Source organism: Diadema setosum, chromosome 9, assembly GCF_964275005.1.
Source record: "Diadema setosum chromosome 9, eeDiaSeto1, whole genome shotgun sequence".
Taxonomy (NCBI): Eukaryota; Metazoa; Echinodermata; class Echinoidea; order Diadematoida; family Diadematidae; genus Diadema; species Diadema setosum.
Genome location: NC_092693.1, coordinates 35113544 through 35175973, shown reverse-complemented (window position 1 = coordinate 35175973; position 62430 = coordinate 35113544). Strand labels below are relative to the sequence as shown.

General features: G+C 37.9%; 3 protein-coding genes across 4 annotated transcripts; 1 reads left to right on the top strand and 2 right to left on the bottom strand.

Moving 5' to 3' along the window:
• The first annotated feature begins 3497 nt into the window (after window positions 1-3497).
• Window positions 3498-5893, top strand: LOC140233139 (UPF0598 protein CG30010-like). Its single transcript, XM_072313255.1, has 2 exons — window positions 3498-3846; window positions 5420-5893. Exons 1-2 carry the CDS (start codon window positions 3513-3515, stop codon window positions 5890-5892), a joined length of 807 nt encoding a protein of 268 aa, XP_072169356.1. The 5' UTR covers window positions 3498-3512; the 3' UTR covers window position 5893.
• A 5950-nt stretch (window positions 5894-11843) lies between these two features.
• On the bottom strand, window positions 11844-34018 carry LOC140232877 (AKT-interacting protein-like). 2 transcript variants are annotated; one of them, XM_072312990.1, is made up of 8 exons: window positions 33968-34018; window positions 31351-31499; window positions 21259-21446; window positions 19388-19452; window positions 17756-17856; window positions 16617-16804; window positions 15080-15248; window positions 11844-12076 (listed from the first exon to the last, which is right to left on the bottom strand). In XM_072312990.1, the coding sequence occupies exons 2-8, from the start codon at window positions 31375-31377 to the stop codon at window positions 11984-11986; spliced, it is 831 nt and encodes a 276-aa protein (XP_072169091.1). In that variant the 5' UTR covers window positions 31378-31499; window positions 33968-34018; the 3' UTR covers window positions 11844-11983. The 2 variants fall into 2 exon arrangements, with proteins under 2 accessions (XP_072169091.1, XP_072169092.1); XM_072312991.1 differs by having other exon boundaries at window positions 11978-12076; window positions 15065-15248.
• Window positions 34019-39892: 5874 nt separating this feature from the next.
• Window positions 39893-52374, bottom strand: LOC140233343 (deoxynucleoside triphosphate triphosphohydrolase SAMHD1-like). The gene is made up of 11 exons (XM_072313451.1): window positions 52144-52374; window positions 48211-48371; window positions 47017-47191; window positions 46335-46484; window positions 44685-44894; window positions 44070-44161; window positions 43401-43457; window positions 42583-42775; window positions 41890-42000; window positions 40519-40632; window positions 39893-40033 (listed from the first exon to the last, which is right to left on the bottom strand). Exons 1-11 carry the CDS (start codon window positions 52372-52374, stop codon window positions 39893-39895), a joined length of 1635 nt encoding a protein of 544 aa, XP_072169552.1.
• Between the last annotated feature and the right edge of the window lie 10056 nt (window positions 52375-62430).

Sequence of the window (62430 nt, the reverse complement as noted above, 5' to 3'; positions counted from 1 at the left end):
TTTCATGCAACATTTGAAGCAGAAATATGTAGCATTGTCAACTCTTTTTGGAATAATACAGCCTCTGGAATTGATGATTTCAGTCCTCGTATAATCAAACATACAATAAAAGAAATTAGCAAACCGTTATGTCATTATATTCAATTTATCTTTATCATCAGGAGTCTTTCCAGATAAATTGAAAATTGCTCGTGTTAACCCCTGTGTTTAAAAATGGTGACAAAATGTGAATTGTCAAATTACAGACCAATTTCAGTGCTTCCTTGTTTTTCGAAAATTTTGGAAAGGATTGTCTACAACCGTGCTATTAAGTTTCTTGATCAAAATAATATTGTGGGTAGTTATCAGTACGGCTTTCGCAGCAATTATTCAACTTCCATGGCCCTAACTAACATTGCGAATAAGATTCGATACGTTTGAGGAAAATTCCTTTCTTATTGGTGCTTTTGTTGACTTGTCAAAGGCCTTTGACACAATTAATCATAATATTATGTTAGCTAAATTAAAGCATTATGGTTTTAGAGGTGTGACATACAGTTGATTTAAAAGCTACCTCTCCAATCGATATCAATGTACAAAATATAACAGTTGTATATCAGACTTAAAGAAAATATTATGTGGAGTTCCACAAGGGTCCTTATTAGGACCACTGTTGTTTATATTATACATAATGATATTGTAAATGTTTCTAATTCCGATACCTCATCGTACATATTATATGAAGAGTTTGTTCGCAAAAACCGATGAGTCCATTTTTGAAGATTCTGAAGTGTACGGTCTCTGTCATAAAGTACAAAATGATACCTTTTAAATGAGATATTGGTCACTACATTATAAAGGTACATTTTTGAAGTTATGGTCAAAAGAAGCAAAACATTTCTTATTATTCTCTTTATTTTTCCTGACCTTTAATCGCAAATATCTCCATTTGGCAAATATGGACTTATCGCTTTTTGCAAACAAACTCTTCATATGCTGATGACACTAATATATTGTTCAGTGGTAAGGATCTTCCTTCTTTGCAAGATCAAGTAAATAGTAACCTTTCAAAGTTGTGTACATGGTTTCAGGCAAATCGATTATCTGTTAACCCCCGCTAATGTAACTTTATTGTTTTTAGTAATCGTAACAAATCATATGACACTGATTTTGTTAAAGTGGAATTGAATGATGTTCAAATTCCCAGGGTAGAGAAAACAACATTTCTTGGTGTTATTTTAGATTCAAAATTAACATGGAAACCTCATATATACAAGAGACAGAGAAAAAATATCAAAGAACATTGGTATTATATATCCAGACTAAGCTACATGTTACCTATATGATGTATTACGGATGTTATACTCCACTCTTGTTTTGCCCTATTTGTCTTATTGCAACATGGTGTGGGGAAGTACTTTTCGGTCCAGTCTAAAGAAATTGACTTCAAAGCAAAATAAAATAGTAAGAGTTATACATGGAGCGAACCCGAAATCTAAAGCAGGCCCGTTATACTCAAAACTAAAATTGCTTACTTTGAAAAATATCACCACCTATCAGCAATGTATTTTTGTATATCAGTGTGTCAACAAACTTATGCCTGACCATTTTGTTCAATTTATTGTTTGATATCAATCAGAATGTGCATAATTACAATACACGCTCCTCGTCATTAATGCATTTGCCCAGACCCAGAACCTTGTGTTACCAACATGATATTCGTTTTGAGGGCCCCAAGAAATGGAACAATATCTAAAGACATAAGAAATGCACCATCTCAAAATTGTTTTAAGATAAGACTCAAGAAAAAGTTGTATTCATCCATATAAGGTAGTTTATAGTGAGGGCTGCTACATTTCTCTTGATTTACTAAAATGCATTATACATGTACAACTATGTACAATGTTGCCTTGTTTGTTTTAGTAAGTGTATATATTTTTGGGTTCTCTTTACCTCTCCTTAATGTATTTTTTTTCTTTCTTTCTTCTCCTTTCTTTTCTTTCTCTTTTTCCGAAGTTCTTCCTATCTATTTTCCTCCTGCATCTTTAGCTTTAGTCTCTTGTGTATCTGTATTTCGTCTTGTAAATGTATATTGATGTCTTTTTAGCTATGTTTCAATCAGATTCAACTACGTTTTCAAATGTTAAAGGTGCACTCACTTCAAGCTGTGCTTACTGAGTTGTCACCTCCAGTTTGTCATTACTGAATTGTTACTGTTGTTACACGAATTGATCTGGAAATAAAAAAAATGTTCTATTGAATTGAATTGAAAATACGGGGGGGGGGGAGGGGGCGCAGCGGGCGTGCGCCCCTCTTTGTTTTTTATTCAAAAACAAGAGAAATAAAAAGAACTTGGGGGTGGGGAGCTATGGGTTAGCTAGAGGTTAGCTCCCCTTTACGGAATTCCTGGATCCACCCCTGCATGCATGCAAATATTGTTTAACTAAAAACTTAAGGAAGCGTGATCAAACTCAACCACAGGAAGATCAATGTCATGTTTTCATTTCTCTGACCTTTACTATAATTTTAGTATATCTCCGTACTAGGTATATCTTCATCAAACCCTTTTCAGGGCTGCCAACTCTCACTCATTGAGAGTGAGACTCACTCATTTTGGTCCTTTCTCACTCTAAAACTTTATTTCATTTGCATGCACTTCTATTGATCTCACTCATTTTGACTCCTAATATAGCATTGGCCTATGGGAGTCTCACTCTCAACTAGTTTCCAATTAATATTGGCAGCCCTGCCTTAAAGGGACATTCCAGACGATTTTCACAATTTCACATCATGCAGTACATAAATCAACAACTCCATGTATAGATTTGTGGAATTTATTGTGGTTCTTGAGCAGAGAAACAATACTTTTAAAAACCTTAAACAAATTACACTGAACAAGGATGATGACATAGGAGGTTCACATATTTCAGAAATGTAGCAGTGTAATTCCATTACAATACCGCTTGCTTGCGACTTCACCTGTGTATAATCTATGCATGCCTTCTTCTTTTGTTCTGCTTCCTTGAGCCCCAACTCATGCATTCTTATGGTGACTCTGCCATGTCATCATCCTTGTTCATTGCAATTTGTCCTAAATTTTGAAAATATTCTTATTCTTCATCCCAGTTATCACAAATTCTGAAATTTTGTCCTCAGTATAACTAATTTATAGTTGTTCAAATGTAAAAATCTGAAAATCATCCGGAGGTCTCCTTTAAACCTCAAACAACTATCGCCGATTACAGTATTCTATGGAGGCCTACCGGATACTTTATTTTGCTGGCTAACTTCAGTCAGAAGGGAGCTGCGCCCATTTTGATCTTGGGTGGATGCGGGCGCGCCGCTTCAATTCGGAATCGGCGACGGGTCGATACAGTCGATGTGTGCTGCATGTACTGTATGTGTATTCATGCTGCGCGCGCGGAGCTAGGGTGTTGCGTAACTAAACTACACACGATTATACAGTGTTTGTTTGCCGAAATGTAAAAGCGTTGAATGTGATGTTAGAACTATAAAAGTATGACTGTTCCAAGATGAATTTACTTCGCAAATTTTTCATCTGTTCTGGATATTCAACTCGACCTGTAATATCATTTTATATGACAAACAGCTTTAAAACAGGACAAACAGTTACAAGCGTAGATCTCAAACTTCGCAGCAGTGCCATTCTCGTCGGGGCAAGGAGTTGCAGTTCAGCCACCCCGGCGGATCTGGGAACGGGAAAGGTGCGGAACCGGTCGCCAGCACACTACGTTCAGGGACAATCGCCAGAACCCAAGATCCGAGAATATTTCTACTACATTGATCACCAAGGACAGCTCTTCCTAGACGATGCTAAAGTGAAAAATTTCATCACTTGTTTCAAAGGTACAGCGCCCATACTTGCACTTGCAAAGAAGGAGCAACATGTTCAAAAAAAGAGTAAATTTAGAGTTATTTATAGTCGTGCAACTGTAACGCTAACGTCAAGAGTGGCAAGACATTAGCAATAGGCCTAGTAGTAGTACCGGTAGTCGGTACCTATCTAGGTGCATGGATATGCCAAATTGAATTGAAAATGGAATAGCAGATAAATCAAAATGTAAATCAGTTATGTACTGCACTTTATATGTATGTGGGTAATAATACACTCGGCAAAAAAAAAGAAAGAAAGAAAGTAAACACTTTTTCATTTTCAATTGGTTATTTCTCAGAGAAAATCTGGCTATTATGAGGTCTAGTGATGTTTTATATACGAGGTACATGTTGTACTTAATACCATGTATACAACCATGGTAGGTCTATAAAAAAGGGAAAATTATGCATGAGTGAACACATTTGTTTTTCTCTCCCAAGGCACAAAAGTAGAAACTGCAAAAATGAACAAGTTGTCATTCATGTATCGGCCCCAAGTCATCTTCCTTAAAACATTGAGAACAAATGACAAATTTAACACAATAAGAAACACGAATTCGCTGGCAAAAATAAACCTATGATCTCTATAATGTGTTTGTAGCCCTTTAAGATAATTGAAAGGCGAAAAATAATGGAGAAAAATGAAGAATCTTCTGTCAAATCCAAATTCAAATGACAGAGGGGCGACATTACCCAAAATAGACATTTTAAATGTTATTTCAAATTAGGAAAATTATAAACAATATTTGGTTCTTGAATTTGTCTCTTGAATTCTTAAATTCCTAAATTGGATGGAATAAAGAGATTCTGTCCATTTTATCACCTTGTGGGCTTACTCCCTGTGTCATTTGAAGTTGGAGTTGACAAAAAAAATCTTATTTTTCCTCTTTAGCTTCCCAATTTGTTTTAGTTAGGGGATATAGGGAGATAATAAAGAGAACAAGACCTTATTTTTGCTATTTTATTCATATCTCATTGCATGAATAGATTGGTCTTTTGCTATCATTACAATCTTGAAGGGTACAATTATATTTTCAAATGAATTACAAAATACCAATGTCTGCAATTTTTACTTCATTGTGCCTTGAAGGGAAAAGACGAATGTGTTCATTCATACCTAGATAAAGTTTCCCTTTGTATGAATCTACTAGTTTAATTACCAATTAAATTACCTTTATGGTCATTATTGTTATGGTACATTGATTTTTATGTAAACATTCTTTGAGAAATGGGAACTTGGAAAAAGTGTTAACTTTTTTTTTTTTGCTGAATGTACATTGTCATACACAATTGTTTTGATTTGTTAAAATCATTTATGTGGTCAAGACGTACAATGATAATGAAAATGTTCAGTTGAGAGAAATCTAGGGGTTTCTACAACCGTACTACTACGCTAGCCCTTAAGACAGAGTTCAGCAAGAAAAATAGCTGAGATTTGACTGCATAGTAAACAAATCTTGCATCGCTTTAGAATACTACAATGTACATGTAGATATCGTGTTCAAAATACATGCTTGATCTCCATAACGATTGCTTCTTTCATCAGACACAAAGTTCCTTGCATTCTTCTTCCGACGGCTCAAGACTAACAACTTGGATCATTACAAGGAGCACTTCCCTTATCTCTCACCCTGTGGACCTGAGCGGAACTTTGTCAGATGTGATGACCGCCCGATAGTGTTTACAAAGATCATTCCTGATCCAGATGACCCGGAAAGCCCTGGACTCTTGTCTTGCAATTTCACGGGAGAGGCGATGACTGTTCCATTTGAGCCTGCAAAAGTTTGCATGCTACCAATCAGCGGACGTATCTATCACCCGGCCGCACGAAAGGTCGGCGGTGTGGGACTGATCAAATCCAGCATAGCCATCGAGATCAGTCCCAACTTCGAGTTCGGAGAGAAAGGAGAGTATGCCCCGCCCACTCACTTTAATTGGATGGGTCAGCGGTATGAACTGACCAATGAACTCTTAGCTCTCATGTCAGAAACTGAAAAGAGTGAGCTTCAGGAAACCTAACTGTGGGGGGGGGGGGGGGAATCTAAATAGAGATCACTAGAAAATTGGCACCTATTTATTTCTGAGGGGCCTAGTTGACACTTGAACTGAAAAAAAAAAAATGTTTAACAAATCTGTGGATATGTGTTTTGACTGTATGCTCTATATATGCTGCCAGTCAAATTCAACTCTTTGCTGACTTCTAAAGTATCCACTTTCCATGTACGGTACCATTCTATGCATTTAGATGATGCCTACATGTATGCCCAGTATTTAATAGTTGAAAAAAAAATGATTGGAACCTCAAAGAGTGGCAGTTGCTGCTACCTTCAGAGGAAAATCCTTCCACATGTTAAGTTCATCATAATGAACAACTGGGGAAACGGACAACAGTATTGAAGTTTCATTAAAATAAGATGAAAAAGAAAAAATCCTTCAGTGCTACTTCAAGTAAAAAACAAATAATATCCCCTTATGCAGAATAATTACAATTACAGTGATCCAGCAGTGATGACTTTTATGAGGGAAATATCGCTGTACGTATTAGACTTTAGCAATACAGAATCATGCAGACCAAAGCAGAATTGAGTTTCATCTCATTCAACTTACTCGTACGAAGTAAGTTGTGAGGTAATAACATCGTAACAACATCGATCTCTTTTGCATGTTGGTGAATGTAAGCAGTATCAGTTTTCTGTGTATACACTATGCAAACTCTAAAATACATATCTTTCCCAAATCTTTGGTCATGTCATATTGTACCAGGTAACTTACATTGTTAAATCAACCTGGATTGTAGAGTGGAGGTTCCCTTTTAACCCGTTGAGGACGAGTCCCGAGTATACTTGGGCAAGCATCTATGGGAAATGCGTGTTGTAGCAAAATCAAACCGTCCTCAACGGGTTAACCCGTTTAGGATGGACTGATTTTGCTACAACTCCGATTTCCCGAGTACACTCGGGACTCGTCCTCAACGGTTTATAAGTGCTGTTCATACCATGTTCAAGTCGGCTTTGATAGAAGGAGTGTTAAAAACTTTAAGAAGGCTAATACAAACTGTTTAAAGTTCCACTTCTCAGTGAAAAATGATATTGGTCACAGCCAGATATGTGTGCAGACTAGCTGAGGGGATGATGTTGTCAAATCACAACTTTACCCAGGTTTGTCCAATGAAATATCAATAAAATATTGTTTTTGGTTTGAAAAAAAAAAATAATGCATGCAACCCTTTTCATGTAAATTCACCACTGCTACAATATGCATGTAGTTACGATTACTGTAGTCCGAAAAAATACAAAATTTTCTCTGTGATCTTACATCTACAAACAAGCTTGAAGGAAAGATTTGTGTGCAGGTCAGTGGGAGACTTACAAGGCTAAGACATCATTACCCTTCAGGTAATTTTAAGGAAATATCAAACCAATCCATTTGTCTGAATTAACTTTTTAGGATAAAGGGAAACCTGTAGAATGAGGTCACTGGGACTGATGATTTAACCTCGTTATGACTGGTACAGTCAAACCTTTAATAGCGGCCACCTGTCTATAACGGCCACTTTTTTCGTCTCCCTTGGGCAGGGGGCCAAAGTTTAGAGCAAGGCATTTGTGACCCGCTACAACAAAAGGATCCTAAAGTCGCTGACGGGTGAGCAGAGCATGGCCCAGAAAAATACTATTTTCAGGCCTTTCCTTTGATCATTTAGCTTCGAAATTTCGGCAGATGATAGAAGATAAATTAGACTACAAAATTATGTTAAAAACAGAAATCCGAACGTTTTGACAGACTTTGGTGAGCCGACTCCAAACTCGAATTTCTCGGCTCACCCGTCAGCGACTTTAGGATCCTTTTGTTGTAGCGGGTCACATTTTATTAAAGGTTTTACTTTTAGGGCAATGTGATTATGATAGTGGACCTTGCTTGCACAAGTGAACATGCACAGGACTGTGTATGTAGACCAAAATGGAAGTTAACAATATCAAAATAATTATAATATTTTTTTTCATTGTGTTGTGCACTTTGTCAGCTTTTGCAATGGCGACTCATGCAAGGTGTATGATCTTGTTACAGATGTACTAAACATTATACTTTGTATGCTTTGTTTTGTGAATTATAATGGCATTCACAATGTCGAGCAGAAAAGCCAGCAGGTCTGTCAGATAGAGATGAAATATACAAAAAAAAAAAATATACCTATGAACTTATACTGTAGTGCACTGCTGTTTGCTTCATAAGTTATATTTGTATGTATATGAAATGAATGGGCTCACAGACATACATATTTAAGTTCAATTTTGAATTTGAATATATTTGACTGTGTGATAAAATACACTGTATACGTGCCAGACAACAATATAGGCTACACACTTTGTGTCAAATGAAATATCATTCTCTTTCTTTATTGATGACTCAAAATAAACATTGCACTAATTGGTAGGAAACATACATAATTGACATAACTACATACATGTTTTCACACATTTAGGTGTAATGATGTGACACTACATGTACAGTGTTTATACATAAGCAAGACATATGCACTGACCTAGTAAAAATGTAATATATTACGTACAAGCTTAATTTAAACGGAATGATCATGGTTAGTTATGTGTACACATAATGTACTTCATTTATGTACTTCACTTTTCCCCCACCTCTTCTTTTCTTTTTTTTTTTTTTAGTATACTGTGTACCATTATTAGATTTAAAAAAATAAATCTCTTATGGGTAACTCCATAACACAAGAAAGGTTAAATCCATCATAAATTACCCACTGTCTGCATTCAAAGACAATTGATCAAATTCTTACTGATCCTGTCTAAAGGTTTCACTATGTTTGCTTTAATTCTTTTGCATAATAAATGGTAAACGGTGTTCAAGTTTACCTACTATGAGTCAAACAGGAGTCACATAATTTAACCTGGCACTAAACAAAGTGAGAGTGTGGTGTTGCACAACATGCTTCAGTTGAAAGATTGCTGTATCACACCCTGATTCACAGCATAAACCCGACATGTGACCCTGCATCACATAACCCACAAAAAGTACATTTTATCTTGCAGACAAATCTGATCCGACATTTTTTTCTCCCTGTGGGTTTTGTGATTCAGGGTCACATTTGTTGATGAATGCATTATATGTTCCTTATTGGAGAAGGACTATATCCAAATATAAACACACACACACACACCAAACACTAGAATTTCAATTACGGCACAGACAAATGGCATATTTGCCTGAAACAGATTCTAAGAATTACATGCATACATTAATGTGTCTACTTTATATAAAAATAGACACATATGACCATTTGCTGCATATCAATCCTGTCGAAACTACAGAGAAATTGTGAGAAAACTGCAAATCTTTCAAATATACAAACAAGAACTTGCAAGATATACATATATTGTATGCTTTCTCTCTGAATGAAAATATATTCACTTTGACGGCTGCAGGGAAAATAGGAAATGGCTACCATTGAATTACGAATCTGTTGATTTGAGTGCAGGAAAACTTCAGTTGACTTAGGCACATACATCAAGCAATGACACAGCCCTATTCACATTCACATTAGTATTTCAACAATCTAAATAGCACACAATCCAAATAAATCTGTATGGTGGTACAAATCTACTCTCATGATGTACATTCATACTAAAACATTGATAGTGAAATCATTTTTTTTTTTTTTCCTCAGGGTTCTCCCCGAGATTTTTTACACGTTCCAAAAAATTGTCACCACGGTGTCATAAACCGAGTTATTCCTTCCTTTGCCATTCGATCTACAATCTCCTTTTAAACAGCATCGATTGCTACTCTTCATGAACTCGTCTAATTTCATATTATTCTAGTGCAATAGTATCATACAAAGTTGCACCACCACACTTGATTCAGTTCTGTGTGGAAAAGAACAACATGACTTCAAACATGCACCATTATATACTTTTAGACTGAACAATGTAGACCAGCTGGTACAAAACAACAACACAGCAGCACAGCTGTTGTACACTCTGCCAAAAAATAAAGCATTCCTCTATTTCTCCTACACAGTTGAAGGCACAATTCAAATAAATGTTCATATATCACTGCAATAATTTACTCCATCTATGCAACAGCAATGTCATATTTCTGGTAAGGACAGAGACACACAAAATGTCAAGGTGTCTGCTTGAAATTTTATACACACTTTACACAATTTCTGCCAAAGCACGATGTATAATGCGTTCCCATCCAAATACTACATCTACAGAGTATGATTACTATGGCATACTGAATCTACTACGAAGAAGAAAGTAACAAGTATTTCATCTTCATCCAAGGTGCATTATCAGCAATGTACAAGAGGGGAACATTGATGTTGACTGTTGAGGTGAGCTTTGATAAAAACCTGTTCTTGTATATCTTGTGAAAATCTGAGGATGACTTTAGTTTTTCGATGCTGTAAGCAAAGGTCACTCACTGCAAACTATATTACAAACTATCAGTGGTCCTTCTCAAAGCACAAATCACAGTGAAGAGATGTACTCTGTAACTGCAGGGGGATCCTTGTTATAACGAGGGCCTAAAAACCATGACAACAACCTTGTTATATCGGGTTCCTCACTACAATCATATGTCAGGGTACAAAAACAAAAAATACAAAGAGTTGGGACCTGCAAAATCATCATTATGAGAAGGTTTTGTTATATTACACCACCACTTTCTAACGAGATTCCACTATACAGTTTTAAATAACCAATGATTCACACGCTCAACCCATCACCATAGACATGCTGGCAAGATCATCATTTTTATCACCTCTATGAATAGGCAGGTTATTTTGCAATACAATATGAGAAAATAGACAATTCATATCAGAGCACTTTCTGTACCTTTCTTCTATAACTCTTCCTTTCTTTTCCTAATCCTCCTGATACACTCTTGTTGATCTGGCATTGTGCTCAAAGGAAAAAGAAATAAAGATCAAACATCAGTTTTGAATCATTCTGCTTGAAAATGATAACAAATATACGTCATACATTTGCGACACAGCAACAACTTGAGGAGTTCTCACTTTTAATACACACGCTAACGCAAGGGGTCTGTTTCTCGGAGAAGTCTGCCCTTATTGAAGCGGACATAATTGCAGTTGCTATAGCAACAGCCAGAGATCAACCAATCACTGGTGACTTTTCAAATTGGCACTGTATTAACTACATGTGTAACAATTGTAACAAAAACTTGCGATGATGATGTAGCAATTACATTGTAGGCAAAGCTACAACAGAGACTCAAACTCTCCCGCCGAAAGCCCATTTTTGCAAAATCTCCCATTCTCCCGCCAGAGATTTAATTTCTCCCGCCCTGGCTCTGTGTCTCCCACATGAAATGATCTCTTACTTATTGCCATAGTACGTTGAAAAATAAGCCTTAGATAGCACGAGAGAGCATCTAGAACCCCAGCTAGAGCATCTGGACCCTGGCTGCAAGGAACTTCGCGCTCATGATGTGCCTTCCGCGCAAATCAAGTTGGAGTCTCCCATTTGCTAGGGGTTTCAGGTGGGAGAATCTCCAGAACAGAAGGTGTTTGGGGTTGGAGTCTCTGCTACAATTGCAAACCTTTCCATGGAACGGACTGATGCTGACTTGGAGCAATGATGCATTTTGTGCTAGACTAAAAAACAACTATCGAATTCAACCTTCTACATGCTCACAACTTTCTGAAAGGTAACTGATTACTTTGTATGAGAAGCAGAATAATGCTCTCCTTCATCAGTTGAATATTGTAGTCTTTGTACGAAAAACTAGTGGAATTATATATCTGAAGTTGTCCTTTCTTTTCTTTATGTGTACAGGCAACCACCACCTTCCGCAATGTTTATTATTGGCTTTAGTCTTCACAACTCCTAATCCATCGCCCCCCCCCAAAAAAAAAAAAATCAAAACAAATAAACAAATGAAACAAAACGAAAAAAAAAATCATGTCAATATGTGACAAAAGAAATAAAGCGGACAATTAGAAAAGAGACTGCATTTTCTACACTCGTTGAGTGTTTCTCCTATTAAATACTACCAACAACTACAAGTACCAATATGATTTAAAAAAAGAAAAAAATTCATGAAGATAGTACCACGCTCAGTCTTTGCTGAATATTTGGATAGTTCCTGGCTTCACCCATGAGAGGCCTGAGGTCTGAGCATTCTTGGTTCCAGACTCCTCCTGAGATTTCTGATACAACAAGAGAGCGAAAAACAAAATAAAAGAAAAAAATAATTAGAAGGTATGCTGTGCTACAAAGCATGACGTCCTACACCACAATTCTACAGAGAGCAACATTTAGAAGCTGACAAGTGAAAAGCAAGAACAAGAGTGCCATTCTCATTCAAAAGTATAAGTTGCGTAGAGTTCAAGTTGGGTAAACTCAGTATCCGGGGGGGGGGGGGGGGGGGGGGGGGGGGGGGCGGCGTAGGACAGCTCAAAGACATCATTGCTATCTTTTGTGGGTCTGTCTGTCAGTGGCATTGTAATGACAGACTTAATAACCCTAGAGCTTGAAATAACCTGGGAGGTCCTGTGCAATTAACATTCATGGAGTTTTTTACATTCATTGGGAATGAGTTAAAAATAATGCATGCAAACCCATCACATAGCTGTTTTTACTTTGTCAATAACGGAATGGTACCACAGATCAAGTGAAACGGCATTATCATTTTTTTTTTTTTTTTTTTTTTTCACAAAATGATGTGGACAGAAACCTGACAGGTCAAAGGCTATCTGAGAGGTTGTGCACACAAACACTGAGCAAACACATACTGCTGGCAGTAACTCACGCTAAGCTCAGGTAAAGGCAAAGAGGTTTTACGTATACTAGGAGGTACTAGAGTGCTTTACTTGCAATGTACTCTGTACAAATGTTCTGTGAGTTCGAGGAGCAAGGCGCTAGGCTTGCCCTCAAGCTAGCACTCCTCTCTAGCATAGTAACAGCCAAGGTGTGAAGACACCATGAAAAACTGTTCTTTGAGTGTACAGAGTACAAGGCGCAGAACGAAGTCCACCATAAAATAGGGCACACCAACCCTTCTTTTGATCATAGACATTAAAGGGAAGGTAAACCCAAAGAGCAGTGTGGATTGAGTGAAAGCAGCAACATTCGTAGAACACATCAGTGAAAGTTTGAGAAAAATCGGACAATCGATACAAAAGTTATGAATTTTTAAAGTTTTGGTGTTGGAACCGCTGGATGAGGAGACTACTAGAGGATATGACGTATGAGTGGACAACAATACAAAGAAAATATAAAGGATATTCAACAAAAATTCACTTTTCTAGAATTATGAAAGAGCAGTGGACCAACCGCTTTCAGAAAGCAGGGGGAATAATTGCTACCCTTAACATATGTCAATATCAAGGTGATGGAATTTGTAATTTTCATGAAAAATGGATTTTTGTAGTATTTTCTTTATATTTTCTTGATATTGTAGTCCACTCATACGTCATAACCTCTAGTAGTCTCCTCATCCAGCGGTTCCAACATCAAAACTTTAAAAATTCATAACTTTTGCATCGACTGTCCGATTTTCTTCAAACTTTCACTGATGTGTTCTACTAATGTTGCTGCTTTCACTCAATCCACATTGTTCTGGGGTTTATCTTCCCTTTAAACATGGTTTGTCTCTATAGGTAGTGAGTATAATTACATCCTCTTTGGCTTTAAACACTAAAACAAACTACTATAATCAACAAACTGCTATGCTCTGTTGCACTAAAAACTTCCTACCATGGAATAACATTCCCAGCATAGGATTCATTTGCAGTTTCGTGTTAAAGGTACATGGTCCCGGTGGTTTAGTCAAATGCGTACGCGGGCGCACGGCGCAAGTTTCCTACAGAGACCTATGCTATCGACTCCTCTTTATAATAGCGCTTACGCTGTGGCCCATTTCCCCAAGTCAGATTCACTGTAGTCAGTGGTCCAATCACAGTTCGGCTCATGATTCGGCTGAGGGGGATGACAGCTTTTGCAAACTTCTTTTGTGATGTCATAATAACAAGCACATATGCACGCACCCTGGCATTACTACAGACTGCACGATGCGCAGAGAAGACAACAAAGGCAACGTTACTTTGGCAGCACCTACGCACTATACTCTTGATGACAGCTCAACTTCGGTAACCTTTGTATCAATGCTAACAGTGATTGGTAGTATCATCAACAGCGCCCTCTAAACTACCGGGACTATGCACCTTTAAGCTATTTGGGTAGTGTGATGCCATAGCCACTCATCACCACGGAAACCGATTCTCAATAAACCTCACTTGGCCCGAGGGTTTATGTGCATACCTGGCTTCAACCCAAGCTCCAACGAAAGACTGTGATATCATCACTTTGGTACTCCAGATAGTGCTCTGATCATTGCATTAATTACTTGTGTGATATGTGGTGAATGGTGTGAAAGTGGAAATATTAACCTGTTAAAGACAGGCTTTAATATTTTCCTATATCACACATTTCCCATTTACCCCAGCCGGAGAATAATCGGGACTAGCCTTAAATGGGTTGATTTGAATTGTGGCACATTCTGGGTACGTACAATTAGTGGAAAAATATAGTCAATTTAAACTGAGGACCTGTTGCTTTTTACCATAGTATGAACGGACAAACCCCTTATCTGCTGTGCAGTGAAAAACCGTTTGAAGTGCTCTCTCAATTGACATGATCATCACCTAAATGTAAAAACATACGCTATCTAGCTTACCCTGTCAAGCTTGAAAACCACAAGAAATTGCTGCTATTACAGAATGTTTTTACTAGCAAAAAAAATAAAGAAATGAGAAATATTGTAGACAGCATCACATGGACACTGTGTGACACAGTGCCCTCCCTCTGCCCGACTTTCAGACACAATGTTGGGGCCCATAATTTTTAATATCATAATAGTAATCACTCAACCAGAGGGCAATATTTTGGCAGGATGTTAATTTTTTGTTATTTTTTCTTTATAATAGTTACTCTCAACTTAAGACAACAATACGCCCACAAAATACCGGTATTCAACATCTACAGAATACAGGGCCTGGTTGACATATGGCTGAGCTGTGACATGTAAGGTGGGTCGACTAACAAGTAAGACTTGAGACGAGAATAAGCAACACACCACATTATGGACCAGACAGACAGTGCAAATTGTCTGAAAAAGTGTTTGTCTTTGTGCCTACCCCGCGCCGCTATACCTTGGGCGTGGTAATGGCACGCAGCGTATCCCCGTGTTTGCTCTCGTCCCAGCGGCTGAACCGCAAGGCATGGGGGTCGTCCGAGTAGGGCGGGTCGTACAGCTTGCTCCGACTGCGCTCCACCGCCTCGATGACCTTCGACTTGAACATCTCGAGGTCCTCATTGTACCTGGCCAATTGCATGAGATTGAAGAAAGAGTCGTTTCATTAATCCCTAAATTGCCGTAAATAAGATTAAGCCCTCTGCCTGTTCACATTTGTGGGAGTTTATAGAGTGGTAGAAGACACTTGAGAAAAACAGAGATTCGCATAAAAAAAAACAACTGAGCATAAAAATGGCACTTTAACATTAAATGTTCATAGTGCATAATAATTATAGTACTGCTTACCTATCAGAGCTACTAAATGTCTTAGGTTTTTATGCGACCCAAATATTTTGGCTCTGCATCATTGTCTTCCTCATTTCCTCGCAAAATGCAAATCTAAATCTAAATTCACCTACTTCAGGAGAGAGAAAGCAGATTACGTTTGGGCTGTTCAGTTTAGCAGGCTCTGTAAGAAATTAAATAAGGATTGTCTACAGCCACGCTTCTCAAAAAGTGGGCCGCGATGTCTGCAAACATAAAATGAAAAGATTGAATTGAAGGAGCAAAAATAGGTTGAAAAAGGTTAAGAAGCACTGGACTACAGGATATTGATGCAATCATCACACCTCTATAAAGAGAGTAAAACAACAAGAAGTAGCTTCACTTTCATGTCATCATCATTTTGAATGATCAATGTCAAGAGCACTCAGTGCGAAGGATTATTGAGAAAAAACAAATTGTAGTGCCCAGAGAATAATCTATTATGACATTACAGATAGAGGAAACTGAACTCCAGCTCTTTTCCTTTGAGAATGAATCATTTGGCAACAGGAAGGCCAGAAATGTGACATGGGCTAGCATAGCTGACAAAGTTGGGCACGTGATGAACACTAATAATGTTTTTCTGCACTGTTCGAGGTCTCTCATATACAGAAAATCCACCCAAAAGCAATGTGTTTCTCTCATCAGACTTGATGTGCTGGTGACTGGACCAAATCTGATTCTTATATTTACTTTTTTCTCTTTTTTTTTTTTTTTAAGGAATGGAGGAAGAGTAGTTTGGAGGCAATTTTGCATTTTATTGTCAACACACTGATACTCCCAAATACACAACATGATATTGTTTGGCCTCATTATTGGTCCCATCCTTTTGCTCACTTAAGACATTTTTTTTTTTCATTTATTCCTCCTTCTTGTGTTTTCAACAGAATATCTGTTGGCAGGCAACATCTTATGAAAATTTCATCTTGCTCCCGTGTACGTATTGTACATGTGATTCCAGTTACAACGAAATGCTTAGGACGGGCAGTTTTCTTTATTGATATAGAAATGTCATTATAACGGAATAGTAAAGTGCATAAGGATAATTATAGATGACAATTGAATTTTGGGACCTGAATTTTTACTTCACTGTATTGAGAGTGTTCGTTATAATGATCGCTTGTGCTTACAATGTGGCTGCCTCCTGGTTGAGCGGTGACTTTGTGTCAATCTTGTAGAAGACGCGTCTCGCGTACAGCAACACCTGCCACAAGCGGTTGAAGTTGCGTTTCCACTTCGTGAAGGCCCTCCGGACATCCAGCTCTCCGCTCGCGGGATTGATGATTGGATGGAATATGGGCGGATGGAATATTAACCTCTGTACAGGGAATGGAAGGGGGAAGATCAGATGAGAAGGATTTTAAAGGGGATGGCTAGTAACTGATCAGTGGGAATTAGTGGGAATGCTGGGGGATGATTGTTCCAATTCTTGTGGGATTCATTTAAGAGTACATTATATATCTATTGTGTGAAAATTATTTGCTTCACAACGGTCTCATATTCAAGCAATGTGCAGTTTAATGCCCCGTCACTGTACAGGCATGCTAGCCTGGAAACATTAAACTGCACATTACTTGAATATGAGACCATTCTGAAGCAAATAATTTTCACACAACAATAGATATATATAATGTACTCTTAAATGAATCCCACAAGGATTGGAACAATCATCCCCCAGCATTCCCACTGATTCCCACTGATCAGGTACTAGCCATCCCCTTTAACATAGAGCGACTATGTGCAACAAAATTCTGGTGGACTGGACTTTATAAACAAAAGTACTAAGCACTAGATGAGATTAAATGGATTCTGCAGTATCAAGAATCGTGCAATTTCTGTCATCAAGGAACCTATAATTTCACTAGTGGCTTGAGACTGTATATGTACATTCATTTTAAATATCCCTCCATTGAATCTTTGAAAACTTGTAAAATTGTGGAAATAAAAATCTTCACATACTTGCAATGCAGATAAACAGTATACAGCAGTGCAAGGGATTTACACAGTGGTCTACTATGCCAATACTGATAGCACTATACATAATATCAATGTCGATGGGTTGTAACTTCAAGACAAAACAGCAACAGCAACAACAAAACAAATACAAACTGCAAAATCGTCTTCTGCAGAAAACAGCTACCAACAGGACCAAGTGGTACCTTCCCTATAGCTACATGCATATAAAGACACACAACCAGTCAAATTTATTGATGAAACCAGAAATGAGGTACAAAAATAGGGGGAAATAACAACAAAACAGTTGACTCACAGGACAATCTCCATCTGGGTAATTATCTGGAATGAGCAAGTCAAATTTGAAGACACCATCCTGGTAGAGGCCTTGTCTGATGAACAGCACACCGAACCAGTCTGTAGAGGGAGACATACAAATATGTACCACTTGCTTTATCATAAATACAATATTCATATTCTATTCAATAGATTCTTTCACAGGGACTTTAATATGGTAGCCTGGTGGGTCCTACTGTACTTACAAGTCAATGGGGCTTTGTAGATTTCAAAGGGTACGGGTTTATTAGTTTTTCATGCTTTCCAATTAGCTATGTTCCCATTTCCGGCATAACACTGCAATATGGTAAACTGTGAATTACACGAGCCTGGTGGGTCGTCATGTAAAAGTCTATGGGGATTTCAGGGCTTTACATAGGGAACAGGTTATACAGTGATGAGCATTGTATGCTGCAGCCAATTGAAGATTGGATTGTTCTTTTGTGTTGGTTTTAAAGTTAAATGTTCAATTTAGCACTGATCTCATAAAACTAGATTAATCAAAAAATGTAATCATAACATCAGAACCTCCCTCTCCTCTTTTTTTCTCTCTCTCACCTCTTCATCTCTTCTACTAACATCATTATGTTAGGGCATTCTCAGTGACATAAACAGCAACATTTCTGGGGAACAGAATTCACACAAATGCCACCTTCTCCCAAATGACTGCAAGCTGTGATGATTGTGCAGTACAAGTTGATGGGACCTTGGAGCCAAAAAGGTATAAGTGCACATTGCACCAATATTTTATGACAGAGTTGACCATAGCAGCCTTAACATGGGAATGGGGTACAAACCCTTGCCTTCGTTTGCAACAATTAATCTTTATTATGAAGTGGAAGGCCAATAGTATTTTTGTTTTTGTTTACATGCAGAGCAGTTACAGAGCTTCTTTACCATAATTAGGAAAAGACTCCCCAAATTGGAATGCTATCTTCTTCTTCTTCTTCTTCTTTGAGCTTAAAGGACAAGTTTACCTTTGGGAGCATGATATTAATAATGTTCAAGATATCACATTTTATGAATATGTGTAGGTCAGTTGTATCACAACATATCCTACCATGTAAAACTTTTGCAATAAAGCCAAAGATATAAGGAGATATCACTGTTTTTCTCATGAAACCATAACTGTAGATAGTTTAGTCTGGAAACATGTTTAATATAATTATTGTTCAAATTTTGTATATTTAACAATACTTAATACTAATTATACTGATTCAAATTTTTACATTGGTTGTTTCTATCCCTAACTCACATTTTAGAATCATTTTGAAGCACTAATGCTGGGTTTTTGTTTCATCTGCAAATGGTAAATTATGCCTTTAAGTTCACTCTAGGGTCTTACTCTATGCCAATTCCAGTAAATATCTGTAATTCATCAAATTTTAAGCAGTTGAACACTTGTACTGCATTACAGTTGTCAATAAAAACCACCACAGCTTATGAAAACCTTCATCATATTGCATCACAAACATAATTGGAAGAAAAATCCAGTGTCTAGAAGATCACATTTACTTCATACAGTGTATTTGCGAGTAAGAAAGGCAAGAAACTTAAAATGATCAATCAAGTGTTCACATTTTGTCTCCACAACTTTCACTTTGACACTTACGCAGAGGTGATTTTGCAGAGGGTATAACATACACTCCAGGCAGCTTTTGTTTGTGTAGGTTATTACTGTTGGATAAAAAATAAAATATGCAACAAAGATGAATGTACACATATATGGAAACAAAATTAGATGATCGATGAAAAATTATACTGAACAAAGGTTTCTGATAGCTGGACTGACTGTAAGTTAATTGAACTAGATGTGGTACAGCTGTAAAGCAAAAGCAGTTAAATGATTTATGTACATTTCAACAGCATAAAATACTATAAGTTTGCAGCAGCATGCTTTTCTTAATTGTATGTGCATGTAGGAGCATCGTGTCCTTAATCAACAAGCAGTAAGGACATGTAATATCTAAAAAAAAAAAAAAAAAAAAAAAAAATAGACTATGATGGCAAAAACACTTACATCCATGAAACATTTTTGTTAAACAGTGGCATTCATTAAAAAAACAAGAGACCCGCGGGTCTAGCGCTCACCTGAGTATCGCAAGTTCACCTTTCACGCAGTCACTAATCTAAATTATTCAAAGCTCTACCAAACTTTGATCAGGCATTCGCAAGTAGAAGATGAAAATGTACGTACAATAAGGGCCCAAATTTTTTAAGATTCCTTAATTTGGGGGGGGGGGGGGGGGATTGGGGCCCGCTGGGGACCTCTGGGTGGGGCATGGTGCCCACTTTGATAAATTGAGATCCTGACCCCCTAGGGATGCTACCTGCCAAGTTTGACGAAAATCCATCATGAGGTTTTCAAGAAGAAGATGAAAATGTACAATTCAGGCCCCCATTTGGACCTTCCCAGCTAACCCCCCCCCCCCCCCCCCCAAATCTGCCATGAACAAACTTGAAACTACAGTCATTAATGTACTCACTCAAAGTATTATCTTATCTCTATAACTTCTGATTCTAGAGAAGATTTGTAAGATTCCTTCATTTTGGGGGGTTTGGGCCCCCCTGGGGGCCCCTGGGTGGGGCATGGTGCCCATTTTAACAAATAGAGTTCCTAACCCCCTAGGGATGCTACCTGCCAAGTCTGGTGAAAATGGGTCTTGGGGTTCTCAAGAAGAAGATGAAAATGTACAATTTAGGCCCCATTAGAACCCCTCCCCACCCCCCCCCCTCCTCCCCTGGGTCCCAAGGGGGGCACCCCTGATTCTGCCATGAACAAACTTGAAACTACAGTCATCAATGTACTAATTCATAGTATTAACTTAGCTCTATCACTTCTGGTTCTAGAGAAGAAGATTTTTACAGATTCCTTAATTTTGGGGGGTTTGGGCCCACCTGGGGGCCCCCTGGGTGGGGCATGGTGCCCATTTTAACAAATTGAGTTCCTAACCCCCTAGGGATGCTACCTGCCAAGTTTGATGAAAATCGGTCTTTGGGTTTTCAAGAAGAAGATGAAAATGTAAAAAGTTTACGCACGACGCACGATGCACGACGGACGCTGGACGAAGGGCTATCGCAATAGCTCACTTGAGCCTTTGGCTCAGGTGAGCTAAAAAGAATTGAACAAATGAAAAAATCCATTACTTCTGAAAGCTTTGAAAACTTTCAGAATGGCACTATTTCTGCATAATATCAGATTTACAGTAAGCAGATGCATTGGAATTATGGGTAATGTTACTGCATATCTAAAATAGTTATCAGTTACAGTAGTAAAACATTCATGTAACGTGCTTTATGGCAACTGCAAAACATGCTCGACGGACATGTACAAATATGTCAGTTATTTTGTAAAATAGTACATTACATGTATTGCATATGATGAAGTCTTTCTATTAAAAACAGAAACAAAAACATAACAAAACAAAAATGTACAGAAAGGACAAAAATATGGTGCTGCTTACGCCAGGAAAAGATACTCACTATTCTGCTAGCAATGCATACTCCAGGAAAAACTGTCCGTAGGATGCCGAACTGCCATTGTGGCCGGCTGGAGAGGGGACCGCAGCCGGGCGGGGAGGAGTCATGGCCCCTTCATCTCGGGGAACCTGGGGCAGCTGCTTCTTGCTGCCCTGTCTGGACAGACTCTGGCCAGGGTCCCCATCCCTGTCCTGGAGGCATAACAAGTAAAAAGACGATGGGCATACTATGAGACCAAGAATACGAACATGAATACTGTTACATACAGCTGTATGCCACATACACATGTACTTTACAATGTATATTTGGCTGCAGTGTGCTTTCAATTTAATAACATTACAATGTATGTTACTAGTTGACTGAGATCAGTAGAATTTATAATAGCCTACGTGTACCATTTCACTATGAAAGCAATGCATTGGATCTCAAGGGGGGGGGGGGCAGGAGGTGGAGTTAAGTTTGCTTTGAAAATTTTTATTTAAACTACTAATTATAATTTCATATTCATTTTACTTTCCTGTTGATGTGACTTGTGATTGTAAATTTAACCACTTGCACATTTGTCTTAACAAGTTCCAAATTGCAAAATATGGCATTCATAAAAATGATGCCAAATACATTGTGTACAATGTACAGGAAATGTATTAGGAATGCATATATGCAATACTCTAACTGTAGAGTATACTGTAAGTTTAATGGAGGAAGAACATTCAAATTTATATGCTTTAGTATTTGAACTGTCAGTCTTTTTTTGTCATTTGATCATGTTAAAATTCACAAATTCTGCGATACACATTATAATACCATGTTCACGATGCTGCTATGCAAGTAAATGCCCATCCCACACACCTGCCAGGGAAACTTTAAAGGTCCTGTTTACCTTTGGGAACAGTGATTTAAATGAATTTCAAGATATGACATTTAACGCATATGTGTAGGTTTGTTGTACCACAAAACATCCTTTCATATAGGATTTTCATGATAAAGCCTAAAATATAAGGAGATATCTGTATTTTTCTCAATAAAACGTAACTGTAGACGGTTCAGTCTGGAAATTTTTTTATTATAACTATTGTTCACATTTTGTATATTTAACAATACTTAGCATCGATTTTACCGATTCAAATTTTTACAGTGGTTGTTTCTATCCCTAACTCACATTTTAGAACTATTTTAAAGCACTTATGCTGGGTTTTTGTTTCATCTGCAAATGGTAAATTATGCCTTTAAATCATAATTAGTGTAGCTCTGGAAGAGTAGAATAACTGGATATTTGTCTGTGTCACGCAGAACACTTCTAATACCCAAATGCCCATTGGGGCAAGTGGATATTTTTTATCTTATATGATTTTTTTTTTTTTAGATACACAACAATATCAGAATATAACAGTTTTGTTTCTTGGGACTTTCCGGATGTTAGTCAGTGCTATGTCAGGCAAACCCTAAGCAAGTTTTCCAGCAGCTAAGAACAACATTGCAAAGAAATGTAAGAGATAGAGAAGTGACTGTTTACCAGCCTATTTTAAGTACATAATCAGTTCTCCATGTTAAGTTGTCTAATCTTGCTACTGGACTGAGGCTCTTGTTTGCATCCTAAAACAGATATTGTATTACCACTAATTCCGCAAGTGCACAGAGGGAAAACATAGGACGCAATATGCATGCTTTTGGTCCAAAACGCATGTCTGTGACCTCATAAATATCACAAAAAGTGTGCATTCTGCAATCTCACCACCACATACTCCTTGTCCAAATACTGAGCATTTCCCATCACTACAGTAGTGTAGTTGATTCCGTTCTTGAAGAGTAGAGAGTGCCGGCAAAGGATCACTCATCCACACGCAACAAAAGAGTCACAGCTATAAGGATCCTTGCACGCTCGGTCAAATATACATGTATTAACGTAAAAATCAAGCAGGTACATTGTACGAATGCAACTTCTCAGTACAGAGCAGACACGCACAAGCAATGTGTTCTCTGACTACATGGATCTAAATTTCCAACAGGATAGAACAGAAACTTTAATAGGAAAGAACATCAGCCTGCAAGGAGGGTGCCCTCAGACCCACTGGATGGTATCCTTTCTGCTAGCACAACAATCTGGGCTTGCTGCAAGGTTGTGTTCCACCATCAGCCAGCTGTTCCACCACAACACACATCTTCCTCTGCTACAAGTTGCAACATGATAAACTCAAAGAACCAAGAGTTCAAGATTCTCTTTTCAATTTCCTTACGAAAGGATTGTTTTTTTCAACAACAAAAAAGGAAAGAAAAGAACGCAGCTACAACATGACAAAGGAAATCCTGCTCAGTGGAAAAGTGTGCGACTGTGTCACTGCCAAACTCTGGCTAAAATGTAAGAACCGAATCGGCACATACAGATGGGACTTTATGAGCAACATCCTCTGGATGGGATCGGCTCTCCCCCTACACAGGAAACTGGTGATCAGATATGGCCTGTTCACATGTGACAACAAAATCCAGGTTAAACCGTGTCAATGATCGAGAGAAACATGCACACAGGAGGCAAGACACTAAAAATGACTTGGAGTTGCTTTGATCTGCTGACTGTTTGGAGGTGCACACCAACGTTCACACCGTACTGCGTCAGAACTCTTCCCTTTTTATACACAGAGGCACTGGTCTTCCTTCCCACATACAACAAATACCTGCATTCTATAATCGTTACAGCTTTGAAGGTGAGCCCTCCCACAAAAATATGTGGAGGTTCATCGAGTTTCATATTCAATATACTATGACAACTAGAGTGTAAACAAACAAATACCATCAGAATTAAAGTGATCAGACAGCAATCACAGGAGAAATTTCATGTGTGAATGAACACCACAAGAGCCTGATGAAGTTACATTGTATCAATGTTGAATTTCTACGATGTAAATATCAACATCTCCAAGATTCTTTTTTTTTTCCAAAGTTGATAAAATTTCACTTAGGGCAATTCCACGGTAACTCGCGTTACAAATAATGGGTACATTTATGGGATAATGAGCCAATATCTTTGTAATTGGAAGGATCCACAAGTTACTTTTTTCATCATTGGTTAAGTAGACATACACCAACTAAATGAATCCAAAACGAAAAATAAAGGACAAACATGTTGGGATTCTTGAATCATTTAATTTTGGTAACTCGCGTTACACAAAAAGGACATGGTCAATTCTATAAAGGCCTCTTTTTGGAAAGTCTCCTCATACTATACAATCCTGATAAAAGTTTTCCTACCTTGAATTGATAGTGGGTTAGGACTCATGAATTAACACTATCAAAGTTGAGTAACAATGACCTGGTAAAATGTAGGGAGCCTTTATATCGGTAACTCGCGTTACGGTAACTCGCGTTACATTATGTCCACTAACACAGGGTGACACAAATTGATGACATACAACTGTTCTGATGGCACTGAATCTTGTGTTGAATATTTTGAGAGATGCTTAGTACATAGTAAAATGAATAAATGTTAAACAAATATTTTACTAATCAACCCAATTGATAGAGAAGAATGTGTTTATTAAGACTAAAAAGAGCTTCACTCCTCATAGAGACCCTGAATATATACCCAGATGATTTAGGTGTATAAGTACATAATTTTCAGAGTGTAAAAATGAAAGATGTTGAAATTTTTAAAAAACAAAACATAAAAGTATCAAACCCTATCGACAAGTTTACAAAGAAGCCTATAATCTTTCAAAAATTAAAATCCTGTCTTTTTGAAAACTCTAATTTCTGTGCAACTGATTGACAAATAGACCAGTTCGTAATTCCACTTTGCGCATGAGCAGAAAAAGTTCATTTGTACCAACAGGCATTTTGGTTTGTAAATTCACTGATATAAGCATCTGTGATGCGATGATTATTCATGTGATCCTTATCTAAATGATGCTTGCCAGCACATCCACCTGACAGCAAGTATGGCATTTTGCAATATAAAAGGAAATAAGCTGTTACTGCATTCAATACAAAACAATGAAATGGATGCTTGCTAAATTGTAAACTGATGGGAGTATTCTGATCCCCTGATCCAAATGCAAGTTCATTCTTTTTTTGAACATGAATTCCATAAATTGTTATGTCGGGCAAGTTTTATGCATTATGCCGCTTTGAAAAAGAGTGAAGTGCCGAACCAACTGAGAGAAAAGAAAGGTCATTTGTACCAATGTGTACATGAGCTACAGTGTCATTACGAACTGGCTTATTACCCTACATCAACTTAAATTTATTAAGCACTCAATTGATCAGTGTTTTAGTAGTAGCCATGATAAAAAAAAGTCATGGGTGTGCATACTCGAGCAGTATTCTAACTATTAAGACCTCCTGATATCCGGACGGGCATCATCTCGGAACTAGACCACCGAACTTCCGCCCAACAGGAAGTGTTGGTTCTAATCCTTATATCATGCAGCGGGTACTGCGTAATTATTCAAATTCATGAAATTCTTTCATTGAGATGTTATTATTGCAACTAATTGACAAATTGCCCTACATCAACATAATAAAAACTGAATTGATCAGTGTTTTATTAGTAGCCGTGATAAAAAATCATGGGCACACATACTTAAGCAGGCCGGATTCGAACCCACAACCTCCTGATCTCCGGACAGGCGTCATTTTCACTAGACCACCGAATAAGGATTAGAACCAACACTTGCTGCTTTATAGCATTCTGTAATAAAATTTCTGTAATACTAATGCAGTAATTTCAGAAGATAAATTTTAGGTTAACCTCGTTCACTGCTGGATGTTTGTACATGTACACATGCAGTGAAAGCCTGGCTAGACTCCTGAATGTGGCATGTGATCAGTGGCCTTGATGCTAGTATTATACAATCACAGTTTATTAGGCTACTCTCCTTTGTTTCAGTCCAGCATAGTGTGTATAACACTGGATTTGATTGTTTTCACCATAATATAGCTCAATTAAGAGTTAAAATTTGCTTACGTTGGTGGAAACTTGTGTTTATAGTCGGTAACTCGCGTTACATACCGGTAACTCGCGTTACATAGTAACTCGCGTTACACTTTTCATTGACATTTTTTAATGTGATGACAGTGTTTATTCAAGTCAACATCCTGTGTACAGTATCAGGGTGTGATGAATTTAGAAAATTATGATTCCCAACAAATTACCTCCACTGCTTCCTTCAGAATGAAAAATATTTCTTGTTTCGGTAACTCGCGTTACATGGCTCAAGGCCTGAACTTTAAGGTGGTGATTAAAAATTTTTTGAAGGTGGTATAGAAATTTTCTCATGAGAGACTGAAGTAGAACCAGTTTGCTTCTTTAAAATGAATTAACTGAAGTGCTAGCAGAATTTTTCTTTAAAAAAAAATGTATTTCAAGTTAAGCATGCATTTTAGCAATTTGGATGACTGAAAAATTGTCTTGAACATTTATAGCTGTTTCTCGGGAAATATTTGACCGATTGATATAATTCTTTGAGTTTCTTCAACTTCAATATATGGGTAATACATAATGAGTAATTCTTTTGCAATATAATAAACTTGAAATTTTAGTGCCATGTCCACATTCCCATGGAATTGCCCCTTATAATAATCAAACTGAAGAAATGATAAGAAAGATGAGCACCAGGTGACACCGTTCATGTATCCAAAGCGCAAAAGTACACACTTGTCATTAGTATCATAAGCATGCCAATGATCACGCATTTTAAATCTAAGCATCTCGCACAGTAAAGGTCAGTTAAGTTTTACTAACAGGCTTCAAAAAAAAAAAAATTTACAACAAACAATATCTACATTTTGGAATTCAGGCAGGAGGAACAATGTAGTTCAACTGAAAGTGACCATTATTTGAACTGATACAAAGTTTTTGAGTTTCAGCCAAAGAGTCCTAGATGAATGTTTTCACAGCTAATTATTGTATGTCTGTGATTTTGAGGTAACAATGTACTATGTTGAGAGCAACATAATCTCACAAGAAAAAGGGAAAGCACCTCAGCAAAAAAAAAAAAACCAAAACAAAACACCAAACAAACATACAAACATCAAAAACATCAATCAAAATGTCAAGTACAATGTACTGCCAAACAAGTTGACAAAGTTTTGTTCTGACAGCTCCAAGACACAAAAGCCTTCTTGTATCCATACAGTTGTGGAACACTAATTTTGTACATTTCCTAAATTAAGTATCCAAGGGTTGCTTTGAAGCCTTCCAAAGACATTGTGTCAAACTCATATTTTCAAAAATCTATCCAAGAAAAGGTGAGAACAGCAGGAGCCACATTGAAACAGTTTTGAGATAACTGGCTTTGATGGTAATAGATGTAGTGAAATAGGAACAAAATTAGATATTGATGAACAATTGGTCACTTCAAAACACCATACGATGGTAGCAACTCTTCAGAAAAAAAAAAGAAAAGTTTTCAATTCAAGAAACACTGCTATTCTTTCAAATTCAGATTGGAGGTAGTCAAGGTAACAAAAGTTTTGTATTGAACAAATATCAAAACTTATCTTTCTCGACTTTAATCAATAATCTGAGGGCTTTGCAGTTTTCTTGGACTTACAATGTACATTGTATCTAGTGCACTTCTCTATCAGGATTACATAATGGCAGGTCTTAGATGTAGATGTGCACATTCATCACATACAATGTACTTTGGACCATGGATGTTGAAGGCTAGTAGTACTTAAAACTAACCTAATAAAAGACATGATGGGGACTTACAACCGTACGTGTGCAAGCTACAGAACACCATTAGGGTGATCAGTCTTCATACAGAAGATCGTGTGTAAACAGGTTTTATCCCAAAAATTATTCTAAACTTCACTTGCATACTTCTTTAGTACATGTATATACATGGACATAAGTATGTACATTGTATCCATTTTGATCACAAACAATGATATCAGTCAGATTGATTGAACCTAGGCTAAACTCCTCTTGTACCAATGTAACTGCTTTTGTACACTTAGTGTTTATGACAGATTTGCTGGATGTAAACCTATTTAATAGCAAGTTTGAAGAATGTCGCTATGATGGTAAAGTCCTTCCTTTAATACAGTATTTTATGTTTTGTCTCAGGCATACAAGCTCAAGCCCACACACTAACAAAAACAACACACACACAATAAACCAAACAAAAGAAACAAAACAAAAAGAGGTTGTAACTGGTACAAGAATGCAGTATGACTGACATGCAACACCAAGCTACTGGTAGGGACAGGAATGGTTGTTGCCGCGTCACTGGCATTCATCAAATATCGTCTTCACTGAAGCTGAACCTCCGTCGAAGAATTTACAAAGTTCTGTATCTGGGCCTCATAATGGAACCATACTGCCATGGTCATGATTCACTGAGCAAACTAAATTGAAATACTGGTACTTCTAATTTAGCAGCTGGATTTGCAGGACGATATCTACATAATGTCAAGATAAAAAAGCATGGATTTGATTTCATAAACAAGAACAAAAACAGAAGCTGAAACTACTAATAGCATTCCATAGAATATAAACAATAAGAATGGCAACTGTTGTATCATGCATTTTCTCTGAACCTACACTGTACACTCTGATTTTAAGCTAAAATAGTTCCTCACTGCCGTTTTTCATGGAGTTGTACTTTCACAACAGAGCAGAAATTCTGTTCCCAAAATCAAAGCTTTAACTTTGAACAGTAGAATGACTCTGACTTGCCTTGTAAACTACGTATTTAAAGGGGAAGGCACGATTCCTGCATGTACAATTGTCAGATTGCAACTGGTCATTCTGTTTGGGAGATAGAGATGAAGCGTACACGTGTATGTTATAGCCGTGTTCGTTATAACGGGAGTGAATTGCAGTATCATGGGACAGGCAGTGGCTGGATGGTTTGAGAACAAATAGATGTTGACTTTACGATGCCATTTGAGGTACAACAATTGAAAACTATACAACTCTTTAGTCTTAAAACACATTGTGATTGTTTTCTACTTTTCTTCAATGTCAGGATATAGCTGACTCTACAGGTCATCAATATATTAGATTTTGAGGTAATCAGAGTGCACTTTAGAAAGAACGGTCATCAGCATCACTGTCAATTATTTTCAATGCCCATTTGGCTATTTTTAAAGTCTGTGGGGGTCGGACACTCCAATACCATTGTACCACATGCCACAGTGTGTGAGACTGCTGGGCTGCATTCATTTGCTTCAATGCTCAGTGTGAATTCACAATTTACTTTGATTTCGTCAATGTAGTACCATGACTCATACAAATCTTCCACGTACAATGTTCTTTGAAACCATTGTTCTACAGTCTAGTGTGCATTCAACCAGACACTGTAGACATTAATAGCACAGAGCAACTCATGATCATCCCCGCCCCCCTCCCCCCCCCCCCCCCCCCATGATACCAAGGCATTGTTATCCACTATGTACACCACAAACAATAGTCTCTACAAATGAAGAGCCAAGGACAAGCACACATACAGTGTACGGTACCGGTATACAAAAACACACAAACACACTGGTCTGGCCTGTCTGTTGGACCACTACAACTAGGTACTCAGTTTTCCAATTTTTACTGGTCCAATCCTGAAAAATTACTGGTCCGGCGATGATTTTTACCGGTCTAGACCGTCGGACCAGGGCCAGCATGCAGTGTTGCACGTACATTATGCACACATGCAAAATGGGACAGCCAGACCTTTGCACATTCAGGGGATGGTTTCATATGAAGTTTGATGTATAATGTACATACATTGTATGGGGATGCATAAAATGTTGATTTGATCAAGTATTTCATTTGACAAACTGCCTGATTAGATCAAATTTGTTGACAATTCCTCTCTTCTGTTGGAAAAGAAATATAGGGGCTTCTGTTACAAAGTTGTATGTTTAGTAATGTTTTGCTCTTTCTTTTAATGTGTGAGAATGCAGTCACTGTAAAATCTGAAAATATTACATGACATTGGGACTTCATCCAGAATACTAAAATTTCAGCACAATTTGAGTTGTGCAGTACATGGGAGTCGATGAAGTTGCAAATTTATATTTGATCTTCTATTCCATTTAAGACATGCACAAATTTACAATTACAATATATAGCAATTCTACACCATAATCAAGAACTTTAGGGGTAATGTTTCTTTATAATATCTACAGTAAAACCAGATGGACAGAAAGGCAGATGTTCCACCAAGATCAGTTCAAACCGAGGTGGGTGAATAAATTCATTCTCACATTGACATTGTTGTCAGCTTAATCGCAACCATTCCTAAAATACTGCCATAATCTGCCAGATCCTCGGTGACCACTTCCCACCACACTGTTAACTTTGGACATTTTGTGTGTGTGTGTGTGTGTGTGTGTGTGTGTGTGTGTGTGTGTGTGTGTGTGTGTGTGTGTGTGTATACACACATGCGTGTCCTTTTTCTTTGAACTGTCAATAAAGAATATTTTTTGTTGGTCTCTAGAATGGCATCCCCTGGCTTTACCTCTAGGAAAGTGAGAAATGTTCAGTGGAGATGTCAGCTCTTGATATATAATGACCAAGTATCATGATATTCTTTGTAAGACAGATTTTAGAAGTCCTAGCATTGGTGGTCGCACCAACATGGGCCTACTGAAATTGGCAGATATGATGATGTCATCACAGCCTATGGCTCACATAGAACTGTACCTGAAATTTTCATCAAAGTTTCCTTCTTTTATTTTTTGGGGGAGGGTAACGACATGAAATCGCTACATCAAATCATTGTAGACTTTTAAAGTGATATTCTAATAAAAATGACTTCAAGTGGGAGAGAGGTTGAAACTGTCACATCATCAACCAAAAATGTGACTTCTATTTATAGTTTTTGGTTATAAACCAAGGGGAGAGAAATTGATAACAGCTTTTGAAGCATATATCCACATGACAAAAATTTAAGGTACACCTGTACCTGACACAAAATCATAATGATGATGATATTGCATGTGTGTTGATCAAAGTAGAGTTTTTAAAGTAACGGATGACATGCGTTATTTAGCCATGTATTTATGCACTGGGCAAGTAACCAACCACCAATCTTCATTGGGGTTTTAATATAATAGATGATCATCTAGCTTGTTTGAGGCAAGTGCTGAATTGCTTACTTTGTGCTTGTTGGCTTCAGATGTCATTATCTAGGCGACTGCGGGTGGTTCAGCATGGGTGACTATAAACACAAACATGGAGTCGTAAAGGAGGTAATCATGTTTGAACAGATGTCCTGAGGTAGACTGTTGACAAAGATCACCAGATCCTGTTAGATGAAAGATGAAAATATAGTCAGTGAACATAATTTATTCCAACATTCATTAGATAAAAATGCATAAATTCCACAAACTTAGGATTAAGGTTCACTAATCAGATAGAATTTCATGCTGCATTACTGGACAGTGCTCAGTCATACTTTCAGTATCATATTGATAACTTATACACATTTGATTACGAAGACACTACATGTTGTACGTGTAGTTGACGACTCTATTAGACACGACGCTCACATGGAAGCTACTGTCTATGCCATTATCTAAGATATTGGGACAAAGTACTTCGAGTTTTAGGTAATTTTGTGAACAGTTATTCTGTGATTAAGAGCCACACAGATTGAATAAGAAGCATCATTTCTCCTTTATTAATAAAAAAATATAACAAATAGAGAAAAGTCGGTAATCTCCCACACAGGAGGTGCACAATGCATGAGTGTTTCACTCACTGTTTACTCAAGCCTAATTTCAAATTGTTTGTTGGTTTCACAAATATCAGCTGACTTGCGAAATTTGTGCCCATGAGACTCTGTGAAAAATAGTTTTCTCCTAAACTGTGAATTATATTTGTTACACTTTGATTTCCTGCCACTCTAACAAGCCAGTGGTAATGCATTGATTGCAGTAGACCTGGCACCTTCTACACATAAGTGACATATTCCAACAGCATACAATGTACTGCAGAACTAAAAATGTCAGACATACCAAGTCTCACTTCCCAGCAACCCATCTTACACTAACTTACCCAGCAATCAATTTCTCATGCCTCCCAGAAGGAAAAAAAAAGGGGAAAAAAGGGGGGAAAATGTGGCAGGAAGACCAATGTAGATTCTACGGTACATTTAGTACAGTACATGTAGATCTACAAAAAGTATTGCCAGGTAGCCCCTAGATCATAGTATATGCACTGTATCATAAAATTATTCTCATTTTTATGGCATGCCATTGTATTTGTAAGTAGAGATAATCAAAAGAAGTCTCTAAAAATTGTGCCATGGATCTACTACTACTACTAGTACTAGTACTACAACTAACACAAGTCATATCATTCATTAGACTCCTTCAGCTTCGACCAAAATTTGGGCAAAAAGGCTCGAAAATGATGCCTTCTTCTACATCAAATACATGAGAATAATGCAAGTAAAACTGAATAAAGTGCGCACAAAACTGCACGATTTTGAATTTCAAAATGAAAAAGCTCAAGAGTCAAAACAGGAGATGACATCTGCTCCCTCCCTCGGCCTCCCCCCCCCCCTTCGCTTGCTTCGCTAAATCGCAGTTTCTCACTACCACCAGCCAATTGGAAAACTTGCCATCTCAGAAACATTTGTGTGCATTCAATTTCACAAATTTCGCTAGAGCCAAGATGATTAAAAACAGGGCTGCCAACCTCGAGTGAGAGTTTGGCATGAGACACTGCGAGGGAGCGAAGCGACCTCCTGGCTAGCGTCTGGCGGCCTGCTGTGCGGCAGTATGTACATACTACCGGTACACAGTCAGTGTATGTAAAGCGATGTAAAGCACACGTCATAGCCATACCTGTACTGTGATTTGCCAAAAGTACAAGCTACGCTCACGCAGTATAGGTAAAAACCAATCGTAATCCAATAGCTCGTCTTTGCGCGCGAACCGAAAACGATTATTTATTGGTTAAGCTTTACACCAGCGCGGGAAACTCTCGAAATTTTGGGCTTGGGCATACCTGTATCGATATTCGGAATATCAGAGAATTTAGAGATATATTTATATTTGTAGTCATGTACATTCCATTTTGGGAGTTTAGCGTGAGATTTCATTTATCAGAGTGAGACAGTCAAAATTGGTTGAATTGCGTGAGTCTCACGCTCAATGCATGAGAGTTGGCAGCCCCGTTAAAAATGCATCCAAAAGTTTTTGTCCATCCAGTGGCAGTTCACGAAAATGTCATGCCACAAAAAAGGCTGTCACCTTTCTTAATTCATGAAAATTTCATGCCGCAAATATATACAGTTAGATCTTGCTTTACAATATTCTAAAAGGACTGTCAGTCCTGTAGGCTATCCGGCTATCCATTTGAAACATTTGAAATTGACGTTCACTGTGACTCTGTGAGCTGTGAACAGTTAAAAATTACGTGCCCTGGCCTGGGCCGTGGGGAACACAGACTCAGAAGTGCAGCGGAGATCTACAAATCATTAAAAATGTATTGACTACTCGACCGCTAGTACAGCTAAAGAGAAGTAGGAGTGTTTGATAGTGTTTGTCCGGCCGTAGAAAAAGCCCGAAGTCTGGTACGATGAAATGATGACGGGACAAGCCTCTGACCACTGACTGAGCACTATCCCACGGCCCGCGTACAATACAGTATGTCTTCCACTCGGGACCAGTCATAGAATTGCTCTTTTCGTCTTTCTAACAACATTGACGTAATGACCACTTTTACTTTTATCAATCTTGATCTTTACTCTCTACTCGTGCTTACTCCGTCTTAAAAATGTTTCAGTTCCGTAAATGAAGCCTGCACGGACGATGTTTCCCAATTTCTGAGTGTTGATTAGACTTCTTAGCCCTTGAGCTGCGAAGCTAGTCTAGTCGTCACTGCACATTTGTAACAATGAGATTACTGTACTAACGTAAATTCACGTGCACGGGATCAAACCATTACTGTGTACGAAAAGACTGTAACCAAAGATTGTTGTACGCTACCTCCACTGCCATCATACCAGTGCATCATACCAGTGCCGTATATACGGCACTGGTGAGAGCGCCATCTGCTGGTTGTAATAGAGTGTGGTCGCTTTGTGAACCACAACTGTACATTTTGTACATGTATTACTATATAGTTTTTGTTTTACTCTCTTTCTTTCTTTCTTTTTCTTTCTTTCTTTCTTTCTTTCTTTCTTTCTTTCTTTCTTTCTTTCTTTCTTTCTTTCTTTCTTTCTTTCTTTCTTTCTTTCTTTCTTTCTTTCTTTCTTTCTTTCTTTCTTTCTTTTCCTTTCTTTCTCTCTCTCTTTCTTTCTTTCTTTCTTTTCCTTTCTTTCTCTCTCTCTTTCTTTCTTTCTTTCTTTCTTTCTTTTTTCTTTCTTTGTCTTCTTCTTCTGCAAGTGAAACAGAAGTTTATTGATAAGAGGGCTCACATGTGAAAAAGTTTATTTCTAAACAAAACACTAACTAGCTAGATAGCAGGCATAGTAAATTTAGAACGAATAGAGATATTCAACACCTAACCACAAAAATAATGTTTTATTTTTGATTTGTTATGGGAGCTTTAGATAAGTTTGCAACTTTGTCCATTTATAAAGAGCTGTTTCTGCTATAGGCCTATACAGTAAATTATGTATATTTGTTACTACCAGGTAATTTGCAATCATTTTGGATAATTGCATTTTTCTAAAAAGTGGGTTTGTTACTTGAAATACAAACAATAGACTGATGCGCAAAATGTTTTAGGTTGTGCGGACCACTAAAATGGTCTTGATGTATGGGAGGGAACATCGTTAACACCTTTATAATAAATCAGTATATCTCTGTGTTCCGAGAGATTGTATTATAAAATATCAAGTAGCTACATAGGCCTAGTCATCAAGTCTGGAGATGTTGCCCTACATTCATAGTTTCTTATGCCTGTGGCTCGAATGACCCCTATAATCCCTTTGTGATATGCCCCGGCCTCGACAAGGTAAAATAATGATAATCAGCAAAAAAAAAAAAAAAAAAAAATGTCACGCGTAGCAGTCCCATTATACTGCTGGCATTCATAGGAGACCCCTCCCCCTCTCCCCGAATTATGAAGAGCACCTGTCATTTTTTAACGAATTCTGACTTGAAAAGGCAAACTTTAAGTCATTTTTAAATGAAATTAGGACTTTTTGTGATAAGGACTTCTAGGGAGGGCAATCTCAAACCATGCCAGTGCCCCTGAATCGTTGTTTGATATGTGACCTTGCATCACAAAACTAAAAAAAAAAAAAAAAAAAAAAGTCAAATACCCGATTTTACTTGCGGGACTTAAAATAGGTAAAACAATTAAAATCCTCCGTTTTGTATATTTTCTGACAAAGCAATATTCTCTGAAAAATCAACATTCTTTTTTCTACGTTTCCTTAAGTTTGGGGTTACAAAACTAATGGGAAATTGTGTGTGTGTGTGTGTGTGTCTTTAGTTTTTCTAGAACACATTCATTTTGAAGTATAGTTTAATCAGGTGTGACTTGAAGGCCCCTTTTCATTTTTATTTTCTTAAAAACCCTTTACACACTCTTTACTTTCCGACTCTAATAACTTTTGATAAGATAGTGCCACTGCTTTGAAAGATCGTACTTGTCAAAATTACAATGTGCTATTAGAACATGCACACTTTCAGCTTAATCTGATAATCTCTTTGTCGTATTTCAATGCCTTGGACTTTTCCATTCTGTTTCTTGTTTTATTGAGTGCACAGAGTACATAGCAGATTGAGAAAATTAAGCACTCGTTTTTTAATTGACCCTTAACTGCAATTTCTCTTTTTTTCGGTAAACGTACTATTCCAAAGTATATAGACTAAAGGGCTTTTTACACTTGCAAATTTTTGCTTAGTCCCGTACCAACGGTGGGGCTAAAGGGGGGGGGGGGGGGAGGGGGGCCTAGAATCTGCCATAAGCTGAATTGCCATTGGTGATTTTATGACAAACTTCACATTTAAAATGCTGCTGTAACTTTTCTCATAGGAATGGAATTGAACGTTATAAGTGACATTCTAACCTTTTAGTAGGTCTATTGAATACAACATTAAGGAGTTCCTTCTGTTAATTTCATGTACATCATTGAGTACATTATGATGCACACAATTCAGAACATGGATAAGATAATGGTACAATATTTACACCAATAGAAATGAACACAGTGTTTCCAATTGCAAATAGTTGCAATGAAATTCGCAACTGTTTTCATTGCCGCAAACAATGTTCAAAATTTCTTTGCGATAAGAAAAAAACTGTGACGATGAAAACTGTTTTCGAATTTTACTGCAACTATTTGCGAACTTGATCATTATTGATCGCAACTATTGCCCGTACGTACGGCCATGACTTTTTATCATGACTACTACTGAAGTACTGATCAATTCGGTACTGGTTTACATCGATGTAGGGCAATCTGTCAATCAGTTGCAATAAAAAGACCCCTCGACGGAAAAATTTCATGAATTTGAATTGATCGCAGCTGTTTAAGAACCCTGACGAAACCTAAAATATGCTACGTTCGCAAACATTCGCAGACATTTTTGTGGCTCAGTCAGATGTCCCATTTTCATACAGAAGCCATTGGAAGGTCCAATGAAAAGTTATTCTAAGAAAATGCACGAAACTATTTTAGATGCCATTTATACATAATACAACATGCACAACTGGATTTCATTTGTTTTCTGTTGTTTTCTATAACGCTTTAAATCTATTCCCTTATATCGTTTAACTCATGATCAGGAACGATTTATACTCACAATGAAATTCTGTAACATGATTCTGGAAAGTTCAGTTTTGTCAATTTATAATGATAGTCTCATGACCTTATGCAATACATATAAAACAGGAAAACGTCCAATGTAGAAATTCGTTATAGAGATGGACTACATGGTTATGATCATGGACTTTTCGCATTTTGCTACAAACATTTCCGAATACAGTACAGGATTTACTATATCCTATGAATAGTACCCTGTACTAAGCCAGCACAAATAATCTCTTCGTGACAATAAATAAATATATATACAAAGTTATGTTTGTATCATTGAGAGTTGAAGGTGAACTTTTTTTTTTTTGGGGGGGGGGGTTGCTTAGGCCTACCTTTTAAAGATTTGAAGGTACAATAGGTACACGTAGTGCTTGTGCAATACACGTCTTATATACTATGTGGTCCCACACATTCGGTTACAGTTCGTTATTCAGAAGATTTGTAATTTTGAAAAATGAAATAAGGTTCGTTATTCCGAAAGTTCGTTATTCTGATAATGAAAAAAAGGTTCGTTATTCCGAAGGTTCGTTAATCAATAAACGAAATAAGGTTCGTAATTCCCCGGCGTAAATCAGAAGGTTTGTTGGCGTGCACCTTCCCTCCCCCCCCCCCCATTTTTTATTTTATTATTTTTTTTATTAATGAACTTTCGGAATACTATGTTTTGTGGCCCACTTTCATTAGGTTTGCATTCGAATTCATGAAAAATGTGTTGAAGTTAATGATGCAAAGCTGGCATTCGATTTTGCGCCAGATGAATAGACGTTCAATATCGTCCCAAAAGCCAATTTGAATTTCAATCATAGGCACACGGCTCCGCACTTATAAATGTTGAAATATCAGTCAAAACAATCAAGTTCTGTGTAGTTCTGTTTAATTTGTAAACCACATTTCTAAATACTTTGCAATCAATGCTAAGGCCAGCCTGGCGTATAGATCTGTCCGAATTCGAGATATTCATGTACTCTCTTCGAACCGTAATAGTCGTATCAACGGAAAGTACATGTAGGCCTATTTGTTCATAGAAAGTGGAGTTTTAGGAGTTGTTGCTTCATCAACGTTTTGTCAGAGGAATGAGAAATTTCACTCTAGGGCAAAGGTCCCGTTTCGTTCAGATGAGGAGCTACAAAGCATAATATTATACTGAAAATAACCATGCCCAAATGTCTCTTGGTAGATTTCCGTTCATCAGCGCGGTGCTGGGGTGCGAATTTCAATGCATCTCACGTAAACTTTTAACATGAACGCGCTTTTTGCACGTTTATATGAGAAAATCATGAAATCGCACGCTGATGAAATTAAATTGAATGAAGTAGTTAGCTTTTTGGATGTTGATCGCGGTGTAACATTCCACCTGGCATGAAAGTGAAGGATTGCATTGTTTAATCCAATGCAAATCTAACGACAGTAGGCGGGGAAACCTATAATTCTGGGGATGTGAAAGAAAGATATAACACATCTAGACTGCTGAAACATGTAAATCGGATACTCATCAAGTTGTTAGCAAACATTGCAATTTAGCAATTAAAACAGTGATGCTTTATAATTCAGTTTTGGTAGTGATCGGTTTCTCAAGATTATGCAGACGTATAGGCAAGGATAGGCTGGCCAGTCTGATCATAGATTATTACTGGAGCCTGTTATTCTTGAACCACCCCGATAAACATGTATAATAATGTGTTAGACCGGAGCCCCATTTCATAAAAAGTTGATATGAGAGCAACTCTTGCTGAAATGGCAATTATCGTGGTAACGACAAGAATCCACCTTCCTGATTGGCTGTTGTTATTGAAAGTTGCCATTCCAGCAAGAGTTGCCATCCTAACATTTTTTTTTAATGAAATGGGGCCCAGGTTACACTGTATTGTCGCTACATCATTTTGACGTAATTACGTAGATATCTTAATCTAAGTCTGCAAATTGCAAACATAATGTGTGACGCTTTTGTAAAGATTCACGGTGAATAGAAAAAAAAAGATGGGATATCAGATTTGCAAATATTACATTGATCAGTAAGTGAGAAAATCACCCCAGAACTTACTTATATTTTTGTTGTTCTGTTTATTCTCGGTATCCTGGTGTGAAAATACACATTAACATCGTGCATGATATCTACTCCATTCACTGCCATTTATTTTGTCATTGCAGTGAACGCACTCTATACCTCCACAGACAACATAGTAAGACGCACACGCGGAACAAGAGGGGACAGATTTAAATCATGCATGATATAGCCATTCATTTTCCATGCTTATTTGTATTTACTTACTTTTTTCATTGACAAGTGGCATCAGATTGTTGAATTTCAATTGTAAAAATGCAAAAGCTCCCTCGTGTGGCATCCTCCCTCTCACAAGGGATAAGGATAAGAGGGCACCAGAGATCGAGCATATTAAACAGCCCTATAAACTCCGGTCGTAAAATACCGGGATCTAGTAGCCCACGATGTGCGCAATGCGCTCATGATATGTGTCCCAAAGAGATTGTATACTATACAAGTTCTCTCTGTATTGTGCTCATATTATGCTCGGGAGATCAGATTCTCCAGTTTGGTATGAATTCAGGTGGGAGAATCTCCCATAGAAACCCTTATTTGCTTTGCGTATTTTCGAAAGTCCTTCCTACTGTGGGAAGGGGTATTTTTCCCCCTACCAAACTCTCTTCAGCTAAGTCTCTTCCCTCCCTCGCCTATCATCCTTCAAGTTTTGCCCCCTTCCATCTCTAAAAACGTATCAAGTTCCCTGCTCATCCTCAAATTTCATCTCGTTATTGACAACTGTTTCCTCTGGCTTCCGTTCCGCAGCTCACAAGGGACCTTGGCGTGTCAGTCCGAAATCGGATTTGGTGACCATTTTATCAAATCATCTGCTGAACTTTGGTTACTGCAACTCCGGTCTTCTTCTGTGACTTGCTGAGGATCATGCGTCTTTTCGCAGATGACGAGTTCTTGTGTCGAAGTACTCTTTGGCCTGCTCCAGGACAAATTGCGTCAGCCCTTGAACTTTGGTGAAAATTCGCAGAGTGACGTCTTTAAGTCGTTTCGGGAAATCGGCAGGCAGCTGAAATTTGGGTAACAAATTATGGTTTCTTGTAATCAAATCTCGCAGGAGGTACCTGCTAATACCAATCTAGTCCTGTACATTTTATCTTATGTCTCTTGAGCGTTTCGTGAGTTACGGTGAAGTAGATGCATATATCAAGACAAACTCATATGCTGTACTGAGAGTCTGTTTAATAGGTATTGCTCTTCAAAATTACTGCATTATAACTGCAGTCGCTTAGAAACAATTCTGTCTGCAGAAAATATAATTCACGATGGTATTCTTGATATTCATGAAATGTATTCTTCATACAATGGAGACTCGTCACTCTGTCCGTCACACATTCATAGAATATAAAGAGACCTCATGCACTCTCTCTCTCCTTTGCATTTATTGTAACTTCTTTCAGAATCCACACCATACATACCAGCATTAGGAAGAGACATTCATTGTATATCTCTTGATGCGGTAACCGCTTGATTTTCATTTCACACTGATTATACCTCATCCTCTGTTAGGAGTCTTGCCTCAACCGTGCTGTTTTCCTGCCACTTTGTGTAGAACGGAATTTCCAGGAGGGGATTCTCGTCGCACATGCCGTAGTCGAAATCCGATACCTGTGGGCAAAATGGAAAATCATGAAAGGACCCCTCTTTAAAACTGTAATTACTTGTTGGAAAATTTTGAACATGAACGAGCTAGTTTTTCACAAACGTGACAATACTTGGTGAAACTGCAGAGGTATTAGGTTTTAGAGCAGATATGAAAATCAGATGCATTACATTTTACAGCTTAGTCCTAAATGCAAACGCACTTTATTTACATGCATCTTAAAAATGATCAACATCACCTTTATCTACCATCCCTGAAGTGCAATCTCTTGTATGTTCACAGGTGATACTTTACAGATGTTGAGACCCTCTGGAATGAATTTTAACCCCATAATCTACTTTACGGATTATACAAAATCAGTATTCAACTTGTTGGTGTGGTATCAATTGATGCCATCTTACACTATTTGTGATATAGTTCTAATTATTTTTTGAATCAATTCACTCATTTTGCCTCCATGTGTTTTACCAAGAACACAAATATGCTAGAGTAAGGAGCTTGGCTAGAGCAATTCGACAGTTTCGCACAGTCGCCTGGGATGCCTCCTCTTGTCACCCAATCATCTTAAGGACATATCTTCAATCACATAGGTAAAGTTGATTGACTTTTGAACCCCCTCTGCACAGATGAAATATGTTCCATTTATTTTTATCTACATTTTTCCCCATATCGCAAGATGTTTGGTCCCACAACTATAATGGAATTTTTGGTTAGAAACTGTCATTTGAGCAAAATCTTGATGTCCTTTGACCTTCCCCTATCATTTCAAGCTATTTGTTACTTCATTTCTGGCCTTCTTATCTGATAATATTGGCGATGGGCACTCTAACTTTATACGCTATAACTAAAATAAAATTCGTAATCACAGTAAAGTGATCTTCGACCATGAACTTAAATCTATCACGTTCACGCAAATAATTACCTTTACTGTACATTAGCATATCGCAAAAACAATCTGTTGGATGGATGGACGCAGGAACAACCCGAAAACATAATGCCTTCGGTCCGGAAGCATAAAGCGTATTTCAGCCAAATTTTTATCCTGACAGATTTGCCCAAAATCTACTTAGCGCATCTATTGTGGCATACTAATGGAGTGTGTTTGTATGCGTTTGTTATTATTATTATTATTGTTGTCATTATTATTAGTGCAATAACGAGCTGTCGGATGGACGGAAGGACAAAATGACAGAACGACGGACAACCCCAAATAACGTAATGCCTTCGGCATTTTCTCTGGCTGAGGCAAAATATCAACGTACCGTTATCTCCAAATTTTCTGCGCGCCAAATCTCTCTATCTGACGACAGACTACCTTCGTCATCGTCGACCACCAAGCACTTTCTGATGTCGGCCGGGTCGATAGTGCGCAGCTGCAGAGGTATAGAAAGTAGTTACACATTCATATCAACCTATCAAGTAAATTTAGGTCAATTTTGTGACCAGTTATCACGAAAAAAAAGAGAGTTGTCGTTATATATAACTACATTACCTGTGCATTAGAGCTCGTGCTGGCCTTCTTGTATTAATCTTGCATAAATGGCTGCCGCTGAGCAGTGCAAAACACACTCGGCTTCTCGTAGTGGATTCCAGAGTTACTATCGGGAGGATTCTTGGATAATTCTCTGTGTAATGTGCATTATATGCAGTATACTGATTGTTTCCTGGGCTTCTGCATAAAACACGTGGGATTCAATCACTGGGATTAATCAATAGATTTTAAAGCGTCAAGATACTGATCACTTCATATACGATAGATTAAAAAAAAAAAATGTGGCCGATTTGAAAGTAAGATTTCTAGTACAATCATTCCAAACGTAGAAAAAGAAAAAGAGCACCACAGCAAGACATGCAACAATGCAGATATGAAGAGGATAGACACAAAAATAATAAGGAAAATGAGTCAATTAATGAAAAAAATACAGAAAACAAAAGAGAAGCAAGCATTCTTATACCTTTTCATGGGCGTGCTGAATTTCAACAATGCACTTGTACAGTTGCCGATTGTGAATACGATCGAGTATCTGGCGTGCTTTCACCATGCCCTCTGACGACGACCTCGAACGCATGATTTCGTGGATGATACTGTCGTTAACCTGGTAAAAGGCTTCCGGGTCTTTCACGCACTCCCGCAGATTGTACTCGATTCTGGCCACAATGAATAATGACATTGGAGCCTAAGGAATTTAAAAACTTACAACAGTTGCACAAACTTATATTTCCAGTAGTGCATTTGCCTCATTTAAGGTGCAAACTCTTTGCCTGATGACAGTTGCTATAAGATAAAAAATTATGCTCACTGAATATAGAAACTAAGATGTGAAGGAGGGCAGAAGATCGATGAATATGGATTGAAAGACGAAAAATGACGGAGAGGAGACCTTGTGATTAAAGGCTTTAAATTCATTTTCATATCACGTGTAACTTTCAAATTCACTGTTCGGTATTACTTTCTCATTTAATTTTTGGTGTAAAAAGACAGAATATAATATGTAGCTTATAGTTAATTTGATACAGTTGGCGCTTTGATTTTCTTGGACATCCTTGACACGTCACGTCCACAATCAAGCTTGCATCGAAAAGTGCGTCTCTTTGTTGTCATTTGATTCTCTTGACTCTTACTTCATCTATAGTTTGTCTGAGATTGCTATAAAGACTAACATCAATTTGCATTATTCCCCCGCACCCCCCCCCCCCAAAAAAATGACAATAATCGGCATAGAAACAAACATCAGTGAACATCGCAAGGGAATAACGTGTACAGTTAACTTACCCATTTCTTCCGAGAAATAAAAGATGTTTGGACGCGGCGAGAAGTGCATCTCTCAACCTACAAGTAGATGAACAAACTTGAATGATTTTGTGTAAGATTGTTGTTGTGTCTAAGCTTTATTTCAAGAATTGCAAGGCTTGATACCATTATATGTCTATGAAGACGGTCTGACATGTTAGATCAAACTTAAAAAAAGTACAACAAAATCAATTGACCTGTATATATGCCTCAATAAAAAACCAGTTGTTGTTCCAGATCCATTATCTCAATTTAAGTGGTACATTTATCAACAGGTAGAATGCATCTATCTATGATGTGTTACTTCCAGTCATTTATTTATTTGTTATCTACACTTCTATTTGAAGATTTGTTCGAGGCGAAGGACATTTCCCTTTACATAATTAGTTCTTCAATTTTTCCTGGCGAATTTACAAACGCAACAAATTCATTGATCGTAGGTACAACGTGGCATAATTACAAGCAATAACAAATTGGCGTTTTAATGGTTGCCTGGTTGTGACAAACGGACACTGAAAATGGAGATTCAATTGGTGTTGGAGATAACGATTTGATTTCACTTCCTTCTGGACATCTTGTTTAATGAGAATAATAACTAGATTTCTTTTTCCTCAGAAAACGATTGTAATTTCTCTTCATTCAATTGCTTACATGATTTCGATGATACAGGTGACCCGATGTCGGTAAGCAGCGTAGTGTAGACTACGTCTGGTGAAGAACATGCGGTTTAACTCGCTAGAGAGCTGAAGAGAACAAGTCATATTCCACTGCTGTTGCGGTACATAACTTTATGAAGCCTATTGAATATGAACATTTTGACTATCATTATCATCTATATAGATCTCGTTCGCGATCCAGGAAAGGTGAATTGTAGTATCAAAGGTACCGTAAGTGAGGGGACTGTTATATACAAGTTCACTTTTTAGCAGCCCTTCAATTTTCATTTTCGGTCTTTAATGAAACAAGATTTCTATATGTGATATTATGTTATGTGAACAGTTGTAAAAACATGTATATTGTTCGGAAATTAAATAAAAAAAAGGAATGAAATCCTTCTGTGTAAAAAACAAGATTTATATAATGTCATATTCATAACTCAGTGCATTATAAACTGCGTTATCAACACAAAAATACATCCGACTGAAAACTTCCATAGTCCGTCTTTTTTTTTACGTAGAAATAAATTGATCTTAATATTGTATACGATATGCAATGGTAATTATAGCAAAATTGCACTTTGGAGTAATGAAGATCTGGTTGGTATACCTTGTCTCTGAAACAGAGCTCCTTCCTCACCGCTCCACCCGGACGTTGGATTTCACCGACCCGTACGAAAGGGAGGATGCGTGAGAATTCGAAGGCCGACTTCATCCCGAGGAAGTGAGCATCTCGAGCAAAGTAGTCGCACTTGTCAACATCGACTCTGTTGACGCTGTTGTTCACAATTTGGTACAGGTAGAACTTGTCCCCTCGGATCTGAAAAATGATTATGCCGGTGCACACTAAACCAATTAACATGTAACTATCATCGTCTTAAGACATTGAAGTCATATTATGTTGCTGTAAAGGATAATTTCTGAATGTTCTCAGTCATCCAGGTAAAGTATCTCATGAACTATATCAGTAAATCTAGTCAACTGGACTTACTTGTAATTTGGAATAGCGACGTTTCACGTCCTCTCTGGGACGCTTCATCAGCCAATCCCGACTGATCTTTGGCGGCAATTTATTGGTTGTTGACCCATAAAAAGTACTAGTGAGTCCAGTTGACTAGATTTACTGATATAGTTCGTGTAAAGAATAATATTCCTCTAGTTATTGCTGGGCAGGCGTCAGGTCCACGATACTAGCTTACGTATTCACTTTGATGTACAGTATATTTAAGGGTAATTTGTTAATCAGTTGCAAGTTCAACAAATCGACAAAACAGAATCATCTATTTGAATCAACTCCATTTCCTACAGCCTATTTGATTACCAGTTGTTTAATACAACGTTAATTATAATTCTAAATGACTTTGTTCAAAGTTATCTCATCATGAAACAATTCACGGGCTCATCTAAATGAATTATTGGAACAAACTTTGTGTTCATGCAATTGTAGTTATGATTGTGCATATCATTGTTGTTGTTGAAAATGGAAAAAATGAGAAATGAAAATGAACATAGAAATAGATAATATGCTGTATCACGCAAGTGTCAGTAAGGATAGAACCATCACTGGATATCGGGTGGTAGCTCAGTAGCATATAGCAATCAGAAGGTCGTTGGTTCCAATCCCACACAAGTATGTTTACTTATGATTTGTATCTTTTTTTGCGATATTCTTTGTTTGAATTTCACTCAATATCAGGCTCATTTTCACAATGAAATTAGTATGAACAAAAATAAGCAACTGAATTTTTCTCACTTGTGCTGCTGAATCACATTCTTTTTGTTTTACGACATACAATGTATAATTTTGCAAATCATACTATGTATATGGTTCGTTTATTTACTTCGATGTATATAGGATATTTTTTTTTAATTGATTGCAATGAAACAACTCGACGCAAGATTCATTGATATGAATATCATGCATTCTTATGCATTTTCTAGAGATATTATTTTGTGACCACATTAAACAGATATATTCAATGAGGTGGCAAACGGATCTTCTTTAATCTCATGTAAGATATCCGGTGCTGAAGCTAGTGTAGACGTAGTGACGAGAAGCGGGAAAGAATTCCACTGTTATCTAACCGAAGTTGATCACTGTTTTAAGTTGGTTCATGCAGAAAAAGGAACAATTTGTTAGTTTTCTTTCTGTTACTTTCTTTGTCTAAGTGCAAGATACATCATGATAGGCAAAAGATATAATACATTTAGTTTTGTTTTCAGTGTGGGAAATTATCTGGTGTGAATGGAATTCCATTACCAGTTCGTTGTTCGGCTGTCTGCTCCTTCCAAGGATTAGCTCGCATATGAACTCGATCTCATCTTTGTGGATCTGGAATTTCCGCATCTTCTGCTGCAGATTATATTTCTCGGTAAGGTACTCGAACATGACCACGGACTGCTCTTCATGCTGCAATGTAAACAAACAAAACATACAAACAAACAAACAAACAAACAAGATCGTTGACGAGGTAAGAAATTACTGAACAGTGCATGAGTGATGGGCAATAGTTTTACCAGAATCTACTCAAAAGACCAACCAAACGTAAGTGACGGTTTGTGGTACATCACTTTGTCATTCCGCTTGTGTGTCACGTGATCACTTTCGTCACAAAAAAAAAAAAAACCAGAAGCACCGACCAAAAAGGTTTCATGTTGGCAAGTTGATAAATTGTAGATGCAAATTCTTTTCAAAATTAAGAGAAAGTGTATATTACAATACGCAACATGGACATGCCAAAGCAACAATTAATACACACGTGTGGACATGTAAGTGCAGCGTAAATAACTCGGAAAAAGTCGATCTCACGAAAGTCGAACAATATCGAGTATTTAAGTCAAAACAATATACACATAGGCGTGTGTGCGTGCGTGTGTGTGTATGTGTGTTTGTGAGTGAGTGCGCAGTGTCCGATTACAATACGTAATGGAAGCCTTCTTACCTTCCACTTTTTTCCCTCCTCTTGTTGTATTATGCTCTCAAATACATGCGAGAATGGACCGTGGCCGAGGTCATGACATAGACCAGCGATTTGTATACACGCGATCTCATTGGCTTGGATGCTGGGCTGGTGGCGCTGTAACGTTGTGGCAAGTGTTCCCGCCAAATGGCTGACACTGCAAAGACATACAAAAGGATTTGTCAGGAAATTATTGCTTCATTCTCACTATGATTTGTCTAAAGCTTGATCTCGAAGCCAAGCGTTTCAGCAAATATCATCAATATCAAAGTTAATACTCAGTCACTGTTGTCATAATAGTATGTCATGCCAAAATAATGATACACATTATGACCAAGATAAAACGGCTACAACTGAAGACCTTGCATTAATACTAATTGAAACCCCGCGTTAATTTCAGACGGAAAAAAGGAAAAAAATTATGCTTATATACCTGTACGTTTTATTACTGATATCTTCTTCAACAGGACAGTAGTAAAGAAGTAGTAGTAAAGAGGTTTCATTTTGAAACGGTAAGATAAACAGATTACTATAGGAGATATGGGGAACTGGTCAGGAGTGCTGTCGTAAATAAACTTATTCAAATCGTATGAATTCTCTGTCATTCATGCTCTGGAAAAGTTTTCATCGTTGTCAAATTTGGTCCTTGAATTCATAAATTGTTTAAACTATCTATTATTTAAAAAAAAAAACATTATATACAGAAAAAGTCCCGTGACATTTCCGGATATTAGTGTACAAATTCCATTCTCTGATCTACGTAGAACGAGAATAAAAACAACTGATTTTCATACGCTGAGAAACTTCGGTTTTCTTTTGCAAACTTTGACTGAGTGCTAATTAAACAAACTCAAAACCTCGACACTGTAATTTTGACTCTGGCAATTTCTAACTGTTTGATCCTACAGAATCGCAAGAAGGAATCTTTTGACTTTTGTTTTTGGAGGGGGACTTCATCACAACATACATAGTGCTTCGACACCTGTTATGACTGTATTTAAAGGCTCCATAGTCCCTTATTGCCTGATGTAAGAGGTCGTTCTTGACAGTCATAGAGCTATATATAGTCTATGGGATTTATCAGTTTTTTGGTTTTTTATTATCATGTCTTAACTCACTGAGAAAGATTCATTCTATGATAAATAGGTAAACCGGCATACTGATTAAGCTGATTACCCCAAGCAATGGTCGAAACGAGTATGGACTGCTCCAGGAAACACGTAGCAGGCACCACCGAGTTGTTTGATGTATCGCAGCCGCTGGAATTCGGGCGTATCGATGATCCATTGGCAGTACTCAGGGATCTGAATCGTGCCATGTATAGGGTCATTAAACCCCTGCACAAAAATGCATAAATTAGAAGGCTTATTCTTTTTTTTTCCATCCAAATGATGTGATGAAGCTCTATTCTATCTATGATGCAAAACTGATGAACGGAAAATAACCTGAATATGACCACAAACTATCTAACGCTGGTCATTCGTTTCGTATACGCTCAGCAACCGTTGCGCTTTCCTTCGTTACTTTTCTACGATAGCAATACGGTTAGCATATTATACTCTCATCATTCGCTAGCTGAACGTCTGAGAACCAGATTGTGCCCGAAAATTTGGGCGTATCCGGACTTACCCAAATTTCACCCCGAATAATTGCAAATTTTATTCGCTGCAACTTATAAATGTCAGTCTTATTCGCAGACTTGATCGAACACGGAAATTTGCACAGAGAGTAACAGGCGCAGAGCTGACTTCGGTGTGGGCACTTCAGGACTAACGAACGAATTAAGATGTTTCATATTAGGATGATTATTACAATTAGGGCTGAGAGGTATTACATTTTTTTTTATTTTTTTTTTAGGGTTGCATGGTATTACATTTACGGTTGACATTACATTGTATTACATTCTAGTTGTCAATGGTTATTTCATTTAGCCTTGATTTTTACATTTAGTGTTAAAATGTGTTGCATTTAGCCTCGATATTACATTTAGGGTTAAGATGAATTACATTTATGGTTGATATTACATTAAGGGTTGAAAAGTATATTACATTTAGGGTGGTTTAGGATGGTTAATACATTTAGGGCTAAGATGTATTACATTTATGGTGGACATGACATTATGTAATATGTATCACATTTAATACTATAGAGTTGTCTGCGGTTGTCTCAGTTAGCCCTTGATCTATTACATTCAGCATCGATATTACATTAAAGTGTACGTATTGCATTTAGCGTCGATATTACGTTTATTGTTGAGATGTATTACATTCAGGGTTGATATTACATTTATGGTTAAAAAGTTTTACATTTGCGGTTAATTCTTTTTTAATGTATTACATTTATGGTGAATATTGCATTCAGGCTTAAAATGCATTACATTAAGGGTGATATTACATTGGTGGTTAAAAGTATTACATTTAGGGTAGATATTACATTTGGGGATGTCCACGGTTATTACAGTTAGGATTAAAATGTAGACCCTTTTACATTTAAGGTGGATATGACATTTAGGGTTGATATTGCATTTAGGGTTGAAATGTATTACATTTAGGGTGGATATGACATTTAGGGTTAAAATGAATTATGTTTAGCGTTGTAAACGGTTATTACATTTAGGGTTAAAACGTATTACATTTAGGGTTGATATTGCACTTAGCATCAGCGTTATTACATTTGGGGTTGATACACCCCAATCAGTCGCATTAATTCTCTCGCGGTCTCCCAACGATCCAAGGTTTTGCGTTCTTTTTGACGAAATCAGTAGAACTGACGGGGGTAATGATATAAATTTGCAGGAGCTATAAAAGCAGACGTAAAATTCAACGTCATTTTTGCACTCTCTTCCCTCCTCTGCTGTGTTTTGCGCAGAAAAACGGAGTGTCACGACAACATAATAGTGCCAGTTCAATAATGCGAAAATAATCTTTTCACGAAGGCTGTTCAAAACTACACCACGCATCCATTAACGCTTCCCGTCTACGACGGAGTCATATATCATTGTACATGTATATGTATAAAAATGTCGCGCGTAATGTCATCTGACATGTAGGTGTCTTGTGTACATTATTTGCCCCGCGTAAATCCGTTTTGCATAATGGAAGAAAAGGCGGACTTTGCTCATTCGACAGGATAATATAAAGTACAAAAGACTAAAGTTATACCTCAAATCACCGATGACTGTGATTTGTAAGTTAAGTGGCAGTGAATGGCCAACACCTACCTTTTGGGCATTCATTGATTGTTAGTACACACGCATGCCGACGAACTGGAAAACTTAATGTAACTGATGAAGATCCTTTGCTGTCGGCTGAGCCTGACTGCCACATTTACTATGTACCTTGACACCGTTTTGACATTGTGCACAGAATACATTTACTGTCCCCGAGCGATATTCGCGTTTCTCCCTCTGCGCTAGAATGCTTCTTGTACCAGTTCATGCATCGACGACAATGTCTTTCATCCCATATACAACGCAAGCAGAGAGAGGGAGAGAGAGACTGAACTGCGCCAAATACAATACGTTTTGGATCAATAGTTGGAGGAGCAAAATACCAGTGATATGGCGATGAGAAATCCCCACCTACACCAGGGATCCCACCTGGTAGAATACAATAAACTCGTCACGCCAGCTGCAGTCAGCATATGGGAGGGGTGGAGGGGATGGGGGTGGGGATCGGATGGAAAAACCTTTGAGTATTTATGATAACATTTTGTGTTACACCTCGACGTGTCTCGTTTCTCTTGGTAGGTGTCTCTCAATGTGTACATATCCGGGGTATACATCCTATTGTGTATGCACCACCATGGTAGCTCCATGATACCACGTATACCTGTGTACGTTTGTGTGTGCGTGTGTGTGTGTTTTGGGTGTCGCAAAGAACTTTTTTGGTTCAATTTCCTAAGAAAGCACCAAATTTGTCACACAAAATGCATAACACAAACCGTAATATTTCGATTTTAGACCAGCGCCAACTTAAATTAAGGAAGCTTATATTAACGAAAAGCTAAAGCTTATTATAGGAATTAAAGGGTTCCAAGGAAATGTCAGTTTTAGCATCAATAATCAATGGAGATCGGAAATGATTAAGAATGGACGAAAACGAATATTCATATAAAAAAGGCCTACGACTAATTTCTATATTGCAGCAAAACCACTGAAATATAACTAGGGGCCTATTCATTTGGCTTTGTGATATCATGGTCTCGCGAAGAATTTTCGTCTCAGTTAGATTATGCAAATAGTAGGCAACAAGACGGGCCGAAATATAGTTGACCAACATATCCAAACATCGTGCATAATAATGCAAGTTCAATGAATTTACAGCTTTTCCTGACATTGCGAAAACCTGCCCGATGTAAGTCGATATTGCAATAACCAAAGCATTTAAACGGTAGCCCATAAGTATTTAGCACGGCCGCGGAACCAGGGGGAGGGGAGGGATAGCTCTTCACAAAAAATAGGAAAATTTCTGAAAACGAAAGAAAAAAAAGCTTCATAAAAAACAACAACAAAATTCAGGACTTCCTGAAGCTTGCGCTTTGCTATCCCTCCAGTCGAACGTCGGGGGGGGGGGGGGTGGTAATTAACCTTTGCCCCAAAACGTAGGATTAATGTATACTCTATATTTTGCCGCTGAAAACATCAGTAACTCCGATTTGAGTCAATAGCCAAGTACTCCGTCAGTTGGTGACTACACCTACATGATCATGGCAATATTCTCGACGTCATCTTGGTCCGGCAATCTGACAGACTGCTATTTTCTCACTCACGAGTTATCCCCGGCATCTCCGACCACTCTGCCGTAGCCTACTTGTTTCGTTTTGACAAGCCAGAGAGGAATGATGCTAAGTTCTCATCTCGCGACATAAAAGACATCAACAGGACTGATTTTGCCAACGATGTGTCTGACAGAACATTACGTCCTTGGCAACAGCAGACGTTGATGATGCTGTGATCTGCTGGTGATGATGATGACGTTCGTCCTTCACTGGCGAAGACGACCACAACTTCTAGTAACACTACATTCCGTGAGTGCGAAGATGGCTTATCAGTCCGATCCTCGCCCTAAAAAGCCTGGTGCAGTGTGGACATGGAAATGCCGGAGGTACATCAAGCTGAGAGGTCGCTCTGCTTTTCCGTCGCTGCCGTTTTTGCTCCTGCTCCTCCACACGTCTCACTTCGTAACCTGACACACCAGAGCTGACCACGGATTGCCAGGCAGATCGGTCTTGTGCCGTTGTTTCCCATGTGTCCGGGTTGATGCTACAGCATTTCATGGATGCTTTCAGTGTGTCCTTGTAGAGCTTCCTTTGACCTCTTTGAGAGCGCTTGCCTTCCATTAGTTCACCGTAGGGCAGTCATTTTGGCAAACGTTCGTCAGACATTCGAAGTACATCTGAATTGGGAGCGCTTGAGCATCACATGAACACTCTCCATCTGGGCTCTCTGAAGTACTTCGGTGTTTGGCACCTTGTCTTGCCATTTCACGTGTAGCAGATTTCGGGGGCATCTCATGTGAAAGGAGTTCAGCTGCCTGGCATGCCGGTGTCACAGTCGATCCGTTCCGGGTTCCGGGGGAACCGATATACCGGCCGAATCCAGTCGATTAGTTCCGCGGAACGAATATACCGCACAATAGGCAGTACGCAGAAACGTTCCGCAACCGCCGATCCTATCCGGGTTGTGCGAGTAGGCCTCATTAAAAACAAAATGATAATCTGTTTATTGTGGATGCTGTATCAAAACCCCAAAATCTAAGCAAGCTATTTCTTCATTTTTTTTTTTTTAATATTAAGGACAAACCGATTTTTTTGCGTTCTGATAATTTCCCTTTAGATGAATCATATTATAGCCTCGTACAAGTGGCACGAAGAAATTAATTGCTGTATGTACGAGTCGATCATGTGGAGCCGTTACGCAGACAGTGTGGTGCGATTAGCCTTTATTTATAGATAAAACTTCAAAGAATAGTAAAGAAAGAGCATGATAATACAGTGCACTCCTGTTACAACGAACACGGTTATAACGAAATTTCGTTATAACGAAGTAAATCTTCTGGTCCCAAAATTATCACCATTAAAGGGTGTGTACAGTTCTGGTCGAGGTGAGGATTTAGCATTTAACGTTTTGTGAGAAATTCAGAAACCACTCTATGGGATGTCAAAGAGCATGCAATTCTAAGGGGTATCAAAAGTGTATTTGATGAAAATAGGTTTTGAAATGGCTGAGATATCCAAAAACAAGGTGAAACAAAGAGATCCTAATAAAAGGCGTGGCCTGTCACCTTTATTATCAATACTTTTTTGGAAATCTCAGCCATTTCGAAACCGATTTTCATCAAATAAACATTGAATCCTTCTTAAAATAACATGCTCTTTCATATTTCATAAGAGGTTTCTCATTATCTCAATTAGGAATGTTCAAAACACGAATCCCCACCTCAACCAGTACTGTACAGTCCCTTTAAAGTCTATGGTACAAAATTCGCTTATAACGAACACGGTTATAGCGAAATTTCCGTTATAACGAAGTCTTTTCCGAGTGCCACAGACAAAGAAAAACAAAAGAAATGTGCTCCGTTATAACGAAATGCGAATTGCTTTCGAAAATACGTAGCGGAACAACCATAGCGTCCTTGCATGAGTGAACGCTTCACATCACTGTGTGTTCGCTCCTTGTGTCACGCACAGTTCCTGAGGGGAACTTGCGTTTATTATTGTAATACAGTTATCCCATCACATTTCATATAGCTTTTCAGTGTATGATGAGTATTCAGCAAACAGAATATGATATATATGTGATTTTCTTGTTTTCGTTATATATTGTATTTGTTCGGTTATAACGAAATTTCGTTATAACGAAAGAAAACTGCCGGTCCCGAGCATTTCGTTATAACGGGAGTGCACTGTACTATAGTTATAGGTCCTACATTTATAAGAGACTGCTTGAAGTGGGAAGGAAGAGAGAGGGAGGTTTTGCTGGTAGGGTCAAGCGTGGATAATTTTTTTTTTCAATGACCTTTGTTCTGATAAGAAAATGATTGTACAGCTATACTTCAAAAAAAAAAAATGTTGGTTAGTCTGCAAACAAATTGTTAATGTGTACGCAGGGGCCTAAAATGGAACTATGCACGTGGATTTCATTTCATTTATTTGTTTTATTCTAATTTTTCTTTCAACAAAACATAACACAAAGAAAATCAAAAATGAAATTATAAGCATATATACATTACAAAGTATGACAATCAATGGTAAATAAAGGAGACCTCCGGGTGATTCTCAGATTTTTACATTTGTACAACTATAAGTTAGTTATACTGATGGCAGAGTTTCAGAATTTGTGATAATTGGGATGAAGAATAAGAATATTTTCAAAAAATAGAACAGATCTGCAATGAACAAGGATGATGACATGGCAGAGTCACCATAAGAATGCATGAGTTTGGGCTCAAGGAAGCAGAACATAAGAAGAAGGCAGATGAACTCGCAAACATGGGCGTAAATCCCGGGGGGGATGGGGGGGATATATCCCCCCCTGAAATGGAGGAGGGGGGGATGGCCTGTACAATCATCCCCCCCTGAATTTTGAAAGAAAAAAATGGAGGAAGCAGAAATGTGATTGTATCAATTTTGGCATATTGCATGACGTTTGTACGCCGGCCTTCAGACAGGTAACAGAGCTGAACAGTACTCTATCTTGTAGGAAAATGTATACATAATTTTCTCAAGCGCTCGCTCGCTTCGCTCGCTCGCGAAGAAAGTAACATCGACATACACTGTAAGGTATGGCTCAGATCCTGGGTAAGATGTATCCTGACTGAGTCACCAGTCACTGTCGTTTCTCAGGAATGATTCAGGAAATGGAGGGGGTTCAATTATGGCAATATAGTTCTTGTTATTGTTTGTTTGTTTGTTTTCGTACATATCTTGCAGATGGTCCCCATCAGTTACTCGCGTCATAGCATAGGCCTATACTAGTTGGTAGGCACTTATGAGGCGAGAATGCTTTGCGGGAAGTAGTTTCACCAAAGGTCACAGATTATTAATTATTCATGAGCTGGCGCAGTGACTGCCGAAGCCTTATTGAATATGTATGAGGTGGAAGATTCCCTTTTCCCTGCGTTATAAACGTACACCACCGAGTGTACGTCATGTAAACACATTTCGCTTGCAAAGTTGCAACAGTATGTGTGTGTGTGTGTGTGTGTGTGTGTCTGTGTGTCTGTGTCTGTCTGTCTGTCTGTCACTCACTCGAGGGCTTTCCATCGACGACTCACCCTTGTTGACATCCCACAGACTCTGTACAAACATGGTTTGATGATGAGTTTGATCATCATTGTGGTAGGTGCGTTTGAAGGGGGGGGGGGGGGGTGAGAAGATTTCTTCAGATAAATACTTTTAGTAGTTGTTAATTTTTTTTGGGGGGGGGGAGGGTGGGTAGGTAGAATGGGCTAGATCAGAAAACACAGTAAAGTACACTCAATGAAATCAGTCATTCTTGGAAGTTCTAATTGATACGAAGTTCATCTCAATCGACCGTTAAAAATGATTATCATCGTATTATTGCTCTTCTAATGCCTATGCGTACAACGAGGCGACAGTAGAGTGTGGTGAGGCGACAGTAGAGTGCGGTTTGGTCATATTGGTGAGTTTACCGATGAACTTGAATTTTTAACATTAATTATTTTTTAGTAGAGTGACAAACAAAGCCCCTGGAACCGAAACTCGTGTCTTTTGATGTGATTAGACCGTTAAAAATGACAATATCTTAGTATCAAGTGCTCTTCTAATGCCTATGCGTTATACACATAAAACGAGGCGACAGTAGAGTGTGGTGAGGCGACAGTAGAGTGCGGTTTGGTCATATTGGTGAATTTACCGATGAACTTGAATTTTTGACATTAATTATTTTTTAGTAGAGTGACAAACAAAGCCCCTGGAGCCGAAACTCATGTCTTTTGATGTGATTCGACGCTTGAAAATGACAATATCTTAGTATCAAGTGCTCTTCTAATGCCTATGCGTTATACACATAAAACGAGGCGACAGTAGAGTGTGGTGAGGCGACAGTAGAGTGCGGTTTGGTCATATTGGTGAATTTACCGATGAACTTGAATTTTTTATATCAATTATTTTTAGTAGAGTGACAAACAAAGCCCCTGGAGCCGAAACTCGTGTCTTTTGATGTGATTAGACCATTAAAAATGACAATATCTTAGTATCAAGTGCTCTTCTAATGCCTATGCGTTATACACATAAAACGAGGCGACAGTAGAGTGTGGTTAGGCGACAGTAGAGTGCGGTTTGGTCATATTGGTGAATTTACCGATGAACTTGAATTTTTTATATCAATTATTTTTAGTAGATTAACAAACAAGGCCCCTGGAGCCGAAACTCATGTCTTTAGATGTGATTAGACCGTTAAAAATGACAATATCTTAGTATTAATTGCTCTTCTAAAGCCTATGCGTTACTTACACATAAAACGAGGCGACAGTAGAGTGTGGTGAGGCGACAGTAGAGTGCGGTTTGGTCATATTGGTGAATTTACCGATGAACTTGAATTTTTTATGTCAATTATTTTTAGTAGAGTGACAAACAAAGCCCCTGGAGCCGAAACTCGTGTCTTTTGATGTGATTAGACCATTAAAAATGACAATATCTTAGTATCAAGTGCTCTTCTAATGCCTATGCGTTATACACATAAAACGAGGCGACAGTAGAGTGTGGTTTGGTCATATTGGTGAATTTACCGATGAACTTGAATTTTTTATATCAATTATTTTTAGTAGATTAACAAACAAGGCCCCTGGAGCCGAAACTCATGTCTTTAGATGTGATTAGACCGTTAAAAATGACAATATCTTAGTATCAATTGCTCTTCTAAAGCCTATGCGTTATACACATAAAACGAGGCGACAGTAGAGTGTGGTGAGGCGACAGTAGAGTGCGGTTTGGTCATATTGGTGAGTTACCGATGAACTTGAATTTTTAACATTAATTATTTTTAGTAGAGTGACAAACAAAGCCCCTGGAGCCGAAACACGTGTCTTTTGATGTGATTAAACCATTAAAAATGACAATATCTTAGTATCAAGTGCTCTTCTAATGCCTATGCGTTATACACATAAAACGAGGCGACAGTAGAGTGTGGTGAGGCGACAGTAGAGTGCAGTTTGGTCATATTGGTGAGTTTACCGATGAACTTGAATTTTTAACATTAATTATTTTTAGTAGAGTGACAAACAAAACCCCTGGAGCCGAAACTCGTGTCTTTTGATGTGATTAGACCATTAAAAATGACAATATCTTAGTATCAAGTGCTCTTCTAATGCCTATGTGTTATACTCATAAAACGAGGCGACAGTAGGGTGTGGTGAGGCGACAGTAGAGTGCGGTTTGGTCATATTGGTGAGTTTACCGATGAACTTGAATTTTTAACATTAATTATTTTTAGTAGAGTGACAAACAAAGCCCCTGGAGCCGAAACTCGTGTATTTTGATGTGATTAGACCGTTAAAAATGACAATATCTTAGTATTAATTGCTCTTCTAAAGCCTATGCGTTATACACATAAAACGAGGCGACAGTAGAGTGTGGTGAGGCGACAGTAGAGTGCGGTTTGGTCATATTGGTGAGTTACCGATGAACTTGAATTTTTAACATTAATTATTTTTAGTAGAGTGACAAACAAAGCCCCTGGAGCCGAAACACGTGTCTTTTGATGTGATTAAACCATTAAAAATGACAATATCTTAGTATCAAGTGCTCTTCTAATGCCTATGCGTTATACACATAAAACGAGGCGACAGTAGAGTGTGGTGAGGCGACAGTTTAGAGTGCAGTTTGGTCATATTGGTGAGTTTACCGATGAACTTGAATTTTTAACATTAATTATTTTTAGTAGAGTGACAAACAAAGCCCCTGGAGCCGAAACTCGTGTATTTTGATGTGATTAGACCGTTAAAAATGACAATATCTTAGTATCAAGTGCTCTTCTAATGCCTATGCGTTATACACATAAAACGAGGCGACAGTAGAGTGTGGTGAGGCGACAGTTTAGAGTGCGGTTTGGTCATATTGGTGAATTTACCGATGAACTTGAATTTTTGACATTAATTATTTTTTAGTAGAGTGACAAACAAAGCCCCTGGAGCCGAAACTCATGTCTTTTGATGTGAGTCGACGCTTGAAAATGACAATATCTTAGTATCAAGTGCTCTTCTAATGCCTATGCGTTATACACATAAAACGAGGCGACAGTAGGGTGTGTGGTGAGGCGACAGTAGAGTGCGGTTTGGTCATATTGGTGAGTTTACCGATGAACTTGAATTTTTAACATTAATTATTTTTAGTAGAGTGACAAACAAAGCCCCTGGAGCCGAAACTCGTGTCTTTTGATGTGATTAGACCATTAAAAATGACAATATCTTAGTATCAAGTGCTCTTCTAATGCCTATGCGTTATACACAGAAAACGAGGCGACAGTAGAGTGTGGTGAGGCGACAGTAGAGTGCGGTTTGGTCATATTGGTGAATTTACCGATGAACTTGAATCTTTTATATCAATTATTTTTAGTAGATTAACAAACAAGGCCCCTGGAGCCGAAACTTATGTCTTTTGATGTGATTAGACCGTTAAAAATGACAATATCTTAGTATTAATTGCTCTTCTAATGCTTATGCGTTATACACATAAAACGAGGCGACAGTAGAGTGTGGTGAGGCGACAGTAGAGTGCGGTTTGGTCATATTGGTGAGTTTACCGATGAACTTGAATTTTTAACATTAATTATTTTTAGTAGAGTGACAAACAAAACCCCTGGAGCCGAAACTCGTGTCTTTTGATGTGATTAGACCATTAAAAATGACAATATCTTAGTATCAAGTGCTCTTCTAATGCCTATGCGTTATACACACACTCTAAAAACGCAAATGTTGAATCAACATTTAAAAGGGCCGAGGAGTGACAGCATTTTTTGAAGTGTTGCATCCAACTTTTAAAATAACATTTTAAATGTTGAATCTAGCAGGAAAACCAACACTTTCAAAATGTTGTCACTCCTCGGCCCTTTTAAATGCTAATTTAACATTTGTGTTTTTAGAGTGCATAAAACGAGGCGACAGTAGGGTGTGGTGAGGCGACAGTAGAGTGCGGTTTGGTCATATTGGTGAGTTTACCGATGAACTTGAATTTTTAACATTAATTATTTTTAGTAGAGTGACAAACAAAGCCCCTGGAGCCGAAACTCGTGTATTTTGATGTGATTAGACCGTTAAAAATGACAATATCTTAGTATCAAGTGCTCTTCTAATGCCTATGCGTTATACACATAAAACGAGGCGACAGTAGAGTGTGGTGAGGCGACAGTAGAGTGCGGTTTGGTCATATTGGTGAATTTACCGATGAACTTGAATTTTTGACATTAATTATTTTTTAGTAGAGTGACAAACAAAGCCCCTGGAGCCGAAACTCATGTCTTTTGATGTGATTCGACGCTTGAAAATGACAATATCTTAGTATCAAGTGCTCTTCTAATGCCTATGCGTTATACACATAAAACGAGGCGACAGTAGGGTGTGTGGTGAGGCGACAGTAGAGTGCGGTTTGGTCATATTGGTGAGTTTACCGATGAACTTGAATTTTTAACATTAATTATTTTTAGTAGAGTGACAAACAAAGCCCCTGGAGCCGAAACTCGTGTCTTTTGATGTGATTAGACCATTAAAAATGACAATATCTTAGTATCAAATGCTCTTCTAATGCCTATGCGTTATACACATAAAACGAGGCGACAGTAGAGTGTGGTGAGGCGACAGTAGAGTGCGGTTTGGTCATATTGGTGAATTTACCGATGAACTTGAATCTTTTATATCAATTATTTTTAGTAGATTAACAAACAAGGCCCCTGGAGCCGAAACTTATGTCTTTTGATGTGATTAGACCGTTAAAAATGACAATATCTTAGTATTAATTGCTCTTCTGATGCTTATGCGTTATACACATAAAACGAGGCGACAGTAGAGTGTGGTGAGGCGACAGTAGAGTGCGGTTTGGTCATATTGGTGAGTTTACCGATGAACTTGAATTTTTAACATTAATTATTTTTAGTAGAGTGACAAACAAAGCCCCTGGATCCGAAAGTCAATAATTTTCTCAGGAAGATCTTATGCCTCAGATACGCCATAAAGTGTCACCCGAGGCATTATATATTTTCAGGTTGTGCTTCTGTCTGTCCTTTCGTCCGCCTTTCTGTCTGTGATAGTTGATTGTTACTGACCTGTCTTTTGGGAGTTGAAATTAATTTTTCCTCTGAATGTTGTGTTGCTATTTTCTTACAAGGTCAGTCTAGAAAATGAAATCTTATTGTTATGTGTCTGCAGTAATGACATTTATTACTTTGACAATGTCAGTTACAGATCCACTTCATCTTTTACTTACAACAGCTTTGTTAATGGTCCTTTAAAAAGGCCCTGAAATCCAAATGCATGTTGATTTGTGTTGATTTATGATACCCTCAACATCACTTTTGCGGTGAAACGAACATCTAGAAACATTTCATATATTTTTAACAATATTTTCTTCTATTTTTCTTCAGATTACTTGGGAACGCCCACCAAAAATCCTTCCAAACTAATCAATATTAATATTCTTGAGATGACCTCATCTGTCAATCATTGCTAAAGTACTGAAATGTTTAACAAAAGACATCGGAATGCACCTTCCTCTAGACTCAGCATAACTTGCATGTTTCTGTCATATTAATGTGACTAACAAAAGAGGGAACATGCAAGCTATGCTGAGTCGAGGGGAAGGTGGGCGTTCCCAAGTAATCTGAAGAAAAATAGAAGAAAAAATCGTTAGAAATATATGGAATGTTTCTAGATGCTTGTTTCACCGCAAAAGTAATGTTGAGGGTATCATAAATCAACACAAATCAACATGCATTTGGATTTCAGGGCCCGTTTAAAATTAGGTAGAAGAGCTTGATAATTTCATGTTGTTATCTTATCAAGTTGACTATAATAAGACAATCACATATAGATTTCATACACTTGAATCTGAATTTTACATGTATCAGCATGTTGATGTTCCAAGTTTGCTTTTTGATATTATCACATTTGTTGAGCCAACCTCCTGACGTAATGAGTTGAGATTCTATGTGGAAGTATGGGAATTGTAGAAACTGACACTTGGAATGAGCAATATGGTTTTGCATTCAACAACATACTCAAGAGACAAGACCTTTAGAGCATGACATTTGTGTGTGGATGTTTTCATAGGAGATGATAGCATAATATAAATTGTGCTAACTCATACGTTCTCTTTTGTGGGGATATGTTTGTATTTTCTAATTAGATGTAATAGTGTTTGGTTACGTATTTCTTTATTCACATAATATGTTAATGAATGTACGTATATACGTGTATCGTGTGTGTATATATATATCTCTCTCTTTATATATATGTATGTGTAATTTGGGCTCAAGGGGGAATTTTCGTGCGAAAACGAGGTATCCTAAGGGGAATTCGTCCTTACGACGAAATATTCAATTCCCCTTTTAATAACGTTTTCAAGCTTGTTTATTTAGTGCGCGAAATGAAACGAAGAAGGCAGCAGAGAATATCGCACTAAAGGAGAGTTCTTCCAATGCACCCTATATTTTGCAACATGGATTTGATATATAATTCAACTTAGCGCATTTTAATGCACTAAGGGCAATTGTTAATGTACAAAAAAAAAATTGTGATGCAACATTAATCCTATTAAATAAAGGAAATAATATTCTTTAGTTACAAAATAAAGTTTAGTTAGGTGCTAGTTTTCATTTATCAACTATATGGGATCAACTGTTTCGTTAAAATGTTTTTTTTTTTTTTTATAAAATTCCCCCTATACCGAAAAAATAGCATTAATTTATACACACAAACAAACATACATACATTTTTATATTCATTAATTATTATCATTATTATTATCATTTGTCTTTAGAACGCGTTAACGATCACCAGAGGTGTGAATCCAGCCAGCCTTGGTCAGGTACATGCAAGAAAAATGAGGGGATATGTACTGAGGGCATTTCTGGCAGCAGCAGTGAAACCACCCAAGCAAAGACGATTCTGTGATGCTGTGGAGTGCAGCAAGCCCCCTCTGCCAGCAGGCTGGGTTTGTTGTGAGGTGTGTGGGAGGTTGTGTCACCTCGTATGTGTTGACATCTGCAGACCTCCAAAGGGTGACTTTATATGCCCTGTGTGTAAGGCACAGTATGAGTAGGTGAATATAGAGGACCATCTTCCATACTAATGTGACCGTGCATCACAAAACAAAAACAAAAAAGTCACACCCTTGATTTTACGTGAGGACTCTTGAAAGGGGAAATGGGTCAACTGAGTCAAT

What these genes read in the sequence shown, in the direction of transcription:
- LOC140233139 (XM_072313255.1), top strand. Translation starts at nt 3,513, where the DNA reads ATGAATTTACTTCGCAAATTTTTCATCTGTTCTGGATATTCAACTCGA. An exon ending in TTTCATCACTTGTTTCAAAG is followed by an intron (nt 3,847 to 5,419) that starts GTACAGCGCCCA and finishes TTCTTTCATCAG; the next exon opens with ACACAAAGTTCCTTGCATTC.
- LOC140232877 (XM_072312990.1), bottom strand. Translation starts at nt 31,377, where the DNA reads ATGACATCTGAAGCCAACAAGCACAAA. An exon ending in TATGCATTGCTAGCAGAATA is followed by an intron (nt 19,453 to 21,258) that starts GTGAGTATCTTT and finishes TTTATCCAACAG; the next exon opens with TAATAACCTACACAAACAAA. An exon ending in ACCCAGATGGAGATTGTCCT is followed by an intron (nt 16,805 to 17,755) that starts GTGAGTCAACTG and finishes TTCCCTGTACAG; the next exon opens with AGGTTAATATTCCATCCGCC.
- LOC140233343 (XM_072313451.1), bottom strand. Translation starts at nt 52,374, where the DNA reads ATGGAAGGCAAGCGCTCTCAAAGAGGTCAAAGGAAGCTCTACAAGGAC. An exon ending in GAGCGACCTCTCAGCTTGAT is followed by an intron (nt 48,372 to 52,143) that starts GTACCTCCGGCA and finishes ATTTTTGTGCAG; the next exon opens with GGGTTTAATGACCCTATACA. An exon ending in CAGAAAATTTGGAGATAACG is followed by an intron (nt 40,633 to 41,889) that starts GTACGTTGATAT and finishes TTTTGCCCACAG; the next exon opens with GTATCGGATTTCGACTACGG.